Source organism: Nicotiana attenuata, chromosome 3 (genome assembly GCF_001879085.1).
Source record: "Nicotiana attenuata strain UT chromosome 3, NIATTr2, whole genome shotgun sequence".
NCBI lineage: Eukaryota > Viridiplantae > Streptophyta > Magnoliopsida > Solanales > Solanaceae > Nicotiana > Nicotiana attenuata.
The window spans coordinates 42,198,201-42,270,289 of NC_031991.1; the positions used below are offsets into that span (position 1 = coordinate 42,198,201).

At 38.7% G+C, this 72,089-nt stretch overlaps 1 long non-coding RNA gene and 1 pseudogene across 1 annotated transcript; both read right to left on the reverse strand.

Annotated features, from left to right (window-relative positions):
• LOC109224622 lies at positions 17,024–18,723 on the reverse strand. Its single transcript, XR_002067737.1, has 3 exons — positions 18,360–18,723; positions 17,370–17,419; positions 17,024–17,278 (listed from the first exon to the last, which is right to left on the reverse strand). It is a non-coding gene; the product is annotated as an uncharacterized LOC109224622 (long non-coding RNA).
• LOC109224305 lies at positions 27,564–37,941 on the reverse strand (annotated as a pseudogene).

Here is a 72,089-nt window from a genome sequence, read left to right on the forward strand (position 1 = left end):
TTGATGTTGTTTTGGCGATTTGATCGCTCGCTTAAGTTCGTAGGATGTTATTGAGTTAGTATGTGTGATTGGTTAGGAGCCCCGAGGGCTCGGGAGTGTTGTCGGAGGTGTTCGGGGTGTTTTTAAACTTAGAAAGACTTCAGATTTTTCTGCAATTTTTACACAGGAAGACCCTTCTTAGCGTTCGCAGTGTTGCCTTCGCGTTCGCATAGCCTTGCTCTCTCCCTCCTTCGCGTTCGCGTTCTGGCCATCGCGATCGCGAAGTTCTGCTGCTTCCTTCAATGCGTTCGCGTGTCTCCTATCGCGTTCGCGTAGGCCCAGACCCCAGACCCCAGAAAAATATCTCTACGCGTTCGCAGCCCCACTATCACGAACGCGGTGCTTCCAGTCCACCCGTCTTCGCGAACGCGACCCCTTGGTCGCGANAGAGTTTGCGTACACAACAGCTACCAGTCCAGCATTCAGATGGCTCCATATGAGGCGTTGTATGGTAGGTGATGTCGGTCTCCAGTCGGATGGTTTGAGCCGGGAGAGGCTCGGTTATTGGGTACAGATTTAGTTCAGGAGGCCTTGGATAAGGTCAAGATCATTCAAGATAGGCTTCGTTCGGCTCAGTCGCGGCAAAAGAGTTATGCGGATCGTAAGGTTTGAGATGTAGTTTTCATGGTTGGTGAGCGGGTCTTGCTCCGAGTGTCGTCCATGAAGGGCGTGATGAGATTTGGGAAGAAGGGAAAGCTTAGCCCTAGGTTCATTGGCCCATTTGAGATCCTCGATCGTGTGGGAGAGGTGGCTTACAGACTTGCCTTGCCGCCCAGCTTGTCAGCCGTGCATCCAGTGTTTCATGTGTCCATGCTTCGGAGGTATCACGGCGATCCAGCCCACGTGTTAGATTTCACCACTGTCTAGTTGGACAAGGATCTGTCTTACGAGGAGGAGCCGGTAGCTATTCTAGACCGGCAGGTTCGACAGTTGAGATCGAAGAGTTTTCCTTCAGTGCGTGTCCAGTGGAGAGGTCAGCCTCCCGAGGCATCGACCTGAGAGTCCGAGTCTGATATGCGGAGCCGCTATCCTCATCTATTTCCCGACTCAGGTACTTCTTTCTTTTGTACGTTCGAGGACGAACGGTTGTTTTAGAGGTGGAGAATGTGACGACCCAAAGGGTCATCGCCGAATTTCTCTCTTTTTCCGTGCTTCCGAGGCCTTGAAAACCTCAGCTTTAGTTGCCGCGATTTGCGTGCGCAGTCCGGGCGCGTAGCCGGAAAGATTATATGTTAAATTCTGTGAAGAATTTCAAAATGTGGCTTTAAAATGATTAAAGTTGACCTTGGTCAATATTTTTGGTAAACGGACCTAGACCCGGACCCGTGATTTGACGGTCCCGGAGGGTCCGTAGAAAAATATGGGACTCGGGCATATGCCCGAAATCGAAATCCGAGGTCTAGAGCCCGGGAAAAGAATTTTTCTGTGAAATTGTTTTTCTGAAATTATTAAGGAAAATGGAAATAAAAATTGATTAAAAGACTATGGTATCGGGCTCGTATTATGGTTCCGACGCCCGGTACAAGTCTTAAATATGTGTTAAGCGCTTTCTGTAAAGTTTGGTCGGAATCGGACGTCATTTGACGTGCTTCGGACCTAAATATCAAAAATTTGAAGTTTATGAAGTTAGAATGAAAAATGATGATTTTTGAGGTTCGATTCATTGATTTTGATGTTGTCTTGGCGATTTGATCGCTCGGTTAAGTTCGTAGGATGTTGTTGAGTTAGTGTGTGTGATTGGTTAGGAGCCCCGAGGGCTCGGGAGTGTTGTCGGAGGTGTTCGGGTTGTTTTTAAACTTAGAAAGACTTCAGATTTTTCTTCAATTTTTACACAGGAAGACCCTTCTTCGCGTTCCCAGTGTTGCCTTCACGTTCGCATAGCCTTGCTCTCTCCCTCCTTCGCGTTCGCATTCTGGCCATCGCGATCGCGAAGTTCTGCTGCTTCCTTCAACGCGTTCGCGTGTCTCCTATCGCGTTCGCGTAGGCCCAGACCCCAGACCCCAGAAAAATATCTCTACGCGTTCGCAGCCCCACTATCGCGAACGCGGTGCTTCCAGTCCACCCGTCTTCGCGAACGCGACCCCTTGGTCGCGAACGCATAGAACAAAATCGCCCAGCTATAATTTTAAAATTTCAGAATCAGAACCTACGGGATTTATCCAATTTTCTCACGAGCTCTCTTCTCTCCCAAGCTTTAGGAAGCCATTAAAGCCCCCACTCTTCAAGACCACTTGGGTAAGTAATTCCCCACTCATTTCCTTCACTTTTCCTTCATTAATTAGCAAGTTTCTAAGCCTAAATCATGAAATCAAAGTAGAAATTAGGGGTTTTGGGTAGAGTTAGGGTTTTGAGAATTTTGGGTGATTCAACCTCAATTTGGGGTCGAATCTTAAAATAAATTATATATTTGGACTCGTGGGGTTATAGGTGACTAGGTTTTGGTCCGAGCCTCGTGTTTGGACCATGTGGGCCCGGTGTCGAATTTTGGTATTTTTGGTAGAATGCTGGGAAATTCATATCTATGCTATGGGATGTTACCATTGAGACTTTATTGATATTATTGAATTAATTGTGCCTAGATATCATTGTTTCGGAGTCGGATTGTAGAGGAAAGGCGGTATTTGAGGATTGATTGCTATTCTTTGGACCGAGGTAAGTGTTTGATCTAACTTTGGCTTGAAGGAATAGGATTAGAGTGTTATTATTTGCTAATTGCTAAATGATCGAGTACGGTGTATAGGCATGGTGACGAGTATCTATACACCGGTGTCTAGCATGACCGTGGGTCCTTGTATGTACTTATCGTGATATTGTTATGACCGTTCCATGTTAATTGATGAATTATATGCAATGTGAAGAGTATGAGGACTAATTATGAATTGTAAATTCTTTGGAGCGTTGGCTCGAACGATAAAAAGACGATGGAGTAAGAAATTAAAGAAATAGAAAGTGATATGATTAATCCCTTGCCGGAATGGTTTGAGTATATTGATTATCACCCTTGCCGGGATGTGAAAGTATTGTTGTTGCTCCCTTGCCGGGATTTAGCTGTTAATTGAGTAATTCCCTTGCCGGGACATTTCTTATTATTTGTTTATCCCCTCGCCCCGTTTGGTTGTGACTACGGTTTGGGTGAGGAAGAGTGATAGTGCACGAAGGGTCATTATGTGCCATGTTTTGATTATATTTGCACGAAGGGTCATTCCGTGCCATGTTTTGATTATATTTGCACGAAGGGTCATTCCGTGCCATGTTTTGATTATATTTGCACGAAGGGTCATTCCGTGCCATGTTTTGATTATCTATGCACGAAGGGACATTCCGTGCTCTGATTTGATTATAATTGCACGAAGGATCATTCCGTGCCATGACATGAGAGTTATATGAGGGAAAGCACGAAGGGTGATACCGTGCACTTTATTTGATTGCTTTTGGTGAGAATGAGGGTAGAAGCACGAAGGTTGATGTCGTGCAACTATTGATTTTCCTGCTCTCATTGATTATTGTTATTGCCCTGTTTCTTACTTAAATTGTTGACTTTATATCCGGACTGTACTCCCCCATAGTATGCTCCCCTCCCTCTTAACTGTTTAATTTCTTTGTTCTTTCCTTTTATTGCATATATATATATATTGAACTGCACAGGTTGGTTTGGTAGTCCTGTCTAGCCTCGTCACTACTTCGTCGGGGTTAGGCCAGGCACTTACCAGCACATGGGGTCGGTTGTGCTGATGCTACACTTCTGTGCTCTTTTGCACAGATCACGGTACCGGAGCAGCTTTTGGACCACAGCAGTAGGATATTGATCGGGAGCTGACTTCAGTCCAGGGACTTACGAGGTAGCCTAGCTGGCGTTCGGAGGCCGGAGTCCCTTTCTATGTTTTCAGTTTGTTTTCATTGTACCGAGACAGACATTTATGTATTTTCTATTCAGACTTGTTTGTAGCACTCTTTAGTAGTTCGTGAGATAGCGACTCCAGTCTTGGGTAGAGAAATATTAAACTTCCGCATTTTGGGTTTTCAGTTATTTATGTTTTAAAAGACTTCCGCATTTATTTAAAGACTCGTTGTTTCATTATTGTTGTGTTGTTATCCGAAAATATTTAAATGTTTGGCTTGCCTAGCTCCAACAGTAGGCGCCATCACGACTCCCGATGGTGGGAAATCCGGGTCGTGACAAAAACAGAGGAAAAAAAAACACAATATGATGAAAAACACAATATGATGTCAATCATTTACTATTTTTAGTATCAAAAATCTATAAGCCAATACCAACATAGATGGCACTTTTTTAGAAAAATAAAAAATAAAGCTAGGAGCGGGGATAATAATTGAATATGTTTGATTACTAAGTGCAAGAAAAGAAAATTACTCCATTGCAATTAATAATCATAAATGTACAAAAGAGGAAAATCAAGATGGAGGGACGAGATGGAAGTTTAGAAATCTGGAAATAGGAGTAATTATGGAAAGGTTCATAAATTTGGGGCATTTGCATCTATACCTGCTTTTTGTGTCACGTTTTAACTTGTGCCCGCTTTGCAAAAAAAATTCCAAGCGTACCCGCCTTTTTGCATAACTTCAGCATACGGGGCTGAAGTAGCAAAGGCAATCACGCAAAACATCAGCATTCTAGTAGTCGGGCCTGAAGTTCAGCTCTAGAGCTGAAGTTTTTGTTTTGTAACTGTCGAACTTCAGCTCTAGAGCTGAAGTTTTTGTTTGTAGCTGGCGAACTTCAGCTCTAGAGCTGAAGTTTTTGTTTGTAACCTTCAGCTCTAGAGCTGAAGTTTTTATTTTGTAATTGTCGAACTTCAGCTCTAGAGCTGAAGTTTTTGTTTGTAACTGGCTGAAATTTTTGTTTTGTAACTGGCGAACTTCAGCTCTAGAGCTGAAGTTTTTATTTTTGTAACTGGCAAACTTCAGCTCTAGAGCTGAAGATTTTTTTTGTAACTGTCTAACTTCAGCTCTAGAGCTGAAGTTATTTAGTTCATTATAAAAACTTCAGCACTGTATAACAAATTGGCATTATTTGTTATATTTACTTTTTTCTTATGTTTTCACTAAAGTAAGCTACGAATCAGATGCTTTGCTTCAGCAGTTACTACTATATTGTATTTGGGTTTTTGACTTTTTAGCCTTAAAGCAGAGCGTAACTACTATAATAGATAGTGTAACTCCTTTCATTAATGAATTATACAAATGGATATGAACCAACCATGGGAGTGTGTACTGTGTTTGGTATAAGAAAGTCATTTTTTTAACAAAGATTATGAATTGGACGATGAGAACGAAGAAAGAAAGAAAGAAAGAAAGAAAGAAGAAGAAGAAAATGAAGGAGGAGGAGAAAGGGAGCTGAAGTTATTTAAAAAGTGGGTACAAGTTAAAAGTTTTTAAAAAAAATAGGTATAGGTTAAATGGGGGCGACCAAATAGGGCGCCCCGTGCAATTTTTACATAAATTTGTTATGAAGATATTTTTATTCTAACCATGGTTGGACTTTCAGTTACTTAATTAGATCTAAGTCATTGATTTTAAAGTAGGACAAGTATCTCTTATGTGACGACCCGACCCGTCGTCTCAGGAGCTACCGCCCCGTTTCCTCCCATTTTATGCTTCTTCATGTTTCACTATCAGTATTTGGTGTGTTATAATTGATTCGGATTGGTTTCGGTAGCGAATGAGACACCTAGTCTCTTTCAAGAAGGCTTAAGTTGGAAAAGTCAACTGGACGTTGACTAATGAGCTAGAGGGCTCGGATGTGATTTCCGGTGATTCGGTTAGCTTCGAGGGATGATTTGTGACTTAGGAGTGCGATCGGAATTGATTTTGGAGGTCCGGTGTAGAATTAGGCTTGAATTGGCGAAGTTAGTATTTTGGCGAATTCCGGTTGATAGGTGAGATTTTGATCCGAGGTCGGAATAGAATTCCGAGAGTTGCAGTAGTTCCGTTAGATAATTTTGGATGTGTGTGCAAAATTTCAGGTCATTCGGAGGTGTTTTGGTCGGGTTTTTGATCGAATGTGTAATTCGGAAGTTTTTAAGAAACTTAGGCTTGAATCCGATGTGATTTAATGGTTTTAGCGTTGTTAGATGTGTTTTGAGGATTGGAACAAGTTTGAATGAGGTGTTAGGATGTGTTGGTGTATTTGGTTGAGGTCCCGGGGGCCTCGGGGTGAATTCGAGTGGTTAAACGAGAGTTTTTGGAAGTTGCTTCAGGTCTGAGATTTATGTCATCTGGTATTTCCGCTTCTGCGGAAATGGACCGCAGAAGCGGGTGGAAAAGCGCAGAAGCGATCTTGTGTTGAATTGATGAGTTCCGCATAAGCGGACCCCTTTTTGCATCAGCGGGTCCGCAGGTGCGAGTGAATAACCGCAGAAGCGGTCTTGGGTAATCCGCAGAAGCGGAGAATATGTCGCAAAGGCGGAAGTGGTAAGTTAAGTGAGAAACCGCATAAGCGGGGAAATGGCCGCAGAAGCGGTCCCGCATATGCGGAAGCGGGACCGCATAAGCGAAAATCGCTGTAGGCAGTAGGAGTTTATATTCATTTTTGCTCCGCGAGGGTTAAGTTATTTCCACCATTTTTACACGAGCTTGAGAGCTATTGACGGATTTGAAGGAGGATTTCGACTAGGTGTGATTGGAGGTAAGTCCCTTGACCCAAATACATGAAATTATGCTAAATTTAACATGGAAATTGGTTGAAATTCATCAAAAGGGGGTAAAGCTAGGGCTTGAGTTTTTTTTTTTTTTTGATATTTCAAATTGGGATTTCATAGGTCATTTGAGCTCGGATTTGGGAGTTCTTGGTATGTATGGACTCGTGGCGAGACGAGGAATCCGGTAATGTGAGTTTTGCAATTTTTTGGGAAGTGGAGCCGGGGCTCGGGTTTTGCTAGTTTCGAGATTGTTGCTATTTTTCGATTGTATTCGATTGGGTATTGTTCCCTTAGCATATTGTGATGTATTCGCTATGATTTTGGTTAGATTCGACGCGCGTGGAGGCCGATTTGATGGGGCAAGGGCGTCACGAGCTAGAGATTTCACCGGTTCGAGGTGAGTAATGATTGTAAATGATATCCTGAGGGTTTGAAACCCCGGATTTGCACGCCGTAGTGCTATATTGAGGTGACTTGCACGCCGGATAGCGAGCGTGGGGTAGAGCACCGTTGGGGATTGTGACTTGGTCCGTCCCGATTGTTGATTTTACCGCGTATTTGACTGAAACTTATTTGATATTATCATGACTTGGGCTGATTGCCATACTTGGGGCTTATTGCCGACTGTTTAAAATCCTTGTGAGCTATCATCACTGTTTTCCTCACTATTTGAAATATTATTTGAACTCAGTCCATTTGAATTACACTGTTTCATGAACTCAGCTATATTTTTACTCAACCTTGAGTTTTAACTGATGTTTGAATTATTGTTTGAGCTGAGCATTATTGTCTTTACTGATGCCTGAGGGGCTTATGATTATTTTTGGACTGATTGAGGCCGAGGGCCATATGTGAGGATATATCGAGTGATGTGAGGAGGCTTTCAGGCCTCGAGTGATATGTGAGGAGGCTTTCAGGCCTCGAGTGATATGTGAGGAGGCTTTCAGGCCTCGAGTGATATGTGAGGAGGCTTTCAGGCCTCGAGTGTATTGTGAGAAGGCTTTCAGGCCTCATGTTGATATGTTCAGGCTTTCAGGCCTTATGATGATATAGTGCTTGGGTTGTAGGAGCCCCTCCGGAGTCTGCACACCCACAGTGAGCGCGGGTACCCATTTAGAATTGGACAGTGGTAACAATGACACTGTCATACGTGTTTTGGTCAGGTAACAATGACTGACCAGTCAGGTAACAATGGCTGACCAGTGGTAACAATGGCACTGTAATACGCGTTTTGGTCAGGTAACAATGGCTGACCAGTCAGGTAACTATGACTGACCAGGAACATAAATCATGCCCGAGGGGCCGGTACTGTTTTGAGATATTTCCCGAGGGGCGAACTTTTATGTGCTCCTTGCATACTTATTTGCCTCTTTACCTGTTATACCGTGGTATTTGTGCCCGTGGGGCGGATTTTCTGTGGCATCAGCACTAACTGTTTTGAAATCGTTTTCGTATTCACTGAAAAGATCATTTTTAAAAGAGATTTGAACTGAGCCATGGTATTTCTAAAGATTTCTCAGATTTCACTGTTTTCTCAGAAAATTTCACCCGGCTTCTGTATAGCATGTTGGTTGCTTTACGTGATTTCTTGCTGCTCAGTTATTATTTACTTTTATTACTCACTGAGTTGGAGTACTCACTTTACTCCCTGCACCTCGCGTGCAGATGCAGGTATTGTTCACCTGGTAGTGGGTTTTGAGCTGGTTGAAGGTATTGCTATCGTAGCTGAGCAGAGTGACCGCCAGCGTTCGCGGCACCGGATTACTTCCTTTGGTTCTAAACTTTATTCCGTATATTGTTGGCCCTGTAGTTGTATTTAGACTTCTCTAGATGCTCGTGACTTGTGACACCCCGGTCGGGCTGTGTTGGGTTGTAAACTTCGTTAATTAATGTCCTTAAGTCGTATTTTGCTATTCATTTATGTTTAACTACTTTGAAAGGGACTATTTGGGTTAGTTGGCTGGCCTTGTCTTCACGAGAGGCGCCATCACGACTAGTGCGGGGTTTTGGGTCGTGACATCTTATCTAATTAAGGACTTGGGGAAAATGGAGAGACATGAAATGGAGAGGAGTTCCATCCAAAATAAATGTTAGATGATTATACAATAATAACCATGTATAATTAATAATACTGCATATTCTTAGAAAGATCGGCGCGTGGATTTTGCTTGGTTAAAGTGTGTGTATATAAATATAGATGGCATAATGATGGTATTCCATATATCTATATTTGTCACGACCCGAAATTCCCACCGTCGAGATCGTGATGGCGCATAACATCACACTTGCTAGGCAAGACAATGTTAGAGTTTTATTAGCCAATTTCTTTACGTTTCAGTGATTAACAATAAGCTTTAGTGATCAACAATAAATAATCTAAGGCAAGTCGAAATGAACGCGGAAGTAAATACATAGTCTAGGAGGTGCCAAACAAACCCCATTATTGATTTGAGATCTTGATAAGGTGAATACCCAGTCTATTCAATGCTGGGCACAATGAGTATAAGGACCTCAAAAAAAAACTCTTTTCGCCATATGAACTTTAAGGTGTATGAAGTTTCATATTTGATTTTTTCAGCAGAACGATAGAGATTGGTGTCACAATCCACGAACATTCTAAGATTTTACTACAAGCATTCGTCCGAAAGGAAATACAAATGTTTACAAAATAAGGAAAACAACAAAGTATGGGGCATAGATGGGGATGCCAGGGCCTGCGGACGCCAACGGGACTACCTTGGGCCTCCAAGCAAGTGAATCCTACAACCAATCTCTCGATCAGCACGAACCTGCTCCAAAATCTGCATTAGGAAGTGCGGAGTGCAGTATCAGTACAACCGACCCCATGTACTGGTAAGTGTCGAACCTAACCTCGACGAGGTAGTGATGAGGCTACGGTGGGGCAATCAAAATATAACCAGCATACAGTATATAATAAAAGCATAAAGAAAGACAGGATAAAATAGAGCAGAACCTGCAAGGAATGAATACAATTCTCGAAGCATATCACCAGTGCTCAGCTATTATCAATCCTTAAGTGCAATTTGAGACTACCGTTTAGCTAACATAGTCAAGGAAAATATAAGCATAAAGGTTTTTGCGGTGTGCAACCCGATTCCGCCATATCATAATGATCACAATCACAATTCACCCTTAGTTCACCATAATCTACCCTTATTACACCTGTAGCGGCGTGCAACCCGATTCCGCCATGTCAATATTACTTACTCAGCAAGTACAAAAATTACACAATTCAAATCACATAACTCTTCACAAGGCTCAACTTCAAACCAAAACATTTAGGAAGATTATACACTATGAGGATTTACCAGTGGCGGATACAGGATTTATAGGTCGTGGGTGCTTTACTAATTTTAGTTTAAATTCGAGATGGTCAAACGTGATCATAGTGGGTGCTCATGGTTAATTATTGAAGTTTTAAGGTATTATTTATGAATATATTACATAATTTGGCCAAAGCCAATGAGTGCTTTAGCACCCATATGTCCAAAGGTGGATCCACCACTGGGCATTACACAAGTAATACTACTCAGCGAGACCAATCCATAATTTGCCTTGAAAGTACCAATATCCAGCTCGAACAAATAACAGAAGATAGCAAAGCTACGAAAGAACTAATACCTTCAACAAAGAGATACAATATCTAACAAGTAGCAATTAGGCATGGAAATAAAAGTAAAGCATGTAACAGTTAAGGAAAGAAAGACAATATAAGAAAAACGGGAAGGAAACAGGCAAAACAGATAAATTGGCAGCGCATAGGTACTCGTCACCTCGCCTATACACCACTCACATGGATTTCATATAGCAAATAAGTCAAGGATTCCTAATCCCTCGAGTCAAAGTTAGACACGACACTTACCTCGCTCCGTGGGCCACTCAATGCTCAAATACCGCTTTTCTTCTAGTATCCACCTCCAAACCACTCGTATCTAGCCACAATTAACTCAACAACATCAATTATTGCTAAAGGAATCAACTACAATGCATAAATTTAGATTTCTCAAATATTCCCCCAAAAAGTCAAAAATGAACCCCGGGCCCGCTTGGTCAAAACCCTAGGTTCGGATCAAAATCTATTTACCCATTCACCCCCGATCCCGGATATACAATTGGTTTTGGAATCCGACCTCAAATTGAAGTCTAAATCCCCAATTTGCAAGAATCCCCAATTCTTCCTAAATTCCTAGTTTTCTACCATGAAAGAACAAGGATTAGGGCTAGGAATTCAACGGGTGATGTTAGAAATGGAAGAAAATGAGTTAAGGAGTACAAACCTATAATTTGGTGTTGAATTTTCCTTTCAAAATCGCTCCTAGGTCGAGTTGTAACGAAAGAGTTGTGAAATTTTGAAAAAATCCCGTCGATTTTTTGTTTTAAATCACAAGCGTCAGACCTGCTTCGCACTCGTAAAGGGTCTGCCGCGATCGCGAAGTAGCGGCTCAATTAGCTATGCGTTTGCGAGATACTCTTCGCATTCGCGAAGGCTTTTTCCCACCAGCATACGCGTTCGCGAGCCATGTGCCACATTCGCGAAGAGTATAGGTCACTTCCCCTTCCCTTGATCTTATGCCTACGCGTTCGCAAAAGGCTGGTCGCATTTGCGAAGGGTAATGCCCCTAATACTCCGCGTTCGCAACCAAGCCTTCGCGTTCGCGAAGAAGAAAGTCACCCTGCCCCCATTTTACCTTTCGCGTTCGCGTGAGTACCTCCACGAACGCGATGAAGGACACACCAGATATAAGCTGAAGCCAAAAACCAGATTTTTCTAAGTTCTAAATATCCCGTAGCCTATCCAATACTCACTCGAGCCATTGGGGCTCCAAACCAAACATACACATAAGTCCTAAAACATCATACGAACTTGTTCGCGCGATTAAATCGCCAAAATAACTCCTAGAACTATGAATTTAGCACCAAATCGAATAAAGAAAGCTTTAAACCTTCTATTTTCATAACCGGACGTCTGAATCACGTCAAACCAACTCCGTTTCTCACTAAATTTTACAGACAAGACTTAAATATCATAATGAACCTGTACCTGGCTCCGGAACCAAAATATGGACCTGATACCAACAAGTTCAAACATTAACCAAATTCTTTAAACCATTAGATTTTCAGTCTTTCAATTTTTTAACAAAAATTTATATTTCGAGCTAGGGACCTCGAAATTCGATTTCGGGCATACGCCCAGGTCCCATATTTCATTACAGATCCACCGGGACCATCAAAATACGGGTCCGAGTACGTTTACTCAAAACATTGACCAAAGTCAACTAAAATTAACTTTTAAGAAAAAAGATTATTATTTTCATCAACTTTCAACATAAAAGCTTTTCGGAAATACGCTCGGATTGTGCACGCAAATCGAGGAGGGTAAAAATAAAATTTTGAAGGTTTAAGAGCGCAAAATTGAGTTTTAAAATATAAGATGATCTTTTGGGTCATCACAGTATTTATTTATTTTGGTGTGTTTATTTATATGATATAACAAAGATATGTTAATGGTATATATGTGATAAGCTTTCATAGATTGATTGTGACTCGACCAGACGAAGGAGATATGAATTCCATTTAGGCGGGTCAAGGCTTGGCTTGACCCTGTGTTCTCCCGGGTCAAAGGCGAGAACTTGAAAGTGAATCATTCAGTGGTGGGGTGTCCATAGAACAGAAGGCCTCGCCCAAGGAGTGGCATATTTGGATGAAGTCTCGCTTTGATGCTAGGGAGATGATATCCATAGATCTGGATAGAGTCTATATTAATTTTTCGTCATCGATGTCTCAAGTTTTAAAATTTTGAGTTTCAAATTAAATCACAATGAAAACTAAAAGTAGGAATTTGATACTTGGAACAGCAATAGAAAAAAGCAGTGAAGCGGTTGGATATTCGAAGAAGGAGAGTCAATGTTAGGAACGAAAAATCAGGTGTCATGCGGAAGCTAGTAAAGCAAACCTATATTTGACGATAAATCATACAACAAAGAGAAATATATCAAAAAGAGACACAAACATATAACGTGTTTCGATCAATTGACTTACGTCCATGGGCGGAGATGAGCAATCTACTATAATAAAAGAGAGTACAAAGTATCAAGAGAACAACCTCACAAAGAGGCAAACACAAGTGACACACTAACACTTGTCCCGTAAAGTTCTCCCCCCTAAACACGACTCTCAAACCCCATTTGGCTACATTGTAGATGCTACTGAATGAGAAGGACAGATCTTTAATTTTTAGTACTCCAAACCTTTTCCTACAAGAAAATGGACTAGCCAAATCTAGAAGAATTATATTTTCCTTCTAGGAAAAGAAAAACCCAATTATGGTAAAAATGTTATCCTTTCCTTCATGATATAGGAAAACCAATTATGGTAAGAAAATCTGGACAAACACCTAACAGTCAATGGTAGAGTGATATGAGAGACAAAGAGAAAAATAAATATTAAGAATTTAAACATAATCCCTTGTTCTAAGGAAGAGTTAAAAAATAAATAAGTTATTATTAACTACTTTCAAATATGCTATATTTGGAATATAATCTGTTATTATTGGAATAATCCAAATATGGTAACATTAATATAAATACTATTTTATAAGAGTCCTACGCTGTAGAAATCTCAAAAGGAAAATTGACATTAATTGAAACTATTTGGATCCAAAATGACTTTTGGCCCTTTATTCGTAGATATTTTGTTTTAGGCTATTTTTGATTGGAAAAGTTTATAGAGTGACTGTTTGGGTAATTTTCCAATAAGTAAACGCAACTCTATTTTGGGGTAAAAATATAATGTTAACCACGCTTGCTACAGAGAGCTAAGCCCGTGGGTGAACATAGAAGCGAAAGCATTCATTCGAGTTTTGGGCATTGCTCAATCACAGACGCCATTATTGTAACGTTTTTGGTTAGGAATACACAATGGTAATTGGCTTTTCAATATATAGAATTTCAAGAAGTTACTTCACACATAAAGTGAGTAAAACGTTGGGTCCGTGACTCTGACTTGCACATCGACTACACGCTATTGCATCTGTGGTTGATATTGGATTGGAAATATCACACGGTTCATTTTAAGAAATTGCATGCGATAGAAATATTTTTGAGCTCTTTTAAAAAGAATAATATAATAACGCACCATTATGTCGTTAGAATTATTTTATTACATAAATTTCAACTTGCAGTATAAATGAATTCTTGTTTTAAAATTTATTTTATTATTTCACTTCCAACATAAATTAGAGAATTTGAAGTTGAAAGACTAATATGAATAATATTTTCAAGTGATATTCAAAGTTTTTACATATAAAACTTCAAACTTTCTTTCCAAAGTCAAAATGATGTTCAAATTGTCAAACACGTCAAATAATTTATTTATGGAAAAGATCCAAATAAAGCCTTAAACTATGCGAAATTGAGCAGATTTTCCCATCGTTAATACTATATCGTATATTTACTTCAAATATGCATTTATTTTAAACGTCCCCATATGGAGTTTATATGTCCCTATATGGAGTGTATATTTGGTCTCACGCTCATTCTCTGAGGGCATACCATTAAAGTTCTTAAGCTTCTGTGTTATTCAGTTATCTTGTTTGATTCATTGCCCCTCAAATCAAATTTTTCCTTATGTAAATCTTAAATATGAACAAAGAAAATCATAATGCAGAAAAACCTACAATTATAATTTCATGATCTAAATATTGTTCAAACGCCTACAATTATAATTTCATCTATGTAAATATAATTAAGTGATTTGTTGCTAGGTGAATCACTTGGTCATAGTATATAATACCTCAATCATGGAAAACTTTAGGCTGATTACGTAGGAAGATACTTAAAGTTGGCACGATTTTTTATTTAGACACCTAAACTCAAGGGTGTTCCTATTGAGCACTTATACTACCCGAAACTTATTCAAATTAAGCACTTCTTGCTGAGTTGGCACATAAAGTGAGTTTCACCCGATATAGGCGCGTGAAGACCCCGAAAAATAGATTTTTTTTTCTTTTTTATTTCCTTCTACTTCTTCCTCAAAAACAAAATAGATATGCTAGTTGTCTCTTCACTGTCGGAATCCGGCGAGAGAAACCAGCGGCCTCATCCTCTCCAAAAAACCAACGAGCCCCCCTCTTCTTCTTCAACCCTAAGAAACCAGCTGCACCCATCTCCTCATCTCCAGCCGCCGCCGCAACAAATCAGGCTGCTCTAAGAGATTTACGACCACCACGATGCCGCTAGACTTTATCGCCGGCGGCTAGCGATCCATCTCCAAGACCATAGCCGACAAAACTCCAACCCAACCGCCTCTTAATCTTGCTCAGGTCATCGCTGGCCGGAGAGAAGCACCCGCACCCCCTTCTTTCTCTCAATCATTGATTAAAACTGAAATGAAGAAGGCTGAAATTGTTGAAATTTTATTGCACTGATTTGGGTATCAAGACGTGTTCTATTCCGTGGATTATTCCGTCCAGTTTAATGATATCATCTGGGCGAGTGGGAATCATGTGGAAGAGGAGAAGCTTTTGGAGGGATTTGAGATTCCCGGGTTCAAGCAAGAAATTGTTAAAATCTTATTGGAGAGAACTGCGACTAAATGAAAGCCACCATTAATGGGGTCTTTAAAAAGCTTGAAGGCTTAAAATGGGTTACTTGACATGATGAAAGTTTGAGAAATTAATATTGGGGTTGTCTTCGGATCGTCGTAGGGAATCTTTAGCTGAAGTTATAACAAATTTGGAAGAGTTTCTCTTAAAAATTTGGATTAAAATCGTGCTTGGAACAAGAACACACATGAAAATAGTGAAGAACACCAAGACCACTGATTAATTTGGTTATTAAATAGATTTAACATACGTTTTTCTTCTTTTTTTTTAACTCAAAATAATATATGTGTTTTTTTTATTCATTATCCGCCACGTCAGCAGCGAGTGCATTGGACAAACTTTGTAAGTTTGGCTGATTGTCAAAGAAGTGCTCAATTGAAATAAATTTCGGGTAGTATAAATACTCAATAGGAACACCCTTAAATTGAGGTATCTAAATGAAAAATCGTATCAACTTTAAGTGTCTCCGTATATATATTTTGCCCGGTTGGTGAAAGAACTAGCGTTCAAAAGCAAAGCTGTACGTTGCAGATTGCACAAGACTTTAATTCCCATTTCCAGAGAGTACTGTACTATGTTATTTCCGTCCACTAGTTTTTTAGTTTTTTATTTTATTTTATTTTATCCTTTTTTTTAATTCCCCTCCCTTAATTTTCCTTTGATCCCTTTTGTTGGAACTATCAAACCCATAACTTTAGGTGCTGACGCAGGAGCAGCCCTCTTTTGTACTATAATTTTATCCTGGCTTTGTTACTTCCTCCGTCTTAATTCATGTTTATATAATGTGTTGGCAATATATTGTTAGGATATTTAAGAGAACAAAAAGTTAGATCCAATTCTAAGATAATACACTCTGGTACAGATGTTATAGTTAATAAGGCTTGTGCCTTAGGCCCATAATTGGGGGGCCCATTTATTTAAAATAATAAATTTATAGATATTTAAAAAAAATATTTAGCACTTTTAGTACAAAAATAGACTTTCTCATATAAAGTAAAGAAAACTTTTTTGCTATGTAAATAAAGTAACTGTTTGGCTTACTTAAAAATGGGTAATATGAATAATTAACGTGAATTGAAATTGATTTTATAAGGGAACACTACAAGAAAAACAACCTTTAAGGAAGGAAAATCTGGTCCCTAAAAGTAAAAGTCCGGTCCTAAAAGGGTATATAACGAAGGGAAAAGGCTGGTCGTAACCCGTCGTAATAGCCTCCGTCGCTAAATGTCAATAACGACAGGCTTAATATCTGGTCGTTAAATCACTTTAGAGATGGGCAAAAAAACCGGTCTTTAAATACTTTTAGCGACCACATTTCTTGTCCCTAGTAGTCGATGAAAAAATATTTATTCCCGTCGTGAAATCGTTTTAGCGACCAACTGTATCTGGTCCTAAATGCCCTTTTAGGGACGGACTGAAAACCTGGTCGTAAATAACATTTAGAGACTATATTTGTCATCCCTAATAGACGATGAAAATATATATATATTCCCTTCGTTAAATCTTTTTAGCGACTAACGCCAACTGGTCCTAAATAATCTATTAGAGACCGACAAAACATCTGGTCGTTAAACCATTTTCGCGACCAACCTTTAACTGGTCCTAGATTATTTTTAGAGACGACGTCCCTATTTAAAATAATTTTGTAATTTAGCGAAATATTCATGGTCTATTAATAACCATGAGTAGTCCTAAAAGCTCAATGCAACAAAAAGTAATTTTTATCAATAAATATCAAATTGTTATCGAAAAATCTAGATATAAAAAGATAAGATATCAAGGTCAAATCCCATGATGATGTTACTTTCTATGTTTTCTCAACACCTCAACAAAAAAAACTTAGCTATCATCCTAAGCTAGACTATGATATCAAGTTTTGCATAACATTTTTAGCAAGATAATAATGAGCTTGTGCATCTTCTAAGCTTGCATCTTGACTTGTAGCTTCAATCTTCAAAACCTGTAAGTACAAAAGATTGAAAAAAAATGATAAACAACTATTGGTAAAATAACATTTATAATTTAAAATGAGCAATAGTTAAATCGCTTACCCCAAAAGTAGTCTAAATTCACGAGGTGTTATCCAGCAACATCAACAAGGCTACAAGAATATAAGAAAAAATAATTAGAAAAGCTTTGGAATGATTAATCTTACTTTGGTTTGATAAATTCCAGTACGACAATTCGAGATTTACCATTCAAGATACCAACTATTATGAACAGACAACTATTTTGTATTTTCAGACAACAAAATACTACTGTTTCATCATTACAGTCATTTCAAACTTCAAAGATTCTAATTTAGGAAATTGTTGTATTTGGCAGACATCTACCAGAGACGCTAGATGTTAAACCAAGCAGTAGTTGAACAAATGGAAAAATCAGCAGCTGATAAAACTACTACTGTACAAGATGTTGGCTTGGAAAAAATAGCTGGACGGGTGCATGATCGAGGCAACAGGGATTTTTGCTTGAATGCTTTAGAATCTGCTACTGTTAGGAAATCTATTGTCCCAGTTATTTCGATTTTTATCAACTAGTTTGGCTGATATAGTTGCCCTTAAAGGTGCATCAACTAGGCCACCAAATACAGCACCGTTACGATCCCCAACAACCTATAAGATATGGACATGAGAGAGACACAACTAGAATCCCGTACCAGGTTTAATAATCTGTAAGCCTGACGTCTTAATGACTACATCCACAATTCATAGTGACAGAAAAGAAAAAGACACCAGACACAGGAATGCTTTTAACTTCAATAATGCAAAAAGAGATGGAGCGCTCAGACTCATACAGAAAGAGCAACCAGCTAGAATAACAAACTAAAGTGACAAATTTACTGCCCTTTGACTTCAAAAAATGGCACACAGTGAACTTCAGAGATGTTTCCAGCTCATGATCTATTTAACGCTTAACCCAGAAATCTTGAGTTCCAGAAATCAGAAGGAATAAATTACCAAATTATGAGTTTATCAGCCAAGATTGACTATACGCAAATCTTGAATAAAAATTAAAAAGTTGGGTATATAGTGACTAACTTGGTCAGCAAACAAAAACAGTGGTCATTCAGTTGAAACAGGCGATGTTGTCGCAAGCGGGACATGTGATTGTTGAGCAGTGAAGTACTCTCTCATTTTCCTCATTTCTTTCATCTCATCTTCTAAGGTAGACAAGCGCTCATTCAAGGATTTGTTTTCCTCATTCACAGATTTGTTTTCTTCTCGAGTTGAACGTAGCGCGGACAGTAATTCAGCCTTTGAAGAAGTTCCACCTTTCAAATCTTTCGCCTTCACTCCATCCCCAAATCCAAACACATGGCTACGAGTTTGAGGTCCACAACATTTTTCTACAATCTCTATGCTAGGTAGAGATGGATCAGCTTGAACTATTTCTTCGATTTGAGCCTACAAAATATATAAAAACACATTTAAAATCTGAATCCACCATAATTTCAAGTAATTTACATATTCAATTTACCAAACATACATTTTTTTCAATTGCTTCAGGTTCAACAAGCTTGTTATCTTTCTTACGGGTCTCAAAGAAAATTATTGCCAAATCCGGTGGATTGCCATCTTTTCCGCCCTTTACATCAAAGGCAAACATGTCAAATAACAGCTCATAAATATTTTTCTTATGAAAATCGAAATTTTATGAAAATACCTTTTGATAAATGATCTCACGAATAGGCTTGCTACCAATATGATGAAGCATCTTCAACTTAGCTCGATTTGCTGTATTCCTGTTGCTTCTCGCCTATATTTGTGAAACATTAAGATTAAATGTAAGAAATTGGCCCCTGATGAGCATCTACTGACCCCAACAGAATCTCAATGTGGACTTTGTTTAATCAAAGACTACTTACTATCAAGTTGGCCCCTGATGAGCATCTACTGACCCCAATAGTAACAAGATTATTGGCTGAAGCAAATAAGTGTGACAAAATACTCCTCTACTTGAAGATATTTGCAAGTTTCTGTTTGGTTTGACTTAAACATATACATGTCTAGTCTGACAGCAAAAATGATAAAGAGCAGCAAAAATGCTAAAGACTAGTTTTACAAACTTTCTTTGCGACAAATGCTTCAGAAATAAGTACTAGTATAACTTAATAGAGTTGATATTTATGTTGCCGGGGGTTGGAGTTCGAATTCATTCTGTTGATCTAAAGTTGAAGGAAGAATTTTGGTAGACAATATCCATTACATGAATCTGAATGTGGAGTTTGAATTCATTCTGTTGATCTAAGCCTTTTTATAGCTTCATCGTAGTTCTAACTTTTCTATTTCCCCTGTTCTGGGCTGCCATTTTTTCTTAAGCAGATCACAGAAAATGCAGAGAGAAATTTTACTGGTTTCAGCATGTGTTGCTTATTTGATCTTGAACTAGGCTAGCTACTCATCCAAGAAGTGCTAGTTTTGGATCTTATAAAGCTATTTGTAGTGGATTCTTGGGATACTAGCTACTCAATGAAAGAGGAACTAACTGGATTCTTAAAAAAAGATGTAATGTAATGAAGGAACTGAGACCTACGATACAGCGTTAACTGTGAAATTTGTGAAATTTTTATGTTGTACAACAACTAGTGTTCCTTGTTATTTCAACTGTAGTAACTTCTTCAGCTTCTTTATGGCTAGAATTTCTCACATTGTGTTCAATTCGTATTGAATTAAACGATGTGTTCATTCTCTGCTATAGACGAATTAAACAATTCGTATGGAATTAAACGATGTGTTCATTCTCTGCTATAGACGAATTAAGCAATTCGTATGGAATTAAACGATCTGAATTAAACTACACATCAAAACACATAATTCGATAACTCAAATAAGTGAAACTTAGACGAGAGTTCTTGTCAGCCATCATGTATATCTGAAAGGATCCAGACATAAGCTCTTAAATCACTAGGCATACCTGAAACCTTTCTGAACAAAAATGTTCCTTTACTAACCACTCCCATTCTTTCACATAGTTAGAGTTAAATATTTAATTTTAGTAAATAATCATGATATTGTGCTAGGAGCACATTAAACTGAATCTGTCGCATTTTGATACTCTGTTAGGAGTACATAATCTTGTATAGGCACCAACACAAGGCTTAGGCATAAAGGAACAGATAACAGGGCATAAAGAAACAGATAACAAGGAACAAATAACAGGGCAGACGAATCTATGATAACAGAACACACAAGGCATAGGCATAGGCTATAAAGGAACAGATGTCAATCCTGATGAGTGGAAAAAGCTTCCATCATAGTTCATTCGTTGTGATTCCTATATAGAGGCACAAACAGGAACACATGTATTCAACTAAATGATATGCATCTTCACTGTATAAATATCTTGCTTACCTCAATAGCTGCCCACATGTGATTCAGCTTTTCTTCTTTAATATCATTCCACGATGATACTCCCAACGGACACATATTACGGTCACGAACGATTCTTCCCAAGTGCCTCGAAAACAGTTTGCTATTTGTTCCAACTGTTCGATTATTGTAAAAGGTTATTTTCAGCTTTTGTCCGACTTCAAGTGATGCAACTTCTTTGCACTTGTTCCTCCCTCGAACTCTCTTTACCTTTCCAGGATTAGATGAAGAACCTACGGCTGCACAATTTGGTAAAAAGTATAGCAATAAAATTCAGTTTTATAAATTAATAACATATTGATTCAAAATATCATACCTGTTTCAGTTGCTTGAGAGTGTTGCATAACTTGATCGGTAGATGGAGGCAATGAAATATTGGTTTGCATATGCTCTTTCTCAAGAACCAAAGAGTTTTTATCCATTGTTCGCATTTNCTGTAAAATCTTTTCGCTTCAATATTTGGTCCCTCTTCAATTAATTCATCACAATCAGTGTGCACAGTTCTTCCATCAATATTAGGATATAGATCTCTCAACAATTCTTGTACTTCATCTTCTTCACTTTCACATTCTTCTAGTTCATCACCGTCTTCATCTTCTGATTCTGACAGTGGCTCACCTAACTTTTCCCCGTGATGATACCAAAAAGTATAATTTCGGATTATTCCATATACTTTCAAATGTGTCTCAACTGTCTTACGAGTTCCTAAAGTTGTATTACAACATTTGACACACGGGCATCGTATTTCATATTCTTCTCCTGTTTTCTGAAAAGCATAATCCAAAAACTTTTGCACTCCGATTAAGTAGGCTTCATCGAGCCGATTATCAACAAGTTGCATCCATTGCTTACTAGGTGCCATAATCTTGGAGAAAGGTCATGAGTCAAAGAAAAAGATCAAAGAAAATACAAATATTATTGAATTATCATAACTGAAACATAAATCTTAAATACAAATTGTAATTACTACGTCTTAATCTCAAACTAGTTTAATTAGCTTTACCAATCCAGAATATCAATTCCACTCCATTTGAACCCCTCCTATTCCAATATTCAACTAGTTTGGTCAACAATATAACATAATAGAAAGAAATATGCAGACCCATTAAGGAACAATATAAACTATACACAAATTTAAAGAAGATCTGAAGTAAAACGAAACAAATAAAAACCCATAAAGCTCAAAGAATTTTTTATTTTGCTAGATAACGGAATAACAGACACCCATAATTATTTTTTTTAACATCTTACAAGCTTCAATTATGTAGCTGAAACCAACATATCAAGCCTTTGAGACCTAATTCCCAACAAATTAAATAGGGCAATTGAAAACAATTTTAGAATATGAGTAATAGCAATAAATCTTGAAAACTCAACATATAAAAGGCATATAGCTCATGTACATAAGATAAAATAAATCAGCATGCTCAACGAAACTAAGGAAAAGTACACTGCACAAAATATTCACAATGTCAGTAGTATAAACCTTTAAAAACAATGAATCATGTCAAAAAGATATAACTAAGTGCAGTAGGATCAAGATGTAGAGCACCGTGAAAGAATTATTCATTTTCTTTTCTGAAAAAGAAAATTTAAATGTTTTATATTACTAAACTGTAAGGGAAGCTAAGCACGAATTATTTACCATATTTCCTGCAATTGAAAACACAAAAAATGAAGATTCAAATGTTTAGGAGGTACAAAGATGCNATGGTTTCATATTGAACCTGCAAAGAGCCAAAAGTAAAAAAATAGTTAGACAACATGTGACATTATAGTATTAAAAGAAATCATGCCATCAGTATATGTAACAATGATTTCGTTCAAGCTCACATTGTTCTTTAGCTCCCAGAGTACTTCCAAGTTGATAGAACATAGATAAACCTCCATTAGAATTTTTCAAACCCCGTCATAATTTCGTTCAGGTCGATTGAATTTTGTGTCAATCGTATGCAGATACCGTGAACATAAGGTCATACATTCATTTGTAATGTAGCCCTCTGCAATAGAGCCTTCTGGACACGCCCTATTACGAATCAAAGATTTCAAAAAATATAACCATCGTTCCACAGGATACATCCACCGATAATGAATAGGTCCAGCAATCTCAGCTTCACTAGCTAAATGAATAGGCAAGTGCACCATGACATCAAAAAATGAAGGAGGGAAAACCTTTTCTAACTTGCAAAGCGTTATGGGAATTTGCGCTTCAATTTGTTTCAAGTCATCAACCCTTAACTCCTTTGATCCAAGCACATTAAAGAACAAAGATAACTCAATAAGTGGTTCACACACTTCTTTGGANCTTCTAGTTCATCACCGTCTTCATCTTCTGATTCTGACAGTGGCTCACCTAACTTTTCCCCGTGATGATACCAAAAAGTATAATTTTGAATTATTCCATATACTTTCAAATGTGTCTCAATTGTCTTACGAATTCCTAAAGTTGTATTACAACATTTGACACACGGACATCATATTTCATATTCTTCTCCTGTTTTCTGAAAAGCATAATCCAAAAACTTTTGCACTCCGATTAAGTAGGCTTCATCGAGCCGATTATCAACAAGTTGCATCCATTGCTTACTAGGTGCCATAATCTTGGAGAAAGGTCATGAGTCAAAGAAAAAGATCAAAGAAAATACAAATATTATTGAATTATCATAACTGAAACATAAATCTTAAATACAAATTGTAATTACTACGTCTTAATCTCAATCTAGTTTAATTAGCTTTACCAATCCAGAATATCAATTGCACTCCATTTGAACCCCTCCTATTCCAATATTCAACTAGTTTGGTCAACAATATAACATAATAGAAAGAAATATGCAGACCCATTAAGGAACAATATAAACTATACACAAATTTAAAGAAGATCTGAAGTAAAACGAAACAAATAAAAACCCATAAAGCTCAAAGAATTTTTTATTTTGCTAGATAACGGAATAACAGACACCCATAATTATTTTTTTTAACATCTTACAAGCTTCAATTATGTAGCTGAAACCAACATATCAAGCCTTTGAGACCTAATTCCCAACAAATTAAATAGGGCAATTGAAAACAATTTTAGAATATGAGTAATAGCAATAAATCTTGAAAACTCAACATATAAAAGGCATATAGCTCATGTACATAAGATAAAATAAATCAGCATGCTCAACGAAACTAAGGAAAAGTACACTGCACAAAAATATTCACAATGTCAGTAGTATAAACCTTTAAAAACAATGAATCATGTCAAAAAGATATAACTAAGTGCAGTAGGATCAAGATGTAGAGCACCGTGAAAGAATTATTCATTTTCTTTTCTGAAAAAGAAAATTTAAATGTTTTATATTACTAAACTGTAAGGGAAGCTAAGCACGAATTATTTACCATATTTCCTGCAATTGAAAACACAAAAAATGAAGATTCAAATGTTTAGGAGGTACAAAGATGCACAGTCGAGAAGCAAAAACTGAAAACTAATGACAATACTTTTTTTCTCTTATCGCCAGCTCCACAAAAAGTCTAAATTCAACAAAACTTTTAGAAAATCAACCCATATAAGTCAAAACAAAAATAGTAGTCGCAAACCCAACTTCCTAGGATTGCTTTCACTATAATTAAAAATAACTGAATCAGGGCATTTTATACTTTCACAAGTGTAACAGTGAAAACTTAGGCGTAAGATAAATATACAAGATAAATATCTTGAACCAAAATCGAAAGTACCATAAATGTCAATATAAAAAATAAATAAGATTTGACATTATACCAAAAGCTTAGAGTTCTCACAGAACATATACACATTGGACCAGCAAAATAACTTCCACTGATAAAGCCACTAACTAACACACTCAAGTAGTATGGCAACTCGAGCGAACAAATTTTCTTGTGCGCTCATGAATTGGTAACTAATTATACATGAATTATTTTCACTGTTATTACCACTAAAGCTCATCCAAATTTTGGAGGAGAAGATAACATCGACTCTAGCTAAAAGTCTAGAAAAGAAATATTCAGTTGTAGGCATATCTTCAAACACGTTGGCAGCATCAAAGTTCTTCCCTTTTCAATACAATTTCTTCCCAAGACGGCAATTCAATATGATTACTGGTTAGTGTTGTTGCAGTTTGAGCACATAATATGAAAATTTCCATAGAAGCGTTTGAACAAATTTTCACATGAATACACAGAGCTACCCCAGGAAAAAAAAAAAAGAGATCATGAAGAAAATTCAAAAAGCAGATACATAATACTATAATCAAATATCCAAAAACTGTCATATTGAATTGAAACGAACAATACCCGGCAAACGTGATTAGAAATATAGTCTAATTAAGAAAGAAAGCTTGTAATAAACTCACAAAAGAAAAAAGATAACTCTACTGTTAACTGAAAAAGGGAAAAGAAGTACCTCAGAGCACCGACTATGTATCGAGAAAGAATGTCTTCAGACAACAAACTTGAGCAAACAGTAAAAATTATAGCAGCCCAACAATCAGTTTCGCAGACCAGACGAGTTGATCGATTTCGCACAGACGAGTTGATCGATTTCGCACAGACGAGTTGATCGATTTCGCACAGATCGATTTCGCACAGACGATGAGTTGATCGATTTCGCACAGACGATGAGTTGATGACGAGCGAGACCGGCTCTAACGCTATCGACGGAGATTAGGGCAGAGAATTTTATGCGGCACTATGTTTTGAGAATGCAGAGGTTTAATTTTGTTTTTAGAACCTTTTACTTTTTTGTTTTGGCGCCTAATTTTTAGAAAATAATATTGTTTTAATATTTTGGTATTAGGTTTGGCGGTACTCTCTCCCACTCAAGGCCTCTCAATTATAATTTGGGACCAGCTACTATTTTTTTTAGGGACCAGATTTATAACCTTCGCAATAAAATAAAGCATTAAGGACCGCAATATAATCTCATCCTAATACATATATTATTTGCGACGGGATTATTAACTCGTCCTTAAAGGTTGGTCTTAAATAAGGCTTTTTCTTGTAGTGGAAATAGTATAAGTAGAAGATACTACTCTAATCAACATACTCATTTAAATAAAAAGATTTTTCTTTTCCAATTGCTTATATTGCTTGTAGAATAATATTATCAGTTCCTATAAGAGTTGCCTCAGCGAAATAAGTTTTTCAAAATTAAAATTGATAAAATCTTAGCTAAGATCAATAATGTCTCAAGAAAGATTAAATGGGCTGGCTATATTAGTTGAATTCCTTTTTTTTTTTGAAAAAAATGATTATAAAAATATTACTCCATTTACACCTACGATGTGAGATAATACTGCGTATGTTGTTGTTGTTGCTACTCCATTTACCGCTTTGCATCTCAAAAATCTAGAAGAATAGACTTCAAAATAGAAATATATATTTTAACTTTTTTTAAAAAAAATTTAGACCTCACATTAAACTTTGTCTTTAGACCACACATATTCTTGAGCCGCCCCTGTTAGGTATATAAGTAATCATTTAGAAGTAAAATTGTTACTTCAAAAGTGCGAAATTTGAGTAATTAAGTGAATTTGAGTTCTTAAAAAAATGTGAATACTAAATAAAAAATATTATTTTTTATACGGAAAAGAGTTCAAAATGCTCATAAACTATTGGTAAAGGTTTAAAATACCCTTCATCCACCTATTGGGCTAAAAATACCCCTCCATTCACCTTTTTGATTCACTAATGCTCTTTGACCGTTAGGTCAATGCTGAATTAAAAGTAATTACTAAAAAAAATATTTTGCAAAATTAAACTAATTCACCAGTAGTCCACTAAATTAGTAAAGTTTTTTTTTTATGTTTTTACAAAAAACAATTCAATTTTTACAAAAATATATTTTTTTTTCGTTTTTTTTCCAGTTTTTTAAAGAATTTTTTTTTTTGTAAAAACTGATTTTTTTTTTGTAAATACAGAAAAAAAATTGTTTTTAAAAAAAATATTTTCGTTTTTTAAAAACTGAAAAAAATATTTTCAGCAAAATATTTTAGTTTTTTTGAATTTTTTTTCAGTTTTTAAAAAAATTTCAGTTTTTTAAAAACAAAATATTTTGTTAAAAACGAAATTTTTTTTCTTCAGTTTTACAAATTTTTTTTCCAGTTTTTACATAAAAAATACTTTAAAAAATTGAAAAAAGTATTTTTCAAAAACGAAAATATTTTTTTTAGTGTTTAAAAAATAAAAATATTTTATTAAAAACATTTTTTTGGCTGTTTTTACAATTATTTTTCAGCTTTTACCAAAAAAATTCGTTAAAAAATTGAAAAAAATGAATAAAAATAGTTTTTTGTAAAAACTGAATTGCTTTTTGTGAAAACTGAAAAAAGAACAAGAAGACTTTACTAAATTAGTGGACTACTGGTGCATTAGTTTAAAAAAATAAAAATATTTTGCAAAATATTTTTTTAAGTAATTATTTTTAATTCAGCATTGACCTAACAGTCAAAGGGCATAAGTGAATCAAAAAGGTTGATGAAGGGGTATTTTTAGCCCAATAGGTAGATAAAAGGTATTTTTAAACCTTTTCCAATAGTTTAGGGGCATTTTGATCCCTTTTCCATTTTTTATACGAACGCAAAATTTGTTACACGGATGAAGTGTATTAAATTGACCAATCCGACCACAGATACCACCCGCAAGAGAAAGAACTGTGTAAGACGAACATTGTGGAGAAAAACAAGGAAGAACATGCACAAACACATTCTAATGGTCTTAACTCTTAAACAAATTCGGACGTTTAAAAAAACATTCGGTGTCCAATTCCCGAAGTAAGTTGGAGGAAGTGATGGATAATTTTGAAATATTTTATCTTTAGTCACTCCACCGGAATATGTAAATGCGACATTATTTTGTGGTGACAATACAATCTTAGCTAGGCTTGGTACAGAAAGTTAAGCCCATGGTGAAAATAGCAGCAAAAGCATTCATTCGAGTTTTAGGCAAAGACAAGTCAATCTCTAAATCTCCATTCGAGTCCTTAGACTTACTGAGGAACATCGATACGCCATCGCCATTGTAAATAGAAACGAACTCTAATTTTTCTGGTTTCCCCCAACAAAAATCAGCAGCATATAAGTCATGCTTTGGTGATCCAGTAATTAAAAAAGGTCGCTCCCAATCTGTGGTGTACAGTTCTTTTAAAAACTCCCCATTTAGTATCGATTCCTCATCCTTCATCTTTTTCTTAAATAGAAACGAACTCTAATTTTTCTGGTTTCCCCCAACAAAAATCAGCACCATATAAGTCATGCTTTGGTGATTCGGTAACTAAAAAAGGTCGCTCCCAATCTGTGGTGTACAGTTCTTTTAAAAACTCTCCATTTAGTATCGATTCCTCATCCTTCATCTTTTTCTTAATACTTTCTCCAACTAATTATGTAGCAATCATAAAACCTTCTTTTCCAGCTACATTAGCATGACTTGTTTTTATAATGTATGGCACTATGCAATTTCTGAAGTGGCAGCACATAAGAAGAACTCCATTTCATTCTCATCCATTTCTTTCCCTATTGCTGTCTCTGATTTTATCAAGCAAGTCCGTACATAAGCACACATTACTGTCAAAGATGTTATGTGAGTTAGGCTCGGTCGTTATGAAAATATTAACTTCTTTAGCTTTACGATGTCTGTTACATATGAGTTTTAATGATGAAAAATGATATATCACAATTGATGCAGGATCACAAGGGATAAAACAAAGGAATCAAGAAGCCCTATCATTCAAGTATGGATTAAGGAAACAATATCTGTTAACGGGAGCTCCATAAGCAAAAAGGAAAAAGCCTCAATGCTTAGAGATGAAAAAAGAAGAAGCAGCGGAGATCCGGAAAAGAATCAATCAATGATTTGATAGATGATTGACGGAAGCTATTATAGGAAGGTCCCAAATCAAAGGAAAACAAGATTGCAAAGCGATACACTGGAGATCGTTGAAGCCCAAAATCAAGGGATCCATCAGTGATCACTCAAGTAACGGAAAAGATATGCCCAGCGGATGAACAGCCTATCAAGACCACAAATCAAGGAAGATCAACGGAAACTTCTCTTTATTCTTGGAAAGAATCAATTTATGATTCCTTTCAAGGATCAACTCCCTTGGGTTTTCAATCTCTCATGATTTACGAGTCAAGAAGGTCTCACAAGTATATGTACATCTGTTCCAAGCTTGAAGCAGACATACTTTGAACGAACCATTATCACTCCTTTTGTTCTACTCCAAACAAGTATTGTAGTTCTTTTTAGATCTGCTGTGTAATTAGTGAGAGAAGAAAAAAAGACAAACACTGGTAAGGCATTGTATCAAGAAGAGAAAAGTGACATAGAGATTAAGCTGTTGGTGTAAAGCTACATCAACCATTCTGTACTCGAAAAACCTCAAATACTGAAAGAGATCACCCTTGCAGCCCAAGGGGACTAGAGTTGGATTCACATTGAATCCGAACCAGTATAAAAATTCTGGTGTCTTTATTTCCTGCATTTTATTTTTGCACTACTATTATTCTGTTCTTATCTCTAGTTGACTAATTGGTAAACTAGCCAACTACTTATAATACTAAAACTAAAAATAGACAATCCCCCCCCCCCCCATACTTTCAATTGGTATCAGAGCTAGTCTCACACTTTTTGCTTAACAGCTTGTGAGAAAAGATCATGGTAAATCAAGTAATTGTTGGAGCACTGTTTCAAGAAGGAACGTCGTAATTCGGGCCACCATATTTCAATGGACAACACTTTTCTCACTAAAAAGTGCGAATGGAAATAGATGCAAAATCCTATGATGTCAAAGTATGGTGCATTATCAAAAAGGATAACTATCCACTCCCAGCAGTAGCTCAACCACCCGCTGATCCGGAAGAAATAGATGAATACACAGACGAGCAAATGACCATTGTCCAGGTCAATGCTAAAGCACGGAATTTGCTCTATAATGCTATTAGTGGAGGGGAGTACAAGAAAATCTCAAGTTGTGATACAGCTAAAGAAATGTTGGATAAACTGAAAGTTACTTATGAAGGAACCAGCAAAGTGAAAGAAACTCACATTAACATGTTGGTTCATGACTATGAACTCTTCCAGATGACAAAAGGCAAATTCATTGAGGAAACGTTTGCAAGGTTCAACAAAATTATTAGCGATCTAAAAGCCTTTAGTAAACCCTACTCAAGTGGTGATCAAGTTCGAAAAATTTTAAGAAGTCTACCTACCACTTGGCAGACAAAAGCAGTTGCACTCAAATCTCAAGATCTGAATAAACTTTCATATGATGAACTTCGAGGAGATCCTATAGCATTCGAGAAAACACATCTCAAGAAAACAAACCAAGAAGAAAAGAAGAAAACAGTCGCTTTCAAAGCTACAATTGAAAGACCTAAAAATAATATTGATGACAAACCAGAAGCTCTTGAAGAAGAGATTGCCATGGTATCAAGAAACATGGATGGCTTAATGAGAAGATACAGAAACACAAGAAGGGGAAGGATGCCACCCAGGAGAACCAAGCAATATAATGAACAAGACAAGAATGAAGGAAAATGTTATGAGTGTGGAATGTATGGGCATGTTCAAGCTGACTGCCCAGATCTTAAAGAAAAGGTCTCCTGAGGATTCAATAAAAACAAGTCTTTCTGAAGCTGAAGTGATGAAGACAATTTAGAACACGAAGAAATAGCAAATCTGTGCTTCATGGCCATTCTGGAAAACAACATGAACAAATACTCAAGCTGCTTGACCGATGAAGATGCATCAGAAGATGAATAGAAAGAAGATACTGAAAATTGTTTCATGACATGAGGTGAAACAAGCAAGGTAAGATCTAACGACTGTGATAGATCTAATGAATTGTAGGATATTCTTGACCTTATCCTAAAAGAGTCTCAAAAATTGATGAATGAACTAAGGAGACTCAATAGGGAAAAGAAAGACTGGGAACTCAAGCTTGAAGTCTGTGAAATCGAAAGAGATGTACTTCAAGATGAAGTTTAGGAATTGCAAATGCAACTTAATGGCATGCGAAAGTCCACCAGTCACAGTTCTGTCAAGTCTAATCAGGCGACTTACAAGTCAATTGGAAAAGGACCGGTTAGAACTGAGTCCACAAGTACTAACATAAGCGGTAGATAAAAAACTTGATCAGCCCCTATGTGTCATTACTATAACAAAAGTGGACATAAATATTCTTTTTGTCGATTTCGTAAATCTAGTATTACAGGATGGATTTGAAAACCCAAAAACAATCCCGATTCTAGTAGAAATAACCAACAAGGATCCAAGCAAGCTTGGGTACCTAAAAGAAGGTGATAATTTATATTGCAGGAACACCACAGAAAGAGCCGCAAAGGAAAATTGTACTGAGACAATGCGTGTTCCAGTCACATGACAGGGGACAAAACCTGTTCAAAGAAGTTACTAAGATAGATGGAGGAAGTGTTAAATTCGGTGATGATTCAAGAGGAAAGATTGTTGGCACCGGCACAGTTCCATTCAATAACAACTGTGATATTACTGAAGTATATCTTGTAGATGGACCCAACTATAATCTCTTGAGCATAAGTCAGCTTTGTGATTCGGGATATAAGGTAAATTCAAGAAAGCAGGATGTGCCATTGAGGATGAAACAGGTAAAATCTTTCTTCCAGGAAAAAGGTATGGAAATGTTTATATTCTTGATGGCGTTGAAAATCTAGACAGTCACATTTGTATAACATCAATTTCTGACGATCCATGGCTTTGGCATAAAAAACTTGGTCATGCAAGCATGCATCTTATTGAAAAACTTTCCAAACATGATTTAGTTATTGGTCTTCTTAAACTCAATTTTTCTAAAAATCATATATGTGATGCATGTCAAATTGGTAAACAAACTAGAAACTCTTTCAAAATAAAGGATATTGTGTCCACTACCAAGCCTTTGCAATTACTTCATATGGGCCATTCGGACCCACTAGAACTGCCAACATTGGAGGTAAACGATATACTTATTGATGATTACTCACGTTTTACATGGGTAGTTTTCTTATCTCATAAAGATGAAGCCCTGAAATTTTTTGAGATTTTCTGCAAAAGAGTTGAAAGAGAAAAAGGGTATCTGATCACAACCATCCAAAGAGACCATGGAGGAGAATTTTAAAGTAGATCTTTTGAAGAAATCTGTAATGATCAAGGGTATACCTATAACTTCTTAGCCCCAAGATCACCGCAACAAAATGGAGTAGTTGAGCGGAAAAATAGAACTCTACAAGATATGGCCAGAACAATGATTTTGGATCATTCCCTGCAGAACCATTTTTGGGCAGAAGCGGTAAGCACGGCCTGCCACATTCTCAACAGATGTCTTATAAGACCTATCTTGAAGAAAACCCCATATGAATTATGGAAAGGTAAACAGCCCAACATAGGCTATTTTCATCCTTTTGGTAGCAAGTGTTTTATCCAAAATAATGGTAAGGACAATCTTGGAAAATTTGATCCAAAAAGTGATGAAGGTATTTTTCTAGGTTATTCCATAAATAGTAGATCTTTTAAAGTTTATAATAAACGTACTTTATCTGTAGAAGAATCATTACATGTCAAATTTGATGAAAATAACACTACGATCGAGAAAGGAATTATTGCAGGTGATGAAGATATCAACCAAGAAACATCACAGACAAGCAAATCACAAAAGTAGACTGATAATACAGATGTTGTCACAGAGTCAACTAATGAACATGTCAATAATCAACCAGAATCACAGAAGAAGTCAGCTACTCATACGACTACAACACGTCCAAATGAATGGAGAAGTGAACCGGAATATCCTCAGAAGTTTATCATAGGAGATCCAAGTGAAGGAATGAAAACCAGAGGAGCTCTCAAGAAAAGGGCAAATGTAGCACTCATCTCTCAGATTGAACCAAAGAAGGTTGAGGAAGCTTTAAAGACGCCCGCTGGGTACAAGCAATGCAGGAGGAACTCAATCAGGTTGATAAAAATCAATGCTGGGAACTGCTACCTAAGCCTGCAAATACTACCGTAGTTGGAACCAAGTGGGTTTTCAGAAATAAGCTAAATGACAATGGAAAGGTTGTGAGAAACAAAGCCATACTAGTAGCCCAAGGCTACTCACAGCAGGAGGGAGTCGACTACAATGAAATCTTTGCACCAATAGCTCGACTAGACTCTATACAGATTCATCTTGCATATGCATCCTTCAAACGATTTAGACTTTTCCAGATGAATGTCAAAAGTGCTTTTCTAAATGGTTTTATTGATGAGGAGGTATATGTAAAACAACCTCCTGGTTTCGAAGACTCAAAATTCCCTTACCATGTGTATAAGTTGACTAAAGCTCTGTATGGACTCAAACTTGCTCCATAAGCCTGGTATGAAAGGCTTAGCTCATTCTTACTTGACCATGGCTTTACAAGAGGTAAAGTAGACACTACATTATTTATCAAAAGATCTTCAGGAGGTAATCTTATTATTCAAGCCTATGTTGATGATATTATTTGTGGAAGTGCTAACCCTCTTTTGTGCATAGAATTCGCTAGTCTTATGCAAGTGAGTGTGAAATGAGCATGATGGGAGAGCTTACATTTTTCCTTGGACTTCAAATTAAACAATCTGAAGAACAAACTTTTGTGTGCCAGACAAAATATACAAAGGAATTAATTCAAAGTTTTGGCATGAGCAGTGCTAAAGAAATTGGAACACCAATGAGCCCATCAACAAGTCTCGACAAGGACGAAAAAGGAAATCCAGTTGATGAAACAAAATATCGTGGAATGATTGGTTCTCTAGTTTACTTGACTGCAAGTCGACCAGATATTATGTTTAGTGTGTGTAAATGCACCAGGTTTCTGTCAGCTCCTAAGGAATCGCATCTGACTGCGTTAAAGAGAATAATTCGTTATCTCATCGGAACTATTTCTTATGGACTATGGTACCCACGTTCTAAGAATTTTAAGCTGGAAGGTTTTTCAGATGCTGATCTTGCAGATGATAAGGAAGACAGAAAAAGCACCAACGGAACATGTCAATTACCGGAAAAAGCACTAATATCATGGAACAGTAAGAAACAAGGCTGAGTTGCATTATCCATAACAGAGGCAGAATATATTGCCATTGGGCAATGCTGTGCACAGTTACTATGGATGTCTCATCAACTAGGTGACTATGAACTATTTTTTAAACCTATCCAAATATTTTGTGATAACTCTAGCGCTATATGTCTCTAAAAGAATCGTGTGCATCATTCTAGGGCTAAGCATATAGACATTAAACATCATTTCATTAGATATCATGTCCTTAAAGGAGATATAGAATTATCATTTGTTGGCACCACTGATCAATTAGCGGACATTTTTTACTAAGCCTTTACTTGAAGATAGATTTTGCTCCCTAAGAGAACTACTTGGCATTATTTCGCTTGATCATAAAAATTAGGACCTATATGTTAATTTTAATTCTTGCGTGTCTAATGTTTTTAGTTTTATTTTCTCTGTAAGTACGCATTAATTAAGCGCCTCCGATTTCCCTCTCTTCTTCCATCAGTCGCAACTTTCAAGAAAGGAAAATCAATCATCATGACCCCTCAATGACACCCTTTACTTTCCTGCACTCAACCGTCAAAATCCCTTCTTTTTAATCCTCTGAACTATTCTCTCATGTCTTCATTGTTCCTATCGCTCAAAAACCCTTCTTCAAAATTCTTCAATGGCTAAACACTCCAAGAATCCTTCTGCCTCCACTAGAAAAAGCACTCGTTCCAGGGGAAAACCCTCTTCTCAGCCTCCAGAACAAGTAGACCTAGGGTCTGACCACTCAGAAAGGTTTGCCTCTTCTCAGGCAAAACCATCTAACCACTCTCACCGAATAGGAGAAAAAGCTCTTGGTAAAAGGCCTATGGAAGACCCCCCTTGAATCTTTTACCCCCAAAAAATCCAAAGTAGACCTCTCGAGTTCTCTAGAGTCCGACCTAAATTTCTGGGATACCCCAAATAAGGATTTCTTTGTTTCTCTGAAAGGCAAGCCCATCGCTCACGGCAGAGTAATCGACCTTGATGACATGGAGGCCCCTCAATTGTAAGGTAAAGGATCTGTTTGTTTTTTAAGAATGGTCTAAGTTCCTCTCTGTACCCCCTCCCAAATTTTATGAACCCTTAGTGAGAATTTTCTATGCCAATCTTCGCTCTAGCAAGTCTGATAAGTTAGAAATTCTAGTTCTAGGAAAACGCATTGTTCTTGATTGTGCCATGTTTGACTCAATTTTTTAGTGTAAGTGCTCCGATTTTCCCATGCTTTTCAAGAATACTTGGCCTGATGATTTTGAAATTTCTTTTGATTAATCAAAATGTTGCATTGCTGAGTGTCCATTTGATTCCCTTCCTAACCAGTTAGGTCCCTGTGATGTTAGTTTCGAAACCCGAGTTCTGGCCCACATTGTAGCAACTACCCTTCTTCCACGCACTGGCTCATTCTCCACCTTCCATCAACGAGACACCTTTCTCGTCTACTGTCTTGTGACCAAACTTAAGGTTAACCTATCCTCATGGGTCATAAACTTCATGATTGACAGTGCTGATGATCCCACCAGTCTACCCTATGGTATGGCTATCACCCACATCTAGAAAGCCCACAACATCTCTTTCAGAATACCCCTTTGCCTCTATTTCTAAATGATACAACTCTAGAACATTTGCCAGTGTGGGGTATGTGTGTACTAAGGGCTCCTGGGTGAAGAAACAAGAAGGTGAAGTCAAGAGTGTTCAACCTGATTCTAAGATGAAAGCCTTAGTTTCCCATCATAGTGTAAGTGATCCTGATCTTGTAGAAAAATTGACTGCCATTTACAACAAGTTGACCATCATCAAGGACCTTCTCGCTTCAACTCAATCTACAGTTAGGGACATCCATGCCATCTCCAAAGAGACTATGTCCGACGTTTCAAAGATAAGGGTCAAAATTCTCAAACTTGCAAAAAATGCAGTCAAAGCCTTTAAGGAGGTACATGACAGGATTGATAGGGTGAGAGTTTCAGCTAATGCCAGCTTTGAGCGTCTGAAGGAGGCGATTTGCAACACTTTCACTTATTTCTTGCGTCGTTAATTGTGGTTTTTTCAGATAGTTTTTTTTTTGTTTTTTGCTGTTTTGGACTGGATCACCAGTCGCTAGATATTTCTCTTTACTTTTGCTAAACTCTGCATGCCTGTAATTTGCAAATATTTACCTATGATGTACCAATTTCTACTTAATTTTAACTGTATCTATGCATATCCCCTCTTTCCTGATGTAAAAAAAGGGGGAGAAAAAAGAAGTCATATATTGCAGGGCAAATAGCAGCACCTGTTGAGGGGGAGTCGGCTGAAGCATATGAGAAAAAAAGTCATACATTGCAAGACATCACCTGTTGAGGGGGAGTTGACTGAAGCACATGTTGAGGGGGAGTCGACTACAGCTGAGCAGGCCAACAGGGAAGTAAAATATTATTTATATATATTATTTTTGTCATCATTAAAAATGGGGAGATTGTTAAATATGAGTTTTAATGATGAAAAATAATATATCACATTTGGTGCAGGACCACATGGGATAGAACAAAGAAATTAAGAAGCCCTATCATTCAAGTATGGATTAAGGAAACAATATCTGTTAACGGGAGCTCCATAAGCAAAAAGGAAAAAGCATAAATGCTTATAGATGAAAAAGGAAGAAGCAGTGGAGATCCAGAAAAGAATCAATCAATGATTTGATAGATGATTGACGGAAGCTATTATAGGAAGGTCCCAAATCAAAGGAAAACAAGATTGTGAAGCGATACACTGGAGATCGTTGAAGCCCAAAATCAAGGGATCCATCAGTGATCACTCAAGTAACGGAAAAGATATTCCCAGCGGATGAACAGACTGTCAAGACCATAAATCAAGGAAGATCAATGGAAACTTATCTTTATTCTTGGAAAGAATCAATTTATGTTTCCTTTCAAGGATCAACTCCCTTGAGTTTGCAATCTCTCAAGATTCACGAGTCAAGAAGGCCTCACGAAGTATATATACATCTGTTCTAGGCTTGAAGCAGCCATACTTTGAATGAACCATTATCACTTCTTTTGTTCTACTCCAAACAAGCATTTTAGTTCTTTTTAGATATGTTGTGTAATTAATGAGAGAAGAAAAAAAGACAAACACTAGTAAGACATTGTATCAAAAAGAGAAAAGTGACATAGAGATTAAGTTGTTGGTGTAAAGCTACATCAACCATTCTGTACTCGAGAAACCTCAAACACCGAAAGAGATCACCCTTGCAACCTAGGAGGACTAGAATAGGATTCGCATTGAATCCGAACTAGTATAAAATTCTGGTGTCTTTATTTCCTGCATTTTATTTCTGCACTACTATTATTCTTTTCTTATCTCTAGTCGACTAATTGGTAAACTAGTCAACTACTTGTAATTCTAAAATTAAAAATAGACAATTCCCCCTCCACCCATACTTCCAATGTCATCCCGTGCTACAATAAAAGTAGCTCGAACCTTATCAAGAGGAGTCACAATGTCACACATCTCCAACTTATATTTCTTCATTTCATCCCACATAGACATCCCTAGTCCATAAGGGTCTTTAATTACAGGCCTTTCATAATGTGGAATAAATTCTTTTGCTAAGAATTATTTATCTCCATCGAATTAATAGAGAAATGCCCACGCCGTTACGAACCTTGCTATATTAGCTCCAAGGGATATGCCATAATTCAGAAAAAGTGTCACTTGAATGGCTATGACCGGGGCTAATTGGACCCCAGGTGCATCTCCTTAGGTTCCGCCAACTAAGGAATAAAGTGATAAAAAGCCTTAGTATTACGAGGATGGTTACCAATGAGATAATTGAAATCTATATCACTCTTAGAAAAAGTAACAGATACAGAATCTCTAATTAGATAACGCAACTCAAGATGACTGCCCAAATCTAGTGGACAAATAACATTGCCAGCTAGGGATATATAGTATTTGAGAGTGAGGGAGAGCGAGTTTGTAAGAACAGGAAAAATGGTTTGGGCGAATGTGGTTTTGGAAATGGGGAGCTTGTAGAACAGAATCCGCCGCATACGGTGGAAATTTAACCATTGAAAATCAATATACGTAAGAGGGAGCGTGTGTTCAGCTGCACTGCCCGAAGGTGGTCTACTTTGGATTTTTGGTAAACGGTGGATAATCGAAAGTTTTAGGATTTTTCTACTAAAATCTTTGATACAACTCACACACTCTCTCATCTCTATTTTCGTCGTGGTTCTTCGACTTTATCACTGTTGCTGATTTGTGTTTTATCTCTTGGTGAGTTCAGTTCATGCTATATTATTTTGATTTTCTTCTTCTGATTTTCTCATAGTTGTTGACGGAGGTAACAGTTATGGCTGGCCACGGCCTGATTCGCCATGGATGGTAGTTTTGATAACTTCAAAGTTGTTTTGGGGAATAAATTATTTCTTTGATTTACTAAAAAACTAGAACAAACCCATTTAGTATAAAGTAGGTTATCATCGAAATAGCCTTCTGTAAAGTTAGCGTGTCTTCTGCTTTCCTGTTTTTCCACTTGCCTTGAAAACATGCGACTTTGTTAATGGGTCATTTGGGGTGTTTTTCGCTCTTGGGTTTACTATTGATTTATGATTAGATTTATGTCACACAATTGGTTCGTAATATTTGCGGCAACCCTGAAGTCAGGTTCCCCTTTTAAGCCGTCTACCCTCTTTTCAATCTTTAGACATCTTCGTTTGTTCCTTCTTTGATTTTGTGGTATGTATGATTATCCCATGTCAGTTGGATACATGTAATTTTTTTGAAAAAATAAATAAAGAGTATGATTGATTAATTTTCATTTTAAATTCACCGTTTGTAATAAATTGGGTCCACCTGAGTAGGTGGGGTGTGAAAATAGAAAATTAATCTTATCTAACATCCAAATAGCTTATAATTCCGGCTTAGTTGAGTGGTCAATTTGGGGTTCAAAATTTGATTTTCTGTGTTTAAGATTGATTATTTATATTTGTTTAGTGTCTTTTTAAACAAATACTAATACAGTGTTCGAGCCAAAGTTGTGGGTTTAAATTAAACCATAAGTGATATATTAGATCCGCACCCGATAAGTTTCTTAGACAATTTTCTACTATACAATAAATAGGGAAAGCCTCTAGAATGTAACTGGTAGAACTTATAGAGCATCAATAACGTCATCTAAGCAATCAAAAGAGCCCAAATTTAAGTTGTGTTGTACTACATTGCATCTTTCTACCCGTGGCAGAGTCTGGAATACTATGAAGGAGATTATAAAAAGTATGAATGTCACTCCCGAGATTATAACGTGCAACCTAAATTTATTTTTGTCATGGTTGTTAATGGAGGTTAGAGTTATAGGTGGCCACAGGTCGATTCATCATGGATGGTGGTTTTGATAACTTGAAAGTTAGAAATACTTTTTTTTATTGGTTTTTAGGTGAAGAAAAGCAGCAAGTGAAGCAAACTTATATTTTGATCTTCCAAAAGGAAAGCATCACAAGAACCCAACCATCGGTTCTATTCCTTCCCAATAATAGTATTATTGTGCTGTTGATTTTCACTTAAAATATAGAAAGGATGACATGTGGCTAGGGATGTGTAGAACACTAGAGTTTCTCACTAATATTTCACGACTCACAAGCTACTCACATCTGTGACTAATCTGATGTAACTTGTAGTAGTACTTGATTTCTATTTTTTGTGTCTGATACGAGTCTCTTCTAACTATTACAACAGAGGGAAATAGACAACTTTTGAGGTTGCTCTCAATTAATTGACGTGCATGTCTTTGCGGTGACCAACGGAGTACCTATTTTTGCTGCCCTTAGTCGCACATCTCCGCGAATGGGGTGGCCAATCCAAAATTTGGGTGGCTTTTCATATTCTGAATGTTGCTTACTCTTTTCTGAGTTTTTAAAGTCATCTTGTTATCTATATTTCTTCAAGATCCATTTGCTCAGTGCTCTGTCCTCATGTTTCTCTATTCAATTATGCATATTGTATAATTTTTTTAGCACATTCTCCTTTCTTTTTCTTTTGGATTGATAGTTGTTGTGTTGAATTCCTTTCTTTAGATTTTATTTCATCCACAACTAAGAGGAAATATGCAAACTGAAGTGTTGGCCCAAGTAAAGGTTAGTTTTGAAGACTGACAAAGGAACTCAGACATGAACCGGGTCCACCCAGTAGAGCACAGATATGGATAAACTTAAGCATGTGAGCTGCACGTGAAGGAGATAAACCTAACTTGACAGAAGTGATATCTCCTGATCCTGATCGAAAAGGTTGCATATGGATAAGGAGGAGGACTCCTTAATCAAAGAGAACACGGGTTAAGAAAGGAAGGATTTAGAGGTTGAGATCAATTGGAACTCTTCCACCAAGGAAGAGTAGCATCAAAATTCTAGTCAATCTCTATTTACTAACTCTATAAATATCAGTGTCGTTCTCTTTTACAGGTAGCGCACATAAGTAGAAGTTAAACGTGAATTGAGAGCAAAATAGCAAGGCAATTTTGCAAGCAATTTGTGTGTGATTCAAGCGTGCAAACCTGAAGCTACTTGAACCAGATAGAAGAACCAGTTCCAAGTGTCTGTCTTTTATTCTAGTTCAATTGTAGTAGGTGGTTTCATATTGTACCTTTCAGCTTTATCTAGAAGCAATTGTATTAGGTACTCAGAGTTTTCAAGTTAGAGTTAACTTGAAGTTGTCGCAACAGTTGAGGTTGTGTGCTACAACGGGATTAGAGTTAGTCCTAGGTTTACAAAAGAGTTTTTGTAAATGCTATTTTTGGCTCAGTGATTTTAGTGGAGTGTTTGGGAAAATCCTACTGGAAAGTAGGTCGTGTTTTTTTCACCTTTTGAGCCAGGTGTTTTCCACGTAAAATACTTGTGTTCTTTACTTTCCGCAATTACTATTTCTGCAATAGTAGGTTAAGGAACGCTTACAAGAACCAGGTCCTTCCATAAACAGCTTAAGCGAAAAATTGATCACCATACAAATCACCCCTTCCCCCCTCTTGTGTGGTATTGAAGTATAAAACATCAATTGGTATCAGAGCGGGTTATCCTTGAACTGGGAACTGGGAAGGACAATCCACTGTAAGGCCTCCACTCTTTAATGGCTAGTACTACTCCTGGTGGAAAAACAGGATAAGAGATCGCATCATTGAAAAGGATTATGAGCTGTGGGATATTGTTACTGATGGTCCCCTGGCTACTATGAAGAAGAATGTTGAAGGAGTATATGTGCCAAAAACAAGAGCTGACTGCAACGCTGAGGACTTGAGGAAATGGGAAAAGAATGCTAAGGCCAAGAAATGGCTTGTGTGTGGACTAGGTCCAGACGAGTACAGTAGAGTTCAAAGTTGTACCACTACCAAAGAAATTTGGGACACTTTGCAAGTGGCTCACGAAGGAACTCCTCAAGTGAAGAGATCAAGAGGAACACTAATGTATTCTCAGAATGTGAACTTCACCATGAAGGAAGGAGAAACCATCCAAGAGATGTATACAAGGTTCAAAACACTAACAACTGAACTTAAGTCTCTTGGAAGGATTATCCTTGAAGAAGACAAAGTTGAGAAAATTTTGACAAGGGTTTTGCCAGTCACTTGGGAAATCAAAATCACTGCTATTCAGGAATCAAAGAACATCGCCACTCTCAAGCTGGACGAGCTAATTGGAAATCTCACTGCCTATGAACTTAGAAGGCAAACCATGAAGATGGATGCACCCAAGAAGGAAAGGAGCGTGGCTCTCAGAATAACTGAAGGTGCATATCTAGAAGAAGATGAAATGGCTATGATTACAAGGGATTTCAAGAAGTATCTAATGAGAGGAAAGGGTTCTTCAAGAGGTGCAACGTAGAACAAACCAAGGGTTCCTAAAAAATAGACCACCGAGGGCTGCGACAAACGTGGTAAGACTGACCACATCATCAAAAACTGTCCTCAATGGGAAATTGAATGGAAGAAGGAAAGGGTTGAACGAAGAAACAGGAAGAAGGAACAGGTTCATCCCAAGAAGAATAAAGGATCAACAAAGGCTACGGTTGCTTCTTGGGGAGAGAGCTCAGATGAGGATTCAGTAGATGAAGATGGAGATGAACAAGCACTTATGGCCATTGGAGAATCTGATGAGGAATCAGAGGTAAGTGTAATTCATCTCAAGGACAAGATTAAATTTTTATCTAAAGAAAGTCTATCTGATCTACTGCTAGATTGATGAATCTGAGCTCATAAACAATGAAAAGGAACAACTGTCTAAGGAATGTATAATCTTGAAAGCTAAGTGCAAAAATCTGGAACTCGGGGCTAGTGAAAGTGATAGTAAAGTTGCTGAGTTGAAGAACCAGGTTCTGGAACTTAACACCACTGTGCTAGAGCTTAGATCTGAATATTTAAAACTGAAATTAGGAACAGGTAAAAAGAAAGCTGATCACACACATCTAACTTTAGAAGAAAATCTAGGAAAAATGAAGAATGAGTTGTACAAAAGAGATGAGCAGATAAGAGTCCTAAAAGAAGATCAAAGCAAGGTTAAGCATGAACTAGACAGAACTTGTAAATGGAATAAGTCCTCTGATGTACTTTCATGGATACAAGAACACCATAGTAGCAATAAGAGAGGACTTGGCTACGCGACCCCTGCACCTTAGTGGGATCCCAAAAGCAAGTACATCACACTACCTGAGAACAAAATCTGCACACACTGTGGTAAGACTGGTCACTACAAAAGTGAGTGTACTGCAAAAGAAAAGGCTAGCCAAAAGAACAAAACTTTTGTTCAAGGGAAAAATAGGTTGCCAGGATGGGCTAAAAAGAATTTAATTCACCCTTTTGCCTATAGAAAGGGACCCAAACTAGTTTGGGTTCCTAAGGCTAACCCCTGATTTCCTTTTGCAGGTCCAAGTGAAGAGGAGCAGCCAAATATGGTACATGGATAGTGGCTGCTCAAAGCATATAGCTGGAAGCAAGAACCAGTTCCTTTCACTTGAGGACCTCAAAGGAGGTAATGTCTCCTTTGGAGATGGTAAGAAAGGTGAGATTATTGGGGTTGGAAAGGTAGGTAAGACAGACTCACACTCTATTGAGAATGTCTACTTGATAGATGGCTTGAAATACAGCCTAATCAGTGTATCACAACTGTGTGACATAGGTAACTTGGTAGCATTCACCTCTACCAAATGTTTTGTGATAAATATTACCACAGACAAGATTGTTTTGCAGGGAAAAAGAGTAAACAAGATATACATTGTAGATCTGTCCACTCTGTCAGAAAATGAACTCACTTGCTTAAGTGTGTTGGACAATGATCCCCTCCTTTGGCACAAGAGACTTGGACATGCAAGTCTAAGTCAACTCAACAAATTAGTCTCCAAGGACCTGGTGATAGGACTGCCTAACATCAAGTTTAAGGAAGACAAAGTTTGTGAGAATTGTGCAAGGAGGAAGCAGGTAAGATCCTCTTATGAATGCAAGAAAGTGGTAAGCACGACCAGATCGATGGAACTGGTCCATATGAATCTCCGTGGTCCAATGAGAACATTAAGCAAAGGTGGTAAAAAATATGTGATGGTGCTTGTTGATGATTACTCTAGATTTACTTGGACATTGTTTTTAACATCTAAAGATGAAGCATTTGGCATGTTTACTTCTTTTGTTAGAAAAACTCAAAAATAACTAGGTAATCAACTTGCAACAGTTAGGTCTGATCATGGAACTGAATTTGAAAATGCTAAGTTTGCTGAATTCTGTGATGAGCATGGCATAGATCATAATTTTTATGCCCCTAGAACTCCACAACAAAATGGAGTAGTTGAAAGAAAGAATAGGACACTTGAAGATATGGCTAGGACTATGCTTCTTTCTAGTAAACTGCCCCATAGCTTCTGGGCAGAAGCTGTAAACACTGCATGTTACATCATTAATAGGTGCATGACTAGACCTATTGTAGAGAAGACTGCTTATGAGTTACTTAATGGGAGAAAATCAAATATATCCCATCTTAGGGCATTTGGATGCAAGTGCTTTGTGCACAACAATGGAAAGGACTCCCTAGGTAAGTTTGATCCCAGAAGTGATGAGGGAGTATTCATGGGATATTCTTCACATAGCAAGGCTTATAAAGTGTAAAACAAAAGAACTATGTGTGTAGAAGAAAGTGTACATATGGTTTTTGATGAAACTAACATTCTTTCTGAGAGACAGGAACATGAAGATGAAGCTATTGGGCTGGTAAAAAGTTTAAATGAAATCACAGCCCAAGCTGAAGCTGCACTAGAAGAAGGAACATGTTCTTCCATCCAGGGCAACCTGACGGGGGAACTGAACAAAGAAGAACCGAATCTAATTCTCCAATGGAACCTGTCCAGGAGCCTGTTCGTCAGCAACAAAATATGGGAGAAACATCAAACGTAAATTAGTTGGTTGTGAAACCTTACAAGTATCAAAGTTCTCATCCCATTGAGAACATAATTACTGATCCAACCTCTGGAATTAAAACTAGATTTTCATTAAAGAATCTTTGTGCTTTTGATGCTTTCCTATCTCTTATTGAACCTAAAAATGTTGCTGAGGCCTTGCAGGATGAAGACTGGGTAAATGCAATGCAAGATGAACTAAATCAGTTTGAAAGAAGTCAAGTTTGGCATCTAGTGCCAAGACCCAAGGACAGATCACTAATTGGCACAAAATGGGTCTTCAGAAACAAATTTGATGAAGATGGAACTGTTACAAGGAACAAGGCAAGGTTGGTGGTTCAAAGCTATAACCAATAGGAGGGCATAGACTATGATGAGACTTTTGCTTCAGTTGGAAGGTTGGAAGCAATAAGACTCCTCATAGCCTTCACTGCATACATGGAATTTACTCTTCACCTGTTGGACGTCAAGAGTGCCTTCCTAAATGGCTACTTAAAGGAAGAATTGTTTGTCAAGTAACCTCCAGGGTTTGAAAGCAAGGAGTGTCCGGATCATGTATACATACTAGAAAAGGCACTCTATGGACTCAAGCAGGCTCCTAGAGCATGGTATGAACGACTATCCAAAATTTTTGCTTGAACATGGCTACAAGAGAGGTAAAATTGATAGCACTATATTCTTGAGGGAAAAAGTTAAGGATCTTCTAGTAGTACAAATATGTTGATGACATAATTTTTGGGGCAACCACTAAAAAACTAAGTAAGGAATTTGCTAAACTAATGGGGAGTGAATTTGAGTATGATGGGTGAGCTTAATTTCTTCTTAGGCTTACAAACTAAACAAAACTCGAATGGAACCATGATCCATCAGCAAAAATATGCAAAAGAGTTGCTTAAGAAGTTTAAAATGGACGAATAAAAGGAAATAGACACTCCTATTGCAACAACCACAAATTTGGACATAGATGAACCTGGTTCATCTGTTGATCAGAAGTTGTATAGGGGTATGATTGGTTCACTTTTGTATCTTACTGCTAGCAAACCCGACATTGTTTTTAGTGTAGGGCTTTGGCTCGATTTCAAGCAAATCCAAAGGAATCCCACTTGACTGCTGTCAAGAGAATATTGAGATACTTGAAAGGCACTACTGACCTTTGCCTTTGGTATCCTAAAGGTAGTAACTTCAACCTAGTGGGATATGCTGACGCTGACTATGCAAGTTTCCTTGTGGACAGGAAGAGCACCTCAGGTATGGAAAACTTTCTTGGTTCATGTATTGTGTGATAGGCTACTAAAAAGCAAAATTCAGTGGCCTTATCTACTGCTGAAGCTGAGTATGTTGCTGCTGCTTCTTGTTGTGCTCAATTGCTGTGGATCAAACAGCAGTTGATGGATTTTGGTATTGAAGTTGGTTGCATCCCTATTTTTTATGATAACACTAGTGCTATTAGTATGACTGAGAACCCGGTTCATCATAAGAAAACTAAGCACATAGATGTTAGACACCATTTTTAAGGGACAACTATGAGAAAGGACTGATCACTATAGAATTTTCTGTTACTGATAAGCAGATTGCCGACATCTTTACAAAAGCACTGAGTAGAGAAAGCTTTGAAAGGAACAGGTTAGAACTAGGGATGATTAAGATCACCTAATGGAACCTGTTCAGAATGCACAATGAAAAAAAAATTTAGTTAGGAAATCTGGAACTTGTGTAAATATCTAGATTAATCTTTGCTCAATCTCATACTGTAAATAGTATACTCCTGTGCCATGTGTTGATATGACTCACTGATCTCTAACGAACATTTTCTCTATTTTGGCAAATTGAGGCATGATCAAGAGGATTCTTAGTGAAGAACCTGGTTCATCAGTAGAAGTTCATCTGAATAACGAGGTATGTTTTCTACACTCTGCACAATTAGAAATATTAATATTTAATTCATGATCAGAGTCCTACCTATGTTCAAAAACTTCAAAAAGCCTATCCTTTTAAGTTTGAACCAGTTCCGTTTCAACTAGACTCCTCACCGTATTAAAATGCCTAGATTCTAGGGAAGCTTAACTGCCTTTTCAACCTGAAATTTCAGGGTGACTAGACTTCTAATTGATTACAAAAAGCTGTCGTTGTATATTAATTACCCTCTCCCTTTAAAATCTATCATCATCACCACTGCCACTCCCATAATTTTCAAAACCGTCAAAAATCTTCTATTTTTTCTTGTTCTTTCTTCCAAAACTCAAATCACAAATTTCTTCTAGAATTTAGAGAAAATGACCAACCACCAAGATAACCCAGGCACACCTCCACCACCTACTTCCTCCGATTCCTCCACCACTCCTCAATCCAGCACTACCCCTCAACCTAGGAGAAGGCAAATAAAGATGCTTGCTCGAAAAACTGTGGCTACAGGTGCGCTTTTTAAGAAATTAAACACACAGTTGAAGGTTAGTCAAGCCCAAGATTCCCAAAATTTTAATGATTCTTTCAAGTCTGCGAGTGAGGGGGAAGGAACTGGGTCTTCTGATTCTGAGCAGGCAATATCTGTGCAAAATCCCCCTACTGAGGTAATTTTTGATCCAGCTGAAAATCTAGAGAATCATTTTGTTTTGGTTGGGTCTGTTATGGATATGGAAACAACTGAGTCAAGAAGGAGAGGAGGTAAAAATAAAAGAGGAAAAGAAACTTAGAGTGAGGGTGTTCGTAGTGATGAGAGGGTAAAAGGGAAAGAGGTGGCTAATTCTTCAACCACTTCAGAAATGGTTAAAATGGCTATCTGTGGGATTGAGCCAGAAAAGGTGGAAGAAGGTAGCAAGAAAACAGGGGGAAGTGGTTCAGGGGAAGCTGTTGAAGGGCTAGTAAATCTTAGTACGCATACAGATGAACCTAGTTCATCTATTGAGGAGACCCTAGCAGATCTTCTGAAGAAGGTTGGTGCCAGCTATAACCCCAAGAAAAGGAGAACTCCAACACCAAAAACTCCTAGCACTACAAGAACCACCAAGAAAAGGAAGGCTGCTTCTACGACAACTACTGATATTCCTTTACCAAAAGGAAGGGCCACAAGGAGTAAGTTGAAGCAGAGTGAGAAGGAGTTGCAGAAAGCTATGGAAGAAAGTAAGAAGAAAAGAATGGACAAAGGGAAAGCAAAGGTGGCAGAGCCTGTTGAGGCTGTTGATGTGGATGAGATGGACCTGGTCCATCAAGGTGAACATGTGACTGTGGAGGTGGAGGTTCAGACCCCTAAGCCCAAGAAGACCAAGACTTCCTCAAATAAGTCTTCATCTGTATCCAAGTCTGCTGAACCTTCTACTTTGGCAAAAAGGACAAGGTCTGCTGTGAAAGCCAAGCGAGTTAAGATTACTGAGGAGGAAGATTGGAGTGGTGAAGAAGAGGATGAATCTGATAATGAACAAGATAAGATGGCCAAGTTTGGCAAACGAACCATCTTGAAGGGTAGACTTTTGAAGAACTTGGAGGAAGAAGGTATCGTTCTACTGCTTGAAAAGCTAGAGGTTCAGGGGTGGAAGGACATGGTCCTTCAGTTAGATGGCAAGCTGGCCAGAAATGAGATAATTGAGTTCATGGCCAATGCATAGGTCAAGGATGGAAGAGTTACCAGCCAGGTGAAAGGGGTTCAATTGTCTTTTGATGCAAAAAAGCTGGGTAAAATCCTTGGTATTCCTTCTGAAGGTTATGATGACTACACTAGGCAAAAATGGCCATGTCTGGACTCCCTTCCTACTGCCCTAGCCATTACTAGGAAGTTTTGTGATAGCAAGGAAGTGAATAAGGCCAAGGTTGTGTATAAGAGTGAAATGAAGCCATCCCACAAAGTGCTATTTGAATTCATCAACAAGTGTGTGCTGCCCAGATAGGAAAGAAGGCACATTGCCAACTACACGGACTTGGTTTTGATGGAGTGTCTGGATAGTGGGTGGCAGATCAACTGGCATGGGTTTACGATCAAGCTACTTGATTGGGTTATCAATGGCTCCAAGGTCCATGCCACTCCTTATGGTTTCATTCTCACTATTGTTCTTGCTAATTGTAAGTTTCCTCTGAAGAAGTGGGAGACGGCCACAAGCAAAGACCACTTTGGATTCTATACTTTGCTCGCTTGTGACTATGAGATTACTGCCACTCCCAATGAACCTGGTTCATCCAAAAAGACACCTGTCAATAGCAAGGTCAGAACTCTGTTGCAGGAGAGTGGGGCTAAGGATGCTGAGATAGCAAGGCTGAAGGCTCGTTTGGCAGAGGTAGAATCTGAGAGAGATACCCTCGTTCTTCAAGACATGCTGCACCTTCTCCAAGCCAAAACCCAAAACCCAAGTTCTTCCAAGCCTTGATTTCCTAATCCCAGACCTTTCAGTGACCCAGATTAAGGATTTTTCTTGTTTTGCTCATGTTTTAACTGTTTTTGTTTCTTTTTGTGGATTGTGGCAAAATCATATTCTCTATCAATGAAGTTTGCTGCTTTTGCCCTTGTTGACTGTTTATCTTTCCTTGATAGTTTGAATAAGTGTAGTTGATTACTGATGATTAATCCATGAATGCATTTGCAGCTACCCCAGTGGCCATGAGTAATTTTTAAAAATCTGGGAATCATATATTGTTTATGCAACTTTTTGATGATGCCAAAAGGGGAAAAATATATTGTGCTTTATATTCTGAATAGTGATGTTTATAACCTAATGAACCTGGTCCTTGATGATAAGTGAGAAAAATTTCTAACATTGTATTGATGTTGAGCTGAGTTCTAGCAGGGCCAAAGTGTATGAAAAGCACAGAGTTTGTCATCATCAAAAAGGGGTAATTTTGTTGGCCCAAGTAAAGGTTAGTTTTGAAGACTGACAAAGGAACTCAGACATGAACCAGGTCCTTCCCAGTAGAGCACAGATATGGATAAACTTAAGCATGTGAGCTGCACGTGAAGGAGATAAACCTAACTTGACAAAAGTGATATCTCCTGATCCTGATCAAAAAGGTTGCATATTGAATAAGGAGGAGGACTCCTTAATCGAAGAGAACACGGGTTAAGAAAGGAAGGAGTTAGAGGTTGAGATCAATTAGAACTCTTCCACCAAGGAAGAGTAGCATCAGAATTCTAGTCAATCTCTATTTACTAACTCTATAAATATTAGTGTCGTTCTCTTTTATAGGTAGCACACATAAGCAGAAGTTAAACGTGAATTGAGAGCAAATTAGCAAGGCAATTTTGCAAGCAATTCGTGTGTGATTCAAGCGTGCAAACCTGAAGCTACTTGAACCAGATAGAAGAACCAGTTCCAAGTGTCTGTCTTTTATTCTAGTTCAATTGTAGTAGGTGGTTTCATATTGTACCTTTCAGCTTTATCTAGAAGCAATTATATTAAGTACTCAGAGTTTTCAAGTTAGAGTTAACTTGAAGTTGTCGCAACAGTTGAGGCTGTGTGCTACAACGGGATTAGAGTTAGTCCTAGGTTTACAAAAGAGTTTTTGTAAATGCTGTTTTTGGCTAAGTTATTTTAGTGGAAAGTTTGGAAAAATCCTGTCACACCTCCTTTTTACTCTACTACACCCCGTGAAGGGTATAATAAAGGGAGTTTTTCCAATTAAAGGACAATCAAAACGGGATTCATTTTATTAAAAGATTCAGAGTCACCACTTGGGAGATTTATGGTGTCCCAAGTCACCGGTTTAGAATCCCGAATCGAGGAAAGGGTTGACTCTGTATTACAGTCTGCGAACCAGAAATTCGGGTAAGGAATTCTGTTAACCCGGGAGAAGGGGTTAGGCATTCCCGAGTTCCGTGGTTCTAGCACGGTCGCTCAACTGCTATGTTTGGCTAAAATCTGATTTTAAACATGTCATCCTGTAGTGCAATTTTTAGAATTATTTACCGCTTTTAATTAAAAAATTTTAAGAAAGTGAACGTTGTTTAAAAAATGTGTTTTTGGATCACGTCACATGAAATGCACCCGGATCCTCAACACATTTTTATTCAACGTTTTGGGATTTCGATTTGGGTCACATGAAATGCACACCCGAGTTTAGGAAGGTAAAATTATTAAAGAACACGCCTAAAGCGAATAACGTGTTGTTAACTTTGCGGGAGGCCATGAAAATTCGCTAAATGGCACGCCCCGAATTCTAAATATTTTAATAGAAGCATTTACTGAGGGCCCCGAAATTTGTATGTTTTGTTCGGCGAGGCTCGTCTCATTTTTATTTAAAAGTCGTCCTAGACAAGCTACAATTTTCTATTTAAATTTATCTCTAAAGAATCCTAGTTACTTAATATTATAAAATTCGGGCTTCAAGTTCAAGTCCGGAGTCAAACAAAAGGGATAGACCTCTTAATTTGAACCCGCTACTTAACTCGAGAACCCACTTTTACAAATTAGTTTTAATGAACTTAAGGGAATTTAGCCTCCAACACGTTTGGGATTCGAAAAATTGGCCCAGGCCTGTAACGTGAAGGTGCCAGGCCATTGGGCCTCAGCATCAGCCCAATAGTGAATATGCTCGTCTTAGGACTGCCAAGAAGAACCGCCAGCCAGTGGGCTTCGATGTCAGCCCATAAAATTGGTAAACACAAAGAGGCACAGATCATATGAGACATAAACATTGCTAAATTATTGATTTCTGAATGAAGCTATTAAATTGCTCAATTGGAATGACTTTAGGGTTTCAATTCAGTCGAATTCATACATGAGCCCATGACTAATTTACTTGATTAACAAACTACTGAATTAGAGGAGTCCCTCAACCACCTAATACCCACAGTTCTTATAATCAACCTAAATCATATTGCACTTCTAAATATTACACAGATGAAATCTCATGCTGTAATGAGTAACGCTCTAACTATTTAGACATAGTCCTTTATGAAAAATATCAATTAACGTACAGCTAGGTGCAGACAAGTTTCAAGATACGTTATACAAGAGTATTGATTATGGTTTTTCGGGCTAAATTCAAATAACTTTCAGACTTAAACTCAAACAATCAAAATCTAAATTCACGCTATATCCAACAGTCCAATAGTCCATATAACAACATAATCGGACTTATCTCAATACATTCTTTGAATCAAATGTCTAACATATAAACATACAAAACAGAATTACTGCTAAAATAACAGTAATTATTAACAGAAATTAAACAAATGCTTTTCATTCCATCTTCAAGTCAAATCTACATCCTGAAAGTTAGAGTTTGTACCTGGAACAGCAATTATAAACCAAAAGTGAGAAACAGGGGTCCAAAGAGAAGCAGCAACAGCAAATTTGGATCAGAACAAATGCTGGAGAATATCACTTGAAAACAGTTTTGAACTCGAATGACTCCACACAAGGTTCAGATTTGAATTCCAACCAAAAATGGACCCAAACTTGAATGTAACACACACTTCAGCTCATTTTTTCTATTAATTACTCAAAGATTCAAAGATTTTCAATGAACAACAGTATTTTTGTGCTTTTTGTGCTCAAATTGGATGAAACAATATTCTTTTGACAGACTCGCACTTCTGTATTTTTAGCTCTTCAATCCTTGCCTTCTAAGGCAAGAAATGATGCCTTTATAGGCAAACAACTAGGGCAACCCTTGCAAGCTTTGTTTTGCACTTTAGTCCCCCTTTTTTAGCTTAAAAATCCTTTATTTATTGACTTGTTACCCAAGTCACACCATTATAATTTTGAAATTACAAGTAGAACCCCTTCTAGGTGCTTCTAGGGGCTTCTAATTTCAGTTACCAGAGATTCCTTAAGTTGAATTACCCATATTACCCTTTTTGCTTCTGAAAATTACCCAGTTAAACCAAACTAAATTTATTCACTAAATCAATCAGCAATTCAAATGAAATTGAACTTAGGTCAAATTATCAGTAACAATCATGAACTACTCAATCGAAACCAAGCACAAAATAAAACTAACAGAAAATCAAAGCAAAAACAGAACAAAATTAAACAGAAATAACAACATCAATTAACATGAAGAAAAACTAATCAAATGAGGAGAAACCTTGTTGGCTTAAAACGAACAATCAAAAAACTTAAACTAAACCTAGAACACTAATGACAAAATTAAAGAATAAATTCATGCTATTGATTATTAGCGAATTAGAACTCAAACAAACATGAAAATAAACAAATAAGAACAGAGGAAAAATGAATTCAATTACTGATTCTAGACGGATTGGTAAGCAAAAATGAAAAACAAAACCTAAATTGATTAATCATGAAGAAATGACAGTCGTGGAGGAGAAACTAATTCAAATAACGAAAAACAAACAAAGAAGACTCACCTATGAAGTTATAGAGTTCTGCCGCTTTTGTGATCTAAAATTCGGGCACCTTGGGCGGGATTCGAAGGACACTGATGATGGATTAGGAACGAGGGAGGTGAGGGGATCACGTGATGTAAATTTGGTGAGATTTGGAGGATTTAGGATTTTGGCCGGAATTTCGATTTGATATTCGAGAAGATTGGCTAGGCTTTGAGGGATGGGGTTTGGGGATTTGGAAAGAGGAGAATGAGGGGAGTTCAAGGTGTTAATTTGGTAAGGTTTGATGACCGGCCGCCGCCTTGAGGCGATTTCCGGCGGCGGTCTAGGGCGGTGGACGACGGAGACGGTGGAGGTCGTCTCTGGTGAGAGTGGTGTGAGAGAGACGGTCTTTGGGGGGGGGGGGTAGGTGAGGTTAGGACAATTAAATACTAACCCCTTCCCCAGTTCAAAACCGTTGGATCTAAGAAACCTAGACGGTCCAGATCTCTTTAGAGTGAAACGACGTCGTTTCAATAAAGGGGAGACCGGATCGAGTGCTTTACTGGATTGGGCCGGGTAAGGGGTGATCTAAACGGGTTTGAGGGGTAATTGATGCAAATTTGATTGGGCTGGGGTAGAGGAATTAAAACTGGCCCAAACCTGATATTCTTCTTTCCTTTTCTCTTTTCACTTAATTCCTTTTATTTTCCCACTTTTTTTTATTTCTTTTCAAGTTAAAATTAAAATAAAATAAAATCAAAACTAATTCCTAAATCCTAATTATCCTAAAAATAATAATTAAACCTAAATGATAATTATGACAACTAATCAAATTAAAAGAAAACTACTAAAATTAAAAATTGACTCCAAAGTGTGAATTAAACTATTTTTGTGATTTTCTTTTTTTTTATAAAATAATTAATTACTAATTAATTCTTAAAATGCAAAATTAACTCCTAAATGCACATGCAACACATTTTTGTATTTTTTTTTCACTAATTAAAATGCACAATCAAAATGCAAACAACTAACAGAAAATGCCATGAAAACCCACAAAATTGCGAACACTGAAAGAAATTATTTTGTTCTGAATTTATGGGAGTAATTCATATAGGGCAAAAATCACGTGCTCACAGCTGCCCCTCTTTGCTCGGAAACACGAAGAGTTTGCGGGCAAAGATAAGTGAGCGGATACGAGCGACTTTTGCCCGTTTGGATACTCCGTGTGAAGCATTTTTGAAAGAGTTGACCGCACCCTGCTTCTGAGGTTGCCTACATATCCTTGGCTAAAAAGGAATAAGGTCAGTGTAGTTCGGGAAGGTTTGGTAGCTCGGACTACCAAGAGCTGTGATTTCACTATTGCTGCTGTTGTTGCTACTGCTTACTGAACCCCCTTATTACACCGTGTCAAAATAAAAAGAAGCTAGACTAGCCTATGATCTATGAGTTACAAGAATCCTATCTACACATCTTCAAACTTGCTCTTGCGGTTCTTGTTGCCTTGTTGACTTGTATTCTCCCGGTGAAACCCCTTTGTTGCCATTCTGAATTGTAATCTGAGATGTTTTCCCCTTTTTCCAGGTGGACGCCTGACTCCTGAACTTGAATGTATTCCCTTGCTCTCCAGGCGGGCTCTTGACTGCTAAACTTGAAATGTATGCCTCTGTTCTCCAGGCGGGCTCCTGACTTCTAAAACTTGAAATGTATACCTCTGTTCTCCAGGCGGGCTCCTGACTGCTGAAACTTGAAATGTGTGCCTCTGTTCTCCAGGCGGGCTCCTGACTTCAACAAAATAGACAAAAACAAAGAAAATTTCTTGCCCCAGTTTGGTGACTGGGCATCATATTACCAGATATTAATAAGAATTTGAAAACTAAAACTTGAATTGTAATACCTCTGTTCTCCAGGCGGGCTCCTGCCTGCTGAAACTTGAAATGTATGCCTTTGTTCTCCAGGCGGGCTCCTGACTGCTGAAACTTGAAATGTATGCCTCTGTTCTCCAGGCGGGCTCCTGATTGCTGAAGCCTGAAAAGTATTCCCTTGTTCTCCAGGTGGGCTCCTGATTGTTGAACTTGAAAAGTACTCCCTTGTTCTCCAGGTGGGCTCCTGACTGCAACAAAATAAACAACAAAGAAAATTTTCTGCCCCAGTTTGGTAACTGGGTACAGCATGTTATCAAATATTAAAAGCTAAAATTTGAATTGCACTTCCATTGTTCTCCAGGTGGGCTCCTGACTGCTGAAACTTGAAAAGTATTACCTTGTTCTCCAGGTGGGCTCCTGATTGCTGAACTTGAAAAGTATTCCCTTGTTCTCCAGGTGGGCTCCTGACTGCAACAAAATAAACAACAAAGAAAATTTTCTGCCCCAGTTTGATAACTGGGTACAGCATGTGAGTATTAAACTGAATTATTCTACCAAGAATGTGAAAGCCAAATCCTACTATCCGGAAGGTCCTAATAACTCCTAGCAATTACGAGCCTAAGCTATATCTTCTAAAGGTATTACTCCCACTATATTTGTTGTCTTAAAAGGTCTTAAACTACTTGCCATTATCCAGGCGGGTCCTGACAACTTCTAGTTAAAAGACAGTTTTAACCTAAGCTATATCTACTGAAGGTACGACTTCCACTATATTTTGTTATCTAAGCAAACCTTAAAACTGCGTCCCATTATCCAGGAGGGTCCTGAAAATCAAAATTCAAGTCTTATCTTAAGTGTGCCAATTCTACAGCTGAATTATACTATCCTTCAACAGTATCTTGTTACCTAAGGAGATCTTAAAACTGTGTCCCATTATTCGGGAGGGTCCTGACCACAACTAATTAAATCCTATCTTAGACAACCTATGTTCTTCAGGATACATTTGTGCTAAATTATGCTACTCATGCTTGTTTGGAAATTTAAACTAAGTCCCATTTTCCAGGAGGGTCCTGAGAATTTCCCGTCATACCTGTTTTGGGTGCTTGCTTTTTCCTTAAGGAGGGTTTTTCTGAAACCAATGAAAACTTTCTGCCCCTGTTTCAATCAAAGAAAAATCTTGTCAGTCTTAAAAGTGTGGTTAGTTGCCGGCATTCTTGCTAGGTACATCCCTGCTGCTGGGCTTTACCCCGTCTCGCTTTCCTGGACTTGCCTTGAATCCCCTTGACTTCCTGACCGAATTTCAACCCCTTTACTCTGATGACCCAAGTGTTCTATCCCATATTGTTGTTTTTGTGTTTCTGACCCCTCTTTTGAAACTTCGCTTCTTCCCCACAATTATCCGACTAATCCACCGATGAAACTTCCAGTGGTCCTTTATGACTTACTTTGCTTTTCGACATCTTTGATATATTCTGGCCCTGTCTGTACAACTAGGAAGCTAGTAGTTAGCCCTGACATTCTTTCCTTTGTTTCGGACAGAACTGACACTGAAACATCTTAAAGATAGACCTCAAAGAATGAAATGCAACGACCTCGAGGATTAAAGATAAAGAGAATCCGAGAATGGATGATTTGTAACGAAGAAAGAAGAGAATAAGACTTATCTGAGTGGAAATGCTGGTACCACTGAGCATGCCATGCATTTTGGATTAATCAGCCCAGTCTGTCTAACCAATCAACTTTCGATTGCCACATTTGTTGTTCCGGACTTTCACAACCTGATTTTCAACCAAACCCAAACCTTGCTCGTCTTGCAATGTCTTGAGCAACTTTTGACCACAAACTTGTCTCATTTGCTTGTCTGAAAAACTCAACTTCGCCTTACGGTGCCCGTGAGGGTTTTCACCAATAAGACTCTCTCATTTTTGATTTCTCTCAACTCACTTCGCCTTACGGTGCCCGTGAGGGTTTTCACCAATAAGACTCTCTCATTTTGATCATTTTTCTTGCACCGGAGTGTTGCCCCTGATGTGAATCACTTTTACTTGCTCGTATTGGCACTTCCTGAAGACTGATCAGAAGGTCTTTCTTTGGACCGTAATGCAGGCTTTTGGACAGGGTTAGAAAGAAAGGGTATCAAAAGGCTCAAAAACAATTGACGTGGGTTCACAACTACAACTTTCGGAATCAACCTTCTTGCACAACCATAACTGCTGCCCCAGTTTTCCGTGGGGACTATTGGACTTTTATTTCGGTGTGACTGAACCTCAGAGAGAGGTTGCCTACATACCCTTTCGGGATCAAGTCAAACTTAGTTCAGGTCATAGGAATTACTTTGTTGTTGCAATCTTTCCTTTTCTTCTACTTTTTTTTCTTTCTTTTCATTTCTTTTTCTTTCTTTTCTTTTCATTTTTTTTTCTTCTCTTTTTTTTTTCTTTTTCTTTCTTCTTTTGGCCTTCTTTCCCCCCCTTTTTTTGGACTGTGTTTTCTTGCTTTTTCACTGATTTTCCTTGCTTGAACTTCCGAGTTGTTATTGATTCCGAAAGAGGGGTACGAAAGAAAGAACATGAGGCTCAAAGGGATGACAAAGGATAAAGTGTTTGGATAGCAGAACAAAATGCCTTCGTCATTTCAATCTCAAAAATATGCCAAATACAATAAAGTACGATTAAACCGAGAAATCACACATAATATCGCTTGACTGCATCAGAGTTGATAGCCATTTCTACACATTTTCCTTCCACATCTGTCAAATATAGTGCGCCATTGGACAACACTCTGGTTACAACAAATGGCCCTTGCCAGTTCGGGGCGAACTTTCCTTTTGCCTCAGCCTAATGAGGTAGGATACGCCTCAACACCAATTGCCCTACTTCGAATCTCCGCGGACGCACTTTCTTGTTATATGCTCTTGCCATTCTCTATTGGTACAACTGACCGTGACATACTGCTGTCAATCTCTTTTCATCAATCAAACTTAGTTGTTCCAAACGGGCTTTAACCCATTCAACATCACCAATTTCCGCCTCGGCGATAATCCGAAGGGACGGGATTTCAACCTCTGCGGGTATTACTGCTTCAGTGCCATACACCAGTGAATAAGGAGTCGCCCCTACTGAAGTGCGGATAGTGGTGCGATAGCCTAAAAGGGCGAAAGGTAACTTCTCATGCCATTGCCTGGACCCCTCTACCATTTTCCGAAGTATTTTCTTGATGTTCTTGTTACCTGCTTCGACTGCTCCATTTGCCTTAGGACGATATGGGGTGGAATTGTGGTGCGTAATCTTAAACTGCTGACATGTCTCTGCCATCAAATGACTGTTGAGATTGGCACCATTGTCGGTGATGATTACCTTCCGGATCCCAAACCGAAAGATGATATTCGAATGCACAAAATCGACCACTGCCTTCTTGGTCACAGATTTGAAGGTCTTCGCCTCCACCCACTTAGTGAAATAATCAATAGCTACCAGAATAAACCTGTGCCCATTTGACGCCGCTGGCTCGATCGGCCCAATGACATCCATTCCCCAAGCAACGAACGGCCATGGTGCCGACATTGTATGCAATTCAGATGGTGGAGAATGAATCAAATCTCCATGTACCTGACATTGATGACACTTGCGTACGAAACTGATGCAATCCCGTTCCATAGTAAGCCAATAATAACCCGCTCGGAGAATCTTCTTTGCCAATACATATCCGCTCATATGGGGTCCACAGACTCCCGCATGTACCTCGGCCATGATAACCGTAGCTTGTTTAGCATCCATGCATCTCAACAATCCCAGATCCGGAGTTCTCTTGTACAACACTCCTCCACTGAAGAAAAATCTGCTTGCCAATCGTCGAATTGCTCTCTTTTGATCCCTTGTAGCTTGTGCTGGGTACACTCCCATCCGGAGGTATTCTTTGATATCATGGAACCACGGCTCACCGTCAAACTCTTCTTCCACCATATTACAATAGGCATGCTGATCTCGGACCTGAATCTGAAACGGGTCCACATAAGCCTTGTCTAGATGATGCAGCATTGACGCCAAAGTGGCCAAAGCGTCGGCAACCTCATTGTGAATCCTTGGAATATGCCTGAAATCTATTGATTGAAATCGTTGACAAAGTTCATGCAAACACTGCCGGTACGGTATAAGCTTCAAATCTCGTGTCTCCCATTCACCCTGAATTTGGTGTACCAGAAGATCCGAGTCACCCATGACCAAGATTTCCTGGACACCCATGTCTATAGCCAATCTCAGACCCAAGATACACGCCTCGTATTCAGCCATATATTTGGTGCAATAGAAACGAAGNAATTCTTTGAATTGTAACTACTTTCAGACAAATCCGAGGACTCACACAGAATTCCGACAATACCATATGCAAATCTTAAAACCAACCAAAAATAGAAGAGTCTCAACTCCGATTATAGACTCAGATTCACTTGCAGCTTGAACTAACAGGCATACTGTAAACAACCTGGAACCAATATGCTACACATCAAGCTATACATAAGTGAGCTTGGATGCTTGATGCATGGGAAGACTAGATCTAACGTAAATAAACTGAACTAACAAATATATAGCTCTCAGATGCACTCAAAACCAAACAAACTCACAGCTAAGATTTACATAAGGAAATGATGCATACAATAGCTTAAACATGACTGAACACCATAAACTCAAAAAAAACCTTCCATTCCTTCATTTCATTTCCACTTGAGCATCAGATTACATAGCTTAGGGAATATGTACCTGGATGTAGGAAAAGCAAAGGAACAGGGTGAGGATCAGCAGGTTCAACAGCAATATGTAGCAGTGTTTCAGCAACAAAATCAACCCCCAGAGATGATCAGGAGAAATCCATTTAAAACCAAATTCGAAACCAAACAATGTCGAAAGAAACCAGCTATCAAAAACCCAACCCAAACTGAACCAAAAAACTCCAATACCCGATTGATTCCACTCCTTTCAAGCTCCTGATGCTCAGAACTTATTTCAGAATAGAGACTCTTAGGAATTTCAGGAAATTTCAATAGAATAGTGGAAATTCTTTGTAAATTTTCAGCCGCCTATGATTCTCTCTTTTTTTTAGCTCTCCAGTTCTTGTGTATTTTTTGCTCTTTCTAATCTTGCCTTCAAAGGCAAGAATGATACCTTATATAGGCTTCAGCCATAGGGCAGCCCTTAGGTCATATTTTTACCCTTTGCCCTCTTTTATTTTCACTTTTTGGACTATTTAGTCCTAAAATCTTGGCTTGTTGCCCAAGTCACCACATCTACTTGTTAAAATTCCAAATTAACACCCTATCTAGAAGGTCCTAGGGAGTTCCTAATCTGTTACTGCAAGATTCCTCTATTGGATTACCCATATTACCCCTTTTTGGCCCTGTTTTTACCCTCAAAACCTATGGGTCAAGTTGACCCAAAGACTTAACTGAATGAGTGGACCACCTTCCTTTCGCAAATGAGTCATAAACCCAAAGCCCAAACGACCCAAATATCAATTACAATCTGTAAGCATAATATGACACCAATACTGAAATGGATTTTTTTTAATTAATTAGAAATCTAGGCTAAATGACTTATTAACTAAAATTAACTAAATTGATAAACCAAACTATGCTAATTGACAGGCTAAATACACTAATTAAAAGAAAAGATTTATACTAACATGCATGAACAAACAAACCGGAGGAACTGAAAGAGAAATGAAGAAGAATCAAGAGAAAAAGAAAGGGATAAAAGACAGAAAGAACAAATGAAGACAGAATGAGTAGAAATAACAAAGAAAAAGGAAAAATACCCGACAATTTTCGGACAGCAAGAAACGGAGACTGAGTCTTCAAAAGAAACTTCCAACTTTCAGCCTAATTCGATATTAATCATGTGTTCTTATCAAGAACACATGAATAAAGTCGAAATGGACCTAAATCTTCAACAGGATTTCGATTTGGAAGTTTTGGGATTTTGGGGTTCCACCTTCGATTCAAGATTAGAGGCGTTCGGGGAAGATTCGAAGTGAACCATTTGTGGATTAGGGAATAGGGAGCCATGAGGATTCTCCAGTGTTAATTTGGGGCCGTTTGGTGGTGGCGCCGCCACCGGTGGTGGAGGATTTGGAGGCGGCGTCGTTAGGGTTTGCAGGTTAGAGTCTCTGTGAAAGAGACGATGAGGGGGTAAGGGGTGCATTTGGACACTTTTATACGTGGGAGAACCGACTTCCCAACCGTTAGATGATGGAACCTCGACGGCTCAGATTCATTTCCACGGAACGACGTCGTTTTGGCTGGGGTGGGAGACGGATCGGATTGGGCGAAGCTGGGCTGGGGTTTTGCACGGGTTTCAGAGGCATTTTGGGCTGGATTTGGAATTTAATTAAGACAAGCCCAATTACAAATCCCTTCTCTTGCTTTCTTATTTTTCAATCCATTTTCCACAATTATTTTTTTTAAAATTAAATATAAATCTAAATTAAATCCTAGGACCTAGTTAACCTAAACAAAAATACTAATTACACCTAAATGCTAATTATCACACTTAATTAAAAAACAAATTAAAAGAAAACCCACTAAAAATTAAGAGGTGCACATTAAACTACTATTTTTTTTTTATTTTCCCTTTTTATAAAATAACTCAATTACTCAATTAATCCTAACATGTCAACTTAAATCATAAATGCAAATGCACATATATTTTTTGTATTTTTCATTAATTAAACAAAAAATAAAAATGCACAGACAAATGCAAACAATTAACACAAAATGCTACAAAATTCACAAAATTGCGAATAATGAAAAGAAATTGTTTTGCTTTGAAACTGTGGGAGTAATTCATATAGGGCAAAAATCACGTGCTCACAGCTGCCCCTCTTTGCTTGGAAACACGAAGAGTTTTCGTGCAAAGATAAAGTGAGCGGATACGAGCGATTTTTGCCCGTTTGAATACTCCTTGTGAAGCATTTTTGAAAGATTTGACCGCACCCTGCTCTGGGGCTGCCTACATATCCTTGGCTAAAAAGGAATTAGGTCAGTGTAGTTCGGGAAGGTCTAGTAGCTGGGACTACCATGAAGCTGCGGTTTCACTGTTGTTGCTGCTGCTGCTACTGCTTACTGAACCCCCTTATTACACCATGTCAAAAATAAAAGAAACTAGACTAAGCTATGATCTATGAATTACAAAAGATCCTATCTGTATCTTCAAACTTGCTCTTGTGGTCCTTGTTGCATTGTTGACTTGTATTCTTCCGGTGGAATTCTTTTGTTGCTGCCTTGAATTGCATTCTGAAGTGTTCTCCCTTTCCCCAAGTGATGCTTTGACCGCTACAACTTGAAAATGTAGTCCTCTGTTCTCCAGGCGGGCTCCTGACTGCTGAAACTTGAAATGTATGCCTCTGGTCTCCAGGCGGGCTCCTGACTGCTGAAACTTGAAATGTGTGCCTCTGTTCTCCAGGCGGGCTCCTGACTTCAACAAAATAGACAAAAACAAAGAAAATCTCTTGCCCCAGTTTGGTGACTAGGCATCATATTACCAGATATTAATAAGAATTTGAAAACTAAAACTTGAATTGTAATACCTCTGTTCTCCAGGCAGGCTCCTGATTGCTGAAACTTGAAATGTATGCCTCTGTTCTCCAGGCGGGCTCCTGACAGCTGAAACTTGAAACGTATGCCTCTGTTCTCCAGGCGGGCTCCTGACTGCTGAAACTTGAAATGTATGCCTCTGTTCTCCAGGCGGGCTCCTGACTGCTGAAACTTGAAATGTGTGCCTCTGTTCTCCAGGCGGGCTCCTGACTTCAACAAAATAGACAAAAACAAAGAAAATCTCTTGCCCCAGTTTGGTGACTGGGCATCATATTACCAGATATTAATAAGAATTTGAAAACTAAAACTTGAATTGTAATACCTCTGTTCTCCAGGCGGGCTCCTGACTACTGAAACTTGAAATGTATGCCTCTGTTCTCCAGGCGGGCTCCTGACTGCTGAAACTTGAAATGTATGCCTCTGTTCTCCAGGCGGGCTCCTGACTGCTGAAACCTGAAAAGTATTCCTTGTTCTCCAGGTGGGCTCCTGACTGCAACAAAATAGACAAAACAAGAAAATTTTCTGCCCCAGTTTGGTAGCTGGGTACATGGGTAAGTGTTAAACTGAATTATTCTACCAACTATTACAAGAATTTGAAAGCTAAGTCCTATTATCCAGGGAGGTCCTGACAACTTCTAATAATTATGAACTTAAGTTCTATCCTCTAGAGGTATTACCCCCACTACATTTGTTGTTTAAAAGGTCTTAAACTACTCCCCATTATCCAGGAGGGTCCTGAAAACTCCTAATTGAATCCTATCTTAAACGTGCAAACTTTGAAACCAACTTATTATGCTACTCATGATTGTTTTGAAATTTAAACTAAGTCCCATTTTCCAGGAGGGTCCTGAGAATTTCCCGTCATACCTGTTTTGGTGCTTGCTTTTTCCCTAAAGAGGGTTTCTCCGAAACCAGCGAAAACTTTCTGCCCCTGTTTCAATCAAAGAAAAATCTTGTTAGTTTAAAAATGTAGTGGTTGGTTTGTGGCCTTGAACTTTGAGGGTGATTGCTCCTTTTCTTCCCATTATCGCTGATTCCATTTGAAGACCTTGCTTGTTTGGTGACTAACCACTTTCCTCTGTCATCTTTACCATTGAAAATACCTCTTCTCCATTCAGACCCAACACCCTCTATCTGTTGCACCGCTCGTACCGACATTTACCATTTGTGTATCACCTGGACTCCCAAGCATATTAATTGTTACCAACTCAGTGCGCATGTTGTTCTTTCCTGATTTGAATCAATGGCCTTGGCCTCGAGATCTATTGCTCCTTCACTTGCCATACTCCAACAATAACTTTGATTTTGCTTGGAATACCTCGCTTGTCACCGGTTTACCGCCCTTTTTATCAATCTTTTCACAGAAAATACCTTTGATCCGTTCACCTTAGCCCTCATTCTGCTGCATCATCCATGAATTGATACATACCCAGCCTTCGTATTTTAAACGAATCCCAAAGCATGTTGACTGTTACCAGCTCAGTGCGTTTGTTGTTCATTCCTGACTTAACGTTTTGATGTGTTCACCAGATCCCGTTTTGTTCAATTGGAAAGCTTGGTGGCAGATTTTAATGTCATTTCTCACTTGTTTTGGCCACACAGACTCAAGAGGAGAAAGTAAATGAAACAAAAGGAATAGAGTGAAGGACAAAGGAAAGAGATGATTCCTAACAAGAAAACTACGAAGTAGAAACCTATCAGGTGTGGATACCAACTCTAATGACCATGACATGCACTTGTAGATATTTTGTCAAGCGAAATCTGATGTTCAGCTCTTGTTGTACCTGTTCACCATGAAACTGGGCTTCAATGCTCCGCTTATCCAATCTGATTCACAATCCTTGTTCGACTTGTAGTGCCCAAAGGGTTTTCACCATCAAGCCTCTCTCATTTCGTTCTTTCTCTCAACATACAGTCGCCTCAAGGTGCCCGTGAAGGTTTTCACCAATAAGACTCTCTCATTTTTGATTTCTCTCAACTCACTTTGCCTTATGGTGCCCGTGAGGGTTTTCACCAATAAGACTCTCTCATTTTCCTTATTTTTCTGCTTGTACCGGAGTGTTGCCCCTGACATGAATCACTTCTGCTTGCTCGTCTTGGCACTTCTTGAAGACTGATCGGAAGGTCTTTCTTTGGACGGTAATGTGGGCTTTGGGATAGGGTGAGAAAGAAAGGGTATCAAAGGCTCAAAACGATTCAACATGGGTTCAAAATTACAACTTTCGGAATCAGATTTCTCACAACAACCACAACTTCTACCCCAGTTTCTTTCTTGGGGACTTTTGGACTTTTATTTCGGTGTGAATGAACCTCAGAGAGAGGCTGCGTACGTACCCTTTCGGGATCAAGTCAAACGTAGTTCAGGACATAAAACTACATTCGTTGTTGCGATCTTTCCTTTTCTTCCACTTTTCTTTTCTTTCTTTTCATATCTTTTCTTTTCCTTTTCTTTTCTTTTCTCTTCTTTTGCTTTTCTCTTCTTTTTTCTGTTTTTATTTTCTATTCTTTTTTCTTTGTTTTTTCCTTCTTTTCCCTTTCTTTTTCCTTTTCTCTTCTTTTCTCTTCTTTTTTTTCTTTTCTTTTCTTTTTTTTCCTTTTTCACTGTTTTACTGTTTTTCTCTTGTTTCTCCACTTTCTTTCCCCGCTCGGGCTTACGAGTTTTATTATTGATTCCGAAAGAGGGGTATGCAAGAAAATAACCGAGGCTCAAAGGGGTAACAAAGGATAAAGTGTTTGGATAGCAGAACAAACTGCCTTCGTCATTTCAATCTCCAAAACTTGCCAAGTACAAACTACACAATTAAACAAGCTGAGGAAAACATACGTAACATCTTTTGCTTGCACCAGAATTACTAACCATATCCACACATTTGCCTTCTACATTTGTCAATTACCCAACACCATTGGACAACAATCTCGTTACCACGAACGGCCCCTGTAGACTCGGGGGCAAACTTGCCTTTGGTTTCAAACCGATGTGGCATGATGCATTTTAACAGTATTACTTTATGTTCCGTCCGCCCCAGTTTCACACAACTTGGACTCGAAGTGATCTCAAAATGACCTTACGTATTTCCCTCAATGTCCTTACATCTTCAACATTGTCTTATTACTTCTGAATTTTAAAACCAGACTGAGAATTATGCGTGCATGTCATGTCACCAGAACCAACATGAAAAGAATTGCAAAAGGAGAAAGGAACTAGATAAAATGACTAGAAATGGCGGAAAACAGAGAATTGCATTAGATTGACGGTGAAAGGGTTTAAACAACGAAACAAGCAAACTAGACTAGAGTTACAACCCATGAACAAACCTAAACAGCACTACACAAGCTACTACGACGAGACAAACAAGACAAAGTAAAAGGATAGAAGGGTTTGAGTCACAAGACAATATCCGGATTACAACCCTAAAATAACCCGGACAACAGAAATGACAACAAAATAAACCACCAAAACTCCAAGAGATGGAGCGTCTTTCCAATTACCAAACACGGCGTCTTAGCAACTGAATTTCACACCAAGATTGTTGGAATTTTCACAAGTCTTCATCACGTTGTTCTGAGCAAACTGCTTCTGGGTTTCTTCTGCCGGCTCATTCTCACGATCAATCATACCCACCATATGCGTCTCATTGTGCACAGGAGATGGATCTTGGCCAGTGTTTGTTGCATCTGGATTTTGCATGACGATGTCGCCTGTATCAATAAGCTTTTGAATTGCATTCTTCAGATTCCAACATTTCTCTATGTCGTGCCCCAGGGCACCTGAGCAGTATGCGCACTGTTGAGAAGGATCGAACTTCTTTGGAGGAGGGTTCGGCACTTTTATATGAATCGGCTTCAACATGTCCAGTGTCCTTAACCGCTGAAACAGACTGGCGTATGATTCTCCCAACGGAGTGAAGGCTTTCTTCTTTCGTAACCTCTCATTCTTAAATGCTGGGTTGGGCCGAAAACCTGATCCGGGGTGTTTTGGGTAAGCTCGCGGGGGTAGTGGGCATTTCGAGGAGCTGGGTACTGGGAATGTGATGGGCGACTTTGGGAGTTCTGTGGAGAGAAGTAGCGTCGGGGAGGGTCATCTAATGCACAAGGATAACCACGGGGACGATGTCGAGGCTGGAAGTATTGATCAGGAAAACCAATCGGATCGTCTTTTCTATTCCTCTTTCTTCCAACCAAGCTTACTGGTACGTTCTGAATGGCTTCCGAACAACTCACGATTTTGCCTGACTTGATTCCTTCTTCCACTAGCTCCCCCATTTTCAACACACCATTGAAAGGCTTTCCCAGGGCCGGGATCAAATGACTGTAGTAAGTGGGTCCTTGGGCCTGTAGAAAAAGCTTGACCATTTCTTCTTCGCTAATCGGGGGACTGACTCGAGCAGCTTGCTCCCTCCATCTGAGCCCAAACTCATTAAAGCTTTCCTCCGGCCTCTAGATAGCGAGATGCGGTCTGGGGTAACACATGATTTGCATTGAAAGTATCGGACAAAGTCTTGAGCCATGTCACCTAATGTAAGCCACTCATCGACATTTTGACGATCATCAGTCCAAAGCTGCCCCAGTTAGGCTTTTACTGAAATATGCCATCATCACGTCATCTTTTTCTCCAACAATCCTCATTTCGTCGCAATAGACCCTCAGGTGGGCTACCGGATCTCCACGCCCATCATACAAGTTAAATTTTGGTACTTTGAATCCTGTGGGCAGGCGGGCATCATGTGTCACAATCAGTTCTTTGCAAGTCATGCTACCCTGGCCTCCCACTCTTTGCTTATCCCTTAAGGACTGTTCTGTGCTTGTCAACTTACTGGGTACCTCATCTCGCCCTTCTCTTCCCGTAACCCTTTCATTTCTAATATGAAACTGCTCATCCCGGGAGCTCTTCTTGTATGGATCAAGGACTCTGTGGGCAACCTCTGGAGGGTGAAATTGGGCATTACGCGCTTTGAGTGGGTATTCATTATCTGGGGTAGTGGATATGACAGGAGGGCAATTTTGGGGAGTAGTAACTGAAGGATGAGCGATGGAGCTACTAGGGTGGTTGGGAAAATTATGATAAGCGGGTGTATCTGGAGAATACGGAGGATCATCCGGCATTGTGTTGGGAGTTTTGGTAAGGGCAGCATCCAAAAAAATTGGTGGTGGCAGGGGTGGTGCCTTCCCAGTCATCCAGGCTTGATACATGTCTATCATGTGTTGTCTCAGCATCCGCACCTCTTCAACCAACCCATTATCCCATTCCGCCAACTGTTGTCGAGCACCGGTATCAACCAACTCAGTTCTCTTGTTGTTTGCCATTGCCTTTTGTCCTTATGTTGTAAAGAAGAGTTGCCACTTTCAAACCACAAACCAACCGCCTTTCTGAAATGACATGACAAAATGAAACCATCACGTTAGCGTTAGGGCATTTAACATATTGGTACCCGCACATTTGGGGAGTGGAAGCACCTAGGCAGTTAACAGTTCCTATTATGCTTTTGATCGGTCGCATGCGTCATCCCGGCCTTTTCATTTTCCTTTATTTGCCATGCCTTTCCTCTCATTCTTCCCTCGTGTTTTCCATTGTTTGTTTCTTGCTTTTCCCTCTTTTCTTTTGCTTTTCTCTCTTATTTTTCCTCTTTTCTTTTCCTTCTTTTCTTTTGCCTTGGTTTTTCCTTGTTCCTATTCGCTCCTTTCCTCAAAATTATTTTTCCGCTCTTTTCTTTCCTTTGCTCCCTTTTTATTTTCTCTTGTTTGCTTTTGTTTGGTTTCTTATTTTCCTCTTTTTTTTCCTTTTTCCCTCTTTTCTTTTCTTTCTTGTTTTTCACCTCTTTCCTTTCATTCTTTTCTTGTTTTTCCCTTTTTCATTTAGTTACGATCGAATCCTATGGAGATTGCCTACGTATCACGACCCCGCGTGAATCAGACCGAGCGTAGTTCTGCAAATAAATGCAAAAATAAATGCATGAAATAAAGAAACAATTTTTCGGGAATTTTCAAATTTTCATTAATAACAACTGCGATTACAAAGCTATTAGACTATTTGTTTTTCTTTTCTCGGAAAAGGAAAGTACACAAACCAGACTCAAAAGCAGAAATACAGACTCGATTATCTAAGAATACATCAAAGCTTCAAATCCTGGGGCCCGCGGGGCATCTCTCGGCATCGCCGCGGGCCTGCGTGCGAGACCCTTTTGCAGCTGATCCAGATCATTCATGACCTGGCGAACAAATATCATCACGGAAGCAAAGAACGTGGTACGACCCATCCGCTCACCAGCCTGGCACTTCATGACAATATAGTTGGCAATGTTTCTGATTCTATCCCTGATTTGGCCCTTTTCTTGGAGTAGCCGACTTATCTGTTGGGTACGAGCCTCTAGAACCTGAGAATCTTGGAGGTGAAGGTCTTGTAACAATTTTATTTCCTTTTCCATCTCAGCGATTAACCCATAACACTGTTCTCTCTCGGTCCGAAATTCTTTGTCCCGCCGAGCTGCCTTTTCTTCAAGAGTATTCATTTTTCTTTTCATGTTAGCAATTGTTCCCTCATAGTTCCTCTTCATTTGTTGTACAAACTGGGCTCTTTCCTCAGTCTTCTTTGCCCATTGTGCCCGAAGTCTTGCCATGTTCCCCTCGGATTTTTCCAATTCCTCCTGACAGTCCAGGACTTGCTTCTTCAACCCTTTTATCAATCTCTCGTCGGATAGACTTCTTTCCCGATTCCTGGCATCTATTTTCATTTGCTGAATTTGGGCCTTGAGAGCTTCATTCTCCTGGGCCAATTTCTTTTTATCACCTTCATCAGCCGCGGCTTGCAAGGTGTTTTCAAACCGGAGCTCCTGAACCTGTTTTTCCAATGCTCCTATTCGGGCCCTGTACTCCTTTTCTTTGGCTAACCAATCCCATTGCACCTGGGCCTCGTTAGTGAATTGTTGTACATGTGGCCTTTTGGCGGGTCTCTCAGGAATTTGAAATCTCTTACCAAACCAGACCAAGTATTTGGGATCTACCTCACCTCTGGCTCGGTCCTGTACTATAGTCTTGGGTTCAAGGTACCTGCACTCATTCCAAATCTTTTGAATTATGCCTTCAGGGAATGCAGCTTTCGGGCCTAACTCGATGACTTGCTCACTCAGGCCTTCATCGTTGTGCACTGTCTGGAATCTTCCAAATTGTCGCAAAACTCGATAAGGAGCATAAGGCTGTATGCTTCGAATATCCATCAAAAGAATATAAGAGACCTCTGCTGATGTGTATACAGCTTCAGTAGCAGGAAGCCATCCATAAGCCCATTCAACTTTATCTGCGGTCAGGGATCTTAAGCATGACGACCAGGCCTCAGTACCCTCAGGGAACTCAATACCTGTCATTCGGGTCTCGAATTCTGCAATACAACTCGCTCCAGTTAAACCGTAGTTCATATAGCCTGTGCGGTGACAGAGGTGTTCCTGTATCCACAATTGTAAGAGCAAATTGCAACCTTGAAAGAATTTCTCCCCTTCCCGACATTTGGTCAGAGCTCGGTACATTTCTGCTACAATCAGGGGAGCCACTGTACTAGTAGGTTTTTTCATGGCAACATCTAGCATCCCTACCAGGCCAAGGTCTATGTGACCATCTTTTCTTGGACAAACTACCACTCCCAAAAAGGCTACCATGAAGGCTAATCCCCGTCGGGCTTCCAATTTGTCTTTATTTCCAGCATGTGTCAATCCTGTGTTGGGTTCCTCGAAACCTTTGGGGTTACCATACCGGTGATATAAGAAATGCAATGTACAACACCCTTCCGCCAGATACGGGTCTTGAATATCCCGACTGATGTTCAAAAAATCCAAGAACCTATGAAGGGTTACCGGTCGTGGGGCCAATGGGTATCTACCTCGGAGGTTCCTGTTGAGACCGGCGTATCCGGCAATCTCTTCTAATGTAGGTGTGAGTTCAAAATCTGAAAACCGGAATACATTACGGATCGGATCCCAAAATGGTATTAGTGCCTCAATGATATCCTTTCTTGGTTTGATGTTCAACAAATCTACGAGACCGCCCAAACTTTGACCACGGTATCTCTGCTTCCTTTCCCCAAATCATGCCACCACATATGGAGTTTCAAAGGATCTCGCTCAGGACTGAGAAGGTTTCGATGTTACTTGAATTCATCCTGCACATTTATTAGGGGACTTTAATGATTTATTTTTGAAAAAATGGCTATTTGCGCAAAAAATTTCTTTATTTAGAAAACAGGACTTGGATTTGCAAATACGGCCTTTCAGCACTTCTGGGAGGAAGATTTTAAGACTGTGCCCGCAAACAATGTAAAAATGACTCAAGGTGGTTGTTCTCGCAAAAACGGCCTTCCGGCGTCCTTTTAGGGACATTCGGCTTATTTTAGACAAGAATGGCATCACCCGACTTATTTATGATAAAAATTAAAATTTTGACATTTTTTGGCTATTTTTGCAAAAAGGGAGGTTGGACCCGATGAGGGTTGCCTACGTATCTCACATCCGGTGAGAATCAAACCGGCGTAGTTCGGGCGATTTGCCAAATTCAAAACAATTTCCTTTCTATTTTTTCAAATATTTTTTCCATTTTTTCAAAAATCCGGCAGCATTTCTGCACTATTTGGGCACTTGGTTTTCCACAACAAATGGTCACCCTCACTTAGTCCTAACACTGCTTATTTTCACAATTCACTCATTTAGACAAGCCGGTCAACATGCAAGGCCGAGCAAATAAATGCGCAAGTAGCACGTAAGATGCATCAGGATGGTCAACTTATTTCAGGTCACCTGCCCTAGACGGACCCAACCCCTGTGTTGAGTCCCCTAAGTCAAATGCACATGATGCAAACAAGCGTCCTACTAGGGATCCGGCATGAGGTTATTGTTCTCCTAGGTTTAAACCCTAGGTTTATTGGTCTAGACCTGGCATACCCGAACGGACAACTCGAGCCGAGGGGGAGGCAGCGTACCGGGGATACAAAAGCTCCGCCCGCTTTGCAACTTATCCAAACCTCGTTCTAAATGGGAAAAGACTCTAAACAGAAGAGAAGCTACACGGAGTGCACCCTTTTCCATGATGTAGAAGACTCAGAGAGAGGAAGGGATTCGCGACAGTTTATGTACAATTCAACAAATATCAATGCGGTAAAACAATTAGCACATAAGGCATGAAACATGTAGGAAAATCAGATAAAGACAAATATAACAATTTAACTGAGCTCGAATTCTGAACCCTGAACAAAAGTTCTGGGTCTTAGTCCCCAGCAGAGTCGCCAGAGCTGTCACCCCGTGAAGGGTATAATAAAGGGAGTTTTTCCAATTAAAGGACAATCAAAACGGGATTCATTTTATTAAAAGATTCAGAGTCGCCACTTGGGAGATTTATGGTGTCCCAAGTCACCGGCTTAGAATCCCGAATCGAGGAAAGGGTTGACTCTATATTACAGTCTGCGAACCAGAAATCCGGGTAAGGAATTCTGTTAACCCGGGAGAAGGGGTTAGGCATTCCCGAGTTCCGTGGTTCTAGCACGGTCGCTCAACTGCTATGTTTGGCTAAAATCTGATTTTAAACATGTCATCCTATAGTGCAATTTTAAGAATTATTTACCGCTTTTAATTAAAAAAAATTAAGAAAGTGAACGTCGTTTAAAAAACGTGTTTTTGGATCACGTCACATGAAATGCACCCGGATCCTCAACACATTTTTATTCAACGTTTTCGGATTTGGATTTGGGTCACATGAAATGCACACCCGAGTTTAGGAAGATAAAATTATTAAAGAACGCGCCTAAAGCGACTAACGTGTTATTAACTTTGCGGGAGGCCATGAAAATTCACTAAATGGCACGCCTCGAATTCTAAATATTTTAATAGAAGCATTTAATGAGGGCCCCGCAATTTGTATGTTTTGTTCGGCGAGGCTCGTCTCATTTTTATTTAAAAGCCGTCCTAGAGCAAACTACAATTTTCTATTTAAATTTGTCTCTAAAGAATCCTAGTTACTTAATATTATAAAATTCGGGCTTCAAGTTCAAGCCCGGAGTCAAACAAAAGGGATAGACCTCTTAATTTGAACCCGCTACTTAACTCGAGAACCCACTTTTACAAATTAGTTTTAATGAACTTAAGGGAATTTAGCCTCCAGCACGTTTGGGATTCGAAAAATTGGCCCAGGCCTGTAACGTGAAGGTGCCAGGCCATTGGGCCTCAGCATCAGCCCAATAGTGAATATGCTCGTCTTAGGACTGCCAAGAAGAAC